At 35.5% G+C, this 72,089-nt stretch overlaps 2 protein-coding genes across 2 annotated transcripts; both read left to right on the forward strand.

Moving 5' to 3' along the window:
- The first annotated feature begins 9,018 nt into the window (after positions 1-9,018).
- LOC122043005 (kinesin light chain 3-like) lies at positions 9,019-53,555 on the forward strand. The gene is made up of 18 exons (XM_042603430.1): positions 9,019-9,383; positions 15,585-15,677; positions 16,963-17,156; positions 17,823-17,927; positions 18,762-18,862; positions 26,099-26,177; positions 26,765-26,776; positions 26,890-26,955; positions 30,587-30,655; positions 30,737-30,793; positions 30,926-31,009; positions 31,386-31,483; positions 31,561-31,606; positions 33,011-33,138; positions 35,998-36,097; positions 38,400-38,462; positions 52,165-52,230; positions 53,003-53,555. The coding sequence occupies exons 1-18, from the start codon at positions 9,281-9,283 to the stop codon at positions 53,210-53,212; spliced, it is 1,674 nt and encodes a 557-aa protein (XP_042459364.1). The 5' UTR covers positions 9,019-9,280; the 3' UTR covers positions 53,213-53,555.
- A 9,010-nt stretch (positions 53,556-62,565) lies between these two features.
- Positions 62,566-69,628, forward strand: LOC122043006 (phragmoplastin DRP1C-like). Its single transcript, XM_042603431.1, has 17 exons — positions 62,566-62,779; positions 62,873-62,936; positions 63,023-63,127; positions 63,529-63,630; positions 65,174-65,224; positions 65,317-65,378; positions 65,739-65,829; positions 66,235-66,299; positions 66,405-66,599; positions 66,698-66,817; positions 66,899-66,969; positions 67,323-67,548; positions 67,761-67,811; positions 68,059-68,299; positions 68,446-68,585; positions 68,892-69,068; positions 69,378-69,628. The coding sequence occupies exons 1-16, from the start codon at positions 62,648-62,650 to the stop codon at positions 69,027-69,029; spliced, it is 1,854 nt and encodes a 617-aa protein (XP_042459365.1). The 5' UTR covers positions 62,566-62,647; the 3' UTR covers positions 69,030-69,068; positions 69,378-69,628.
- The last annotated feature ends 2,461 nt before the right edge of the window (positions 69,629-72,089 follow it).

The following is a 72,089-nucleotide window of genomic DNA, read 5'->3' on the forward strand; positions in this document are numbered from 1 at the left end:
GACTTCATCCATTGCCAAGTCACTCTTGAACTTACGTTGCCAAGACTACATGCTTGGACTTAATTACACCGCCAAGACTCACCCTTGGACTTTCCTCCTTTGCTAAGATGATACTTGGACTCTCCTTGTTATACCTGTATATGCACACTCACAATGTATATCAAATACAATAATAAATCTAACTTAAACTTTGTCCAAACATCAAAACCTAGGGCACATAGATTGCTCCAACAAGAATGAGAGGTTGCTACCGCAGTCGTGATTTCAATCTCGGCCATGTTTGAGTTAGGGGAGCTTAGACCCTGAAAAGAACATAGTGATATGGTACACCTTGACCCTTATGCGAAGAGGAGGTTGCTACTGTAGCCGGGATCTTGACCTCCGAGTCAAGAGAGTTTGGGTCCTAAAAAGGACATTTGTCTATAGAGACCACTGGTCCAAGACCATGACTAGGTATTTTCCTAAGGAGATACCAAGTTGTTTTATCATGACTCATGCAAGGAGTGTTGAGATTTGTGTCCCGAGTTTGTGAAGTTGGACATAGATATTAGCGTTAATCACCCTATGAGACATTAGGCCCAGTTTTCATAAAAAAGAAACAATAGTGCTAGGGCCAGGTATCACTTAGCAAGAATTTTGATAATAATTTTCATGCATCTTCCAAGATAAAAACATCAACACTGGTTAGAACTTTAGGCTTCTCTAAGTTAATGCAAGCGAAAGACATAGGAAGCAATTCTAGTACTATGCTAAGAACATACCCAATAGCTTGATAAGAAGATAATCATATTAGATATGTTTATACTGACTTGAGTATAGATAGGAAAAAAATATTCATCCACTTATTATATCAACTATCGAGTGATGATGCTGTAAAAGATAAATGAGATAATGCAAAAATAAATGACTTATCTTGCAAGCGAGGATTCCTAGAGACTCCTAAATTATTTAACAAGAGACAAATTCTAGCCAACAATATGATCCAACTTGAAATAAGATATAATAGCTTCCAATTCAGCTCCATTCTTGATTTTACAGAAGTAAATTGGTGAAAAATAAGTAATCATTTTGATGTGGATTAGTAAATCAATAATTTGAAAGGATTATAAAGGTGGTTGAGGAAGAAGTATTGATTTTTCAAGATATGCAATTGCCTCTAATCCTTGACCATTAAGATAAATAACATTGAGACCATGAAAACATAAATGAGTACCTTTGATGAAGAAAAAAATCCTGAATGTCATTGATGATAGAAGAGAGTTTTAGTAATATCCGTTAGAAAGAATATTGTTGGGTTGAACTTGTTAGTGTAGAGAGCATCAGAATTGAATCTATGTTTGATGTTGTCAAAGATTCAAATTTAAGTCTTGTTGTGATTTAATGTGCTTATCAAGTGTGCAGACTGAAGGATTTGACGGATCTAAAAGATCAGACACTAGACTGAAGTTCAGTTATATCAGAAGGACTAGATAACTGGCAGGAAACCTAGATAGGTTAGAGATAACCTGATATCTAGCAGGAAGTCCAATTGTGTCAATAGGACAGACAACTGGTTGAAATCTAGATGAGGCATCTGGCAGGAAGATTTGGTCAATAGATTAGACATCAAGTAAATTTGTAAATAGTAAGTGGAGGTAAGCAACTGGAGGGGAGAGATCTACTGAGGAAAAAGTTTAGTGAGATTGTAGACGTTAGTCAAACTTAGATCCATTTTAGAAATCTAAGTTGAGACCAAGATTAGATTCTGGTTATGCTAGACAAAATCTAATTCATAATTTTATTATATGTGCTAATTTTGTTTTGTAGATTATTTGGTTATATGGACTAACATATTTTGTAGGAACTAAAAATAAAAAAAATCAACTTCATATGAGTAGTGCTTGAGGCACCTCAGTTGATTTAAGGGTGCCTTGAGTGAATCTGGAGGTGCCTCAGATGCCTTGAAGGTGCTCCAGAGCAGATAAACTTTGAAGATAAAGTTTCAACCTTGGGCGCGCCTCAAGTGACTTAGAGGCGCTTCGGAGTTGATAATGTTGAAGTGTTGGAGGCGACCTCAATCGATTGGAGGCACCTTCAACCACTTGGAGGCACCTCCAAAAGGATAAGTGCCAAAGACTTGAGATCGGACCAGAGTTCATGCAGCTCCCTCATTGGAGGTGCCCTCAATGCAGTATAAAAGAACATTCAGCTAGAGCACTTCACAATCAATTCCATTGTAAGCTTCGACTTGGTTCTATTGTGTCATTTATACTCAACTATTGTGTTGCGACTCTACTACACCCAATTGTTGTAGTTAGAATGACACTGACACCGAGCTTCGATCTTCAACTACAATTCATATTAGTAAAACAAGTGTTTACTTTATTATTGTTATACTTGCATAAGAAAGTGTAAGGTATTACACTTTCCTCATTTCTGTATTCAACATCTCTGCTTGAAGGTTTTTCAAGAGAAATTTTAGTGGATTGCCCAATCAAAATAGTCCAAGGGATCATGGGCCTTGGAGTAGTAGTTGCTAAGCTATAAACCAAGTAAAAATAAAAATGTCATTTTTCTTTGTGATATTCGTACAAGTTTTCCGCACATATTCGAGTTTTCGAAAAGATTTTACCCCTCTTGTTTATTTCCATCCTACATAACTCAACGCCTTTCATCCTTCATAGTAGCTCCAATCTCCATCAACAAGAGCTATCTTCTCATTTTGGCGTGACCTTTGATCTCAACAGTAACATTCTTCTAAGGAATTCCATCAAACACTCCTTGTATCTTCCTATTTTCAGTAGTTATGAGAGTTGCAAATGAGGGGAGTCTGAGTAGATCGGGAGAGATGACTTGGTAGCCTCAGGCAGTGAGGGAGAGGATTTGGTGGTGCTAGGCATACTAGAGTTTGGGGAAGCCATGGACGAAGAAGGTGATAGAGTCATCACCTTTCTCAATGAGATAGATGTTAATTTCGTTCCCCTTCAGAGTTTGATTTCCCTGCCCTCTACTTGTCGACGTCTCTCCTCTCTTCCTCCCTGATCCCTTAGGGAAACCCATCCTCCTCTTACCAAGTTGAGAAGGTAGAGCTTCTGTCGTCGTCAAACATCCACAGAGGTGGTGATGGCTACATCCACACCCACTAGTTATTGAGAAAGAGACGGTTACAATGCATCTCGACTTATGGCAAAGAAGGAGGACGATGGTTACGACAACATAGCCGAGGTGACCATTAAGGCATAGGGGAGAGGGCCAAAGATTGGATCATCGACATGCCTTGGATTTTTCGGAAGAAATAGTTATCGTGAGCGCATGGGACGACAGAGTCACGGATGACGACAACCATCTTGATCACCCAGATCAAACACCTCAAGGAGTTAGCAAACCTCTACGGGAGATTAGGATTTTTGGAACCTGCTAATAGAGAGAAGAAGAAAAATAATATATCTGATAAAAAAGAACCAATAGATTTGCACAAGATCTGCACAGAATATGTGTATGTTGGATGGTCAGGGAAGATCATTGGAGTAGTCGCTTAGCGTCTTTCACTCACGTTTCCACAGACAGCGTCAATTCATTCTAGTTTGAAAATCTCACCATGATGATGCAGTAACAGAAATCCATTCCAGTATAAAGAATGATGAAGTCGAGGTTTTCTTCTATATTTCTCCCCGTAGCACCATGGTTTTCTATGGAAAGTAGCGAACGCCAAAGGGTTCATCGGGAGGAGCCCCAACGAGACAATTCCGATGTCTAAGCTAGCATAGAGGTTTGATAATAATCGGAAGAGCCCCTAGGACGTAGCATAGACGGTGGCCGCATGATATCTCTAGCACTTTAAAATAGTATATATATATATATATATATATATATATATATATATATATATATATTATACATAAATATAAAAGTTATCAAGATTAAAATTATTTAAATTTAATTAAAATTATTATAACAACTATTAAAATATTTTAAAATTGTTTATTAATCAACTACTTCTTTAAGCTACTACTATAATAATAATAATAATAATAATAATAATAAAATCCTAAGCTAATGTAGTTGATAAATACATGAAATAATGACTATAATGATAGGGGGTCCTCCATATCCGTGGGGCCGGCACTAGGGAAGCCGTTAAGATAACGGATCTACCTTTTATAATGATAGGGGGTCAATATTTGACCAAAAATTTTATCATCTTTGTGGGCATTCATTCATATATTTATCAATTTGGGTTCAACTTTCTCACAGTAATATAATATAGTAATGAGGGGACTGCTAATGTGCCGATAATATATTTTACTATAATAATGTTAACATAAACATATTTTTGAGAGAAAAAAAATATTAAGATGTTATTTTAGACCTGCAGTGTTGATATTTCTTTATATGGGACTTGTCTATCAAAATTCTTACATGATATTTAGCTGGTGGGAATGAGCTGCGCACTGCCTTTGTTTTTTTTTGTTTTAATTCAGGTGTTCATATATTTCGCCCAATTAATTTTGGAGGTGGACTTCTTCTAATTCATCTGCCAATAAATTCGGAACAAAATTTATATACACTCACAGGCCAACCTTAGAATATTTATCTCTATTACAATTATTCTCTTAACTGATTTACCATGCACCGTATCCATGGGGCACGTGTGTTGTCTTCTAATTAACGGTAAATTAGAGAAAAATCTTCAATGGTAATCATAACTTTGCATGCAATCCCTATGCCCAAAAATCTTTGTTCCACTCCCTGCATGCAAAGTATTACTTGTTTCAACTCCTTCATGCAAATATTGATACCTAAATTGCCCCTCAGATTTTTTAGATAAAAAAAGTCCAAAATTGAGTACAAAAAGTCTGAAAAAGAGTATAATTCTTCTTAAAGTCAGTATTTTATATTAAAAATCGAGTATATTTTCTATCAAAATTGTCCCTCTTATTTTTTAGGTATAAAAAGTCTAAAAATAAGTATAATTTTTGTTAAATTCAGCACTTTACACTATAATCCAGTACTCTATACTAGGATCGAGTATATTTTCTATCGAAATTAACCCATATTTTTTAGGTACAAAAAGTCAAAAATTGAGTACAAAAAATCCGAAAATGAGTATAATTCTTCTTAAAGTCAGTACTTTATATTAAAAATCGAGTATATTTTCTATTAAATTCAGCACATTAAACTAAAATAGAGTATATTTTGAGGTGAAAAAGAATCGTACTCAATTTGATAGAAAATATACTAGATTCTAATTTAATATACTGAATTTAAGAGGATTTATACTGATTTTTAGACTTTTGTACCTAAAAATATCATGGGCAATTAGGTAAATATGTTTGATTGGAGAGTGAAAAAAAAGTTTTTGATGGATGGGGATTGTGTGTAAAGTTATGTTTGTCAATGGGGAGTGCATACAAATTTATCCTCTAATTAAATTTTCTGATGTACTTGCATTGCTTTCCACCTATTCTTTCTTTTTCCAAGTTAATTCATATTTTTTCAGAATCTTTTCCATGTTCATGTATTAATTTAACCTTGATACTTGTGGAATTCAACCATTTCACCTTTCCATATTCGCTAATAAACTAGTAAAATGATAAGTTTGATGAATGACCCTAATTCTGAGGAAGAAAAAAACTTTCTAGGGATAAACCTTTTAGCGAAGATATCAACTAATTAGTATTTGGTCCCTTATTGATGTTACTATCGAGGAATTCAAAAACATAGATTCGTTATATCCCACAGATATGGAGGGATGTACATACAGATACATAGGTACCAGGCATATGGTGGGGTAAATCCCAAGTCATCAATTTCTGAGAATCGACCTCTAACCATTACGTCAGAGATGTCATACGTCCACTGTCTGTGTTACGCCCTGGGGGCGATGAATTCAGGAATTCAAGCATAGAGGGGTGATCGTGATATGAGCTGAGTACGACCTTTTTTTAAATGGTTAATTAATTATAAGTAATTAAAAAATATTTTTTTAAATAACTTTGCATATAGGAGAAAAATGTATAATATTATGAAAAACCCTATACAATAATATTAAAGTAGTCTACTAATGAATACATGACAATTGCATTCTTCGAGACTCCATATTTTGAAAAAAGCTGCAAAATTGACTCATTGTCGATAGTATTAAAAATATCTTTCTCGATATAGACTACCAAACTGTCATTCATCCATTCATCTCCAAACCTATTTCGTAAATCTGTTTTGACAATATTCATTACCGAAAAACACCCTTTCAACAGTTACAGTAGCAATTGAAAGAAGTAAAGCTAGCCCAATTATCCGATACACCAAAGCAAACACAATAAAGGTAATTATTGATCCATTTATAGATCCAGCACTTAATTTGTTCCCTGTGATAGAATTTAGAGTATGTCGTCTACAAATATCTAGTGGATGTTGCCTGCCTTCTCTGCTTGTTGTGATGAGCTAATTGACCAGTGGAATATGCCGGCGGCGACAGGTAAGGAAGTAGATGTTTGGGTTGATTTGTAGAACTTCACTGGAGATATCATTTTCCGAACTGCTTTCGGTAGTAGTCTTGAAGAAGGAAGGAGATTTTTCCAGCTTCATGATGAGCAGGCTTTGCTCATCGCGGTGCCCTGTCGAAAGCACTTATGTCAGGTTACAAGTGAGCATCAATTAAAGTGACAATGTGATTTATGTCGATGTAGAATTAAAATAATGGATTTAATTTTTCTAGAGTTAATTGTCTACTGATCTACTGATACAAGTATTTGCCCACTTGAACAAACATTAGAGCGAAAGCAATCGATAAAGAGGTGAAAGATATTCTTCTGCGCATAATCAAGAATAGAGAGGGGAGCATGAAATCAGGTGACGCAAAGAACAACAACCTTTTGGGTATGTTGCTGGAGTCCAATCAGCAACACCTCCAAGAGCACGATGACACCGGTTTGAGTCATGAGGGTCAAGACGTTTGCTTGAAGCAGACGGCGCGTTGTCGTCGTTCGACGCGTTTAAAAGAGAAAAAAATGCTTCAAACGAAGCAAACGACGATATCCTCTATCTCCACCAGTGGAACTCATAATACTAGAGGTTCCACCACCGGTAAGAGGGGTGACCGCCGCCCGCGCCCCCGATGGATACGCTCTTGGATGTATGTTCCGTTAAAGGTCTTAAAATCATCGTTTGTTTATGGAAAGATTAACACATTCTCTAAGTGCCACAAAATTAAATGTCTCAATTTCTTCTTTATAATATCTCAATGTTCTCGTTTTGGAGTTACACAAACAAATCAATTTCGTCCCCTTAGGATGGTCTAGTGACTAGTGCATGAGGTACTGCCACCATGAGATATGAAGTTCGAATTTCAGCATAACCGAGGTAAATATCTCCCTCATGCATCAGTCATTATTCCAAAGGCTAGTAGCCGCCCATAATTTACCTCCTCCGTGTTGATCCTGGGATAGATTGGTGGGGGCGCTGAGGGTGAGCGTAATCGTGTTTTGCCACCACGAACAAACCAATTTTAAGAAGTCTCTACTTCAATGTGTAAGACGACTTTATAACTAACACACTTTTCTTAGGGTATTAGTTTGGGTAACAACTCCATTTAAACCTCCTTTGTAAAAAAAAAATATTAATATGACGTCGAGTCTAGGGTGATCGGTCCAGCTACACAAAAAAATTTTGTATCGACCATCAGGATAAATCGGGAAGTACTTGTGGGCGGTCCAGAAATCCAATATCCCTTAATTGTAAGTCCCATTTATAGGAAAAATCTATACAAATATATTATAATTGGGAATTGAACAGTGAATATTTGAAAAATAACTAAGCATCCTAGAGTTATCATTGCACGATAACCCTTGGGGCTAAACCTCCTTGTCTAGGTTTTTATTCATGAATGTTTATCAAGATCTAATTGACATCCAACTTCTAGTTAATGCCACCACTTTGACAACTCTAGGGAAAGTTTGTGTAAATCTCTCTTTTACGTTCAAACAAACAGATCTTCTTAAAGGTAAGGTTGTCCCAGGCTTTGACCTATTTTTTTTAATATCTATTGTAAAAAATTTTCACTATTAAATTTATTATGCATTGTTTTTTTTTAAATACTGACCTTACCTACTATTTGCATATATCTTTTAGATAGCAAAAAGTGAAATCTATCATTCTAATAGCTCCACAAGATTACCTTCTAGTTAATGCCACCACTTTGACAACTCTAGGGAAAGTTTGTGTAAATCTCTCTCTTTTACATTCAAACAGATAGATCTTCTTAAAGGTAAGGTTGTCCCAAGCTCTAACCCATTTTTTTTTTTAATATTTATTGTAAAAAATTATCACTATTAAATTTATTATACATTATTTTTTTTAAAAAAATACTGATCTTACTTGACTGTTTGCATATATCTTTTAGATAGCAAAAGGTAAAATCTATCATTCTAATAACTCTACACGATTAGCCTCATGATCATTTATGAGGAACTAAATTGAAAAGATATAATTGATCAATACAAGGACTTTTTTTCCTTGTATATCCTTTAGCAAACAATTTATGAACTTATTCTCATATGTCGCACCCATTAGTCATTTTCTTGACTTTACTAACAACTAACACCTTAATTGCCCTTATTCATTGCCCATTAAATATTTTAGGTCACATTAGAAAGAGCTGTCTCTTTAATCTCTAAATTAGTGATAAATACATATATATAAGAAATATACTTCCAATAATATATTATACGCTAGAATTTTTAAAAAATTAAAAGTATTTTAGATCTTTATATTTAGTAATATATTTCTAAAAATACGACAAACTAAGATATATTTTTACATGTCATAATTACGTAAATATTAAAAGGTTAAAATTTATTTAGAATTTTTTCTTCTTATAAGAAATATCATTAATTAAAAACTAAAAATAACTTAAATATCTATAGAAATATAATTTATATTTTCTTGAAAGTATATATATTGAAAATATAATTTATCTATTCTAAAAAAATAAATATAAATGTTAAGAATAAGTGAAGGTATTTTATGATTGGAAAAATGACATAGTAAAAATATCGCGAGAATTTCAATACGCGGCCCAAAAGCCGATACGCAAGTTCTTTCGCAGCCACCGCCTTCCGCCTCTCGTTCGTGCGCGATCTCCGGCGGCGATCGATCGATCGAGTGCAGAGAGTACTCTCCTGGGGTTCGACGTCCAACACCCCTTAATTCCGATAGGTGGAGTGGCGGAGACTGGAGAAAGAGGAGTCGGAGATTAAGGTTTGCCTTGCTTCGCAAGTACACGGTTTTTTGCTGCAGCATCATGTGGATCCGTCGGGGTCTTGCTCTCCTCAGGAGACTGCGACGCCCGGTGCAATTGGCGGCCCCGCGAATGCTTCCTCTCACGGGCACGACTGCTTCGTCGAGTAATCTTCTGTGTTGCTGTGTTCTTACTATATCTGACTTGGTTACTGAATGCCTAATTTCTGTGAAATTTAGGATTTTACGTGCTTTCTTATCATCATTGTTTGCGTGCAAATTGTAATGCGGGAACGCTCTTCCATTCGATGAATATATGAACACCACAATATTGATAAAGCAATTAGCTTCATCTCTTTCTTTACTGAAGTTTAGTAGGCGTACGTTTGGATCAATCAAGTTGCAGCACTTGGTTTATAGTTATAATAACCTTTGTTATGCTGTTCGAATTGTAATTAACAAAGTGGCTACATGTGTCCTCCCTTCTCACTCATTCTTTGCTTTGACCACGTTGACTCGTGTGTGAGCAACTAAACCAAGTTGACTCGTGTGCGAGCATGACCTGTGCACGTTGAATACCGGACCGGTCGGGGCAAAATTTATCCAATTGAATGAACCAATTTTTTTCACCTAAATATTTTTGCTCAAATGAAATAGATGCATTAATTGATTATTAATGAGTAATTTGTATTCTTTATCCGTTTGAGCTAGACGGATTAATGGGTAGTAAATGATTTTAATTTAGTTATTGAATATTGTAAGGCGGGATCCCGCATGGCGGGAGATTCGTGCACCGGGCTGTCCTTTTATTGAATATTGCAAGGGTCTAAGCTCCTATATAAGGAGGTTGTGATCAAGAGAAAAAGGCACAGAGACAATAGAGCAAAGATTTTCCTCCACCTTCGTTCCCCAAATCTTCTCTCCGTCGTGCATTTTCGATCGGTGGTTTGCCTGTGATAGCAATGGGTACTTTCTTAGTTGCCTAGGTAGCCGTCTAGGCGCTAGGCGCTAGCACCGAAAACATGCTAGTCGGCCTATGCAAGATTTGGTGGTTCTAGGTGCCGACTAATTAGTTGAATCGTCTAAGCGCCACAGAATTAGTACAAGGTTTTCATGATTATTTTTTTAATTTGTGCTTTTAAATTTAAAGCTCAATTTAAAAAAGACCTGCAATGTAACCTTTTTTTTGTATGCGCTTAAGTTTTATCAGCCCTAAACTTTGTTCAATAAGAAAATCGATTTGTTGGCTTGCCCTAGCGGCTAGCACCAAACTTTATTTTCAGAGCGAATGAAGAAGCCCACATTTTGGAGAAATCAGAGAGTTAAAAGGCCGGAGAAATCAATTTGAAGAAAAAATTGTTGTTTAATTTTTCCTTAACTGAGCGACTTGAAAGGGATTGAATTGAAGGTTGGTCGAAGTCTCATCCTTTAAAAACTTCATTTCATCAAACACTCGCAATATTCATTAAAGTCGAAAGGTAATTTTTTTTCATTTTGATACTTGCAAATTGAAAGATAATTTATTTTAATTATTATGTAATTTATGTTGATACCGTGGAATCCGCCTAGTAGCGCCTAGTCTCTGCCTAGGCGCTAGTCTGCCCCCCGACTAGTGCCTAGCGAATTTTAGAACATTCGTTGTAGAGCAGAGGTGACTATTTCTCTAGATGAAGAAGAAAGTCTTGAAATTAAAGAGATAGATGGAATTAAAAAAACTCTTCCACTTGGCCCCATGGATAGATATGCATCGGTAATTGCTCCAGAAAATGTAGATTTCATGGGAGTAAAGTGCTTCGTCAAAAAAATATAAATGAAGCTCTTTTCAAAGAGAGAACTCAACTATGGATGACAACGGGTAGGATTTTATATCCTCCGTACCCATCCCCATTTATTATATCTATCCCCATACCCATCCACATATCTATCGGGTATTTAACTTTCATACCCATCCCCATACCCGTCGGAGGTTCAGGTATCGATATCCTACCTATCATCCTATTACCCCTACCATTGTTTTTTTAAAAAAATTATTTTAATGTACTTGGGTGCTCGTTTTGCGCTCCTTCGATTGGGTGAACATGTCTCGTGGAAAAGAAGATGAGATACGCGTTAACGACTGGATAAAGAGACAAACTAAGTCTTTTTTTTCGAGACGGAAAGCGGGCTAAAGTTTTTTCTTTCCCTATATATATATATATATATATATATATAAATATAATCGGGTATCGGGTAGAGTATAGGTAGGATTTTACGACATCCACCTCCATACCCATATCCGAAAATATCCATACTCGAATACCCATTTACTATAATCGTGTATAAAAATTTCCTCCATATCCTCCATTCAGGTCAGATGTTGGATTACCATCAGATTCCGGTGAAATTGTCATCCCTAAACTCAACAAGTTCGGTAATATGTTGGGAGATGAGTTTATGAAAATGGAATCCCATTCAATGTTGTTGATAACGATAGCTTCAAGCAACTAATGGAGGCAACGAGTCAATTTAGACAGGGATTCAAGCCTCTAACTCAATATTAGCTTAGGGAGCTACTGTTGAAAGCCGAAGTTGAAAGAACAAAGCAACTGTTGAAGAAACATGAAGAAGAATGGGCAAAGAATGAGTGCTCAATCATGACCGATGCATGGAGTGATAGAAAAAGAAGAAGCATCTTAAATTTGTGTGTTAATTGCAAGCTGGGTACTATATTTTTAGAGTTTAAGGAGTCTTCAAACGAGGCACATACAACTGAACTTATTTTTGAGTATGTTGACAAGTGTATTGAATAAGTAGCAGCTCAGAATATTGTTCAGATTGTAACAGACAATGCGATCAACAATACGGTGGCAACTAAATTGATGAGAGAAAAGAGACCTGGGATCTTTTGGAGTTCATGTGCAACTCACACTTTTAATCTCATGCTTGAAAGTATTGGCAAACTTCCACGATATAAAAAGGTTATTGAGTAAGCCAAGTCTTTTACCATTTTCATTTATGCTCACTATAAGACTTTGTCATTGATGAGAAGTTTTACGTAGAAGAGAGATGTAGTCTAGCTAGGAGTTAACAGGTTTGCATCAAATTTCCTCACATGGCAAAGTTTAATTAAAAAAATATCTAGTTTAAGGGTCATGTTTACAAGTGACACGTGGGAGAAATGTAAATGATCAAAAACAAACAAAGGGAAATTGACTTACTTTATTGTGATGAGCTTGAGTTTTTGGAATGGTGTGACACTTTGTTTGAAAATATTTATTCCTTTGGTAAGAGTTCTTCGATTGGTAGATGGAGATAGAAAGCCATCTATGGAGTTTCTATACGGGGAACTTCTTCAAGCTAAGGAAGATATCAAGGTGGCCCTGAACAACGTGAAATCAAATTATCAGCCTATCATAGTGATTATTGAGTCAAAAATGAAGGATAGACTTGATACATGCATACCACTGTATTTTTGTTGAATCCTTATTTTTACTATAAAGATAGTTCTATTGCTCTTTATGAGGATATTTTTGAATGTATGGAAATTTTGCATGCCAACGAGTTAGATCTACAGGATGAATTTGCAAAATCTAGAGACAAGATTGGTTATTTGTAAAAATATTGGCAACAAAAACATGTGAAATAAGTGATGACACATTTGATCCATGTGCATGGAGTACATACGGTGCTCACGCACCCAACTTGCTAAGAGTGATATTGAGAATACTTTCATCAACTACAAGTTCATCTGGGTGTGAAATAAATTAGAGTGCATTCGAAGGAGTAAGTTTTAAACTTTAAGTCTTTAATTAAAGTAAAGTATTAATTTTTAAAGTTTTATATTCATGTTACTAACTATAATATTTACTCACTCTTTTTTTTTTAGATTCATACAAAGAAAGAAATAAGTTTGATGTCAACAGATTGAATAATCTAGTATTTGTCCAATTTAATGCTAGATTGTTGCTAAGACAAAAAAGAGAAAAATAAAAAAATGTCGATGTCCTTCTTGCAAAAGATGCTTTAAATGCACAAGGTTGGATTGTGGATGGTGGAGAAGATGATGAAGTTGAACTAGGTTCTGAGCTTACATGGTAAATGTTTGATGAAACAAGTGGAGCAGATGAAAATCTACAACTTCGAAGAAGCCCTAGAGTGAGAGAACTTCACAAGGATGATTTTGCATTCGAAGAAGACGAGAAGGATCATAATGATGATATTGAGTTTGTGTCCGATGAAGAACAAGTTGTTGAAAATTATGGAGAAGAAGTAGAATAAATTTGATGTTGAGTTTATGTCTAATGATATTGAGTTTGTGTCTAATGATATTTTATTAGTTGTGTAATTTTGAACTCATTTTAAATTTGATGTTATTGTGTTAGGATTATGATATGTGATTTATTATGCAAATTATGTTGATACCGAGGAATCCATCTAGCGGCACCTACTCCCCGCCTAGGCACTAGGCGCTAGGCATTGGTCTGACGCCCGACTAGCACCTAACGAATTTTAGAACCTTGATCCTGGAAACAGACGCCCGTCATAACCTCAAAGCACAACCGGAGGAGGACGAATATGTTTTAAGGAAACTGCTTTAAAGCAGGCATTAGCATCAGTCGGTGACTCGGCTGTTAGCGGGTACTTTCTTAGGTCGCCGCGAACAACTAATGTTTGGTTGTGTATGTGGTTTTGTCGTTGTATCTGGGAAACGGACGCCCATCATAACCTCAACGCATAATCGGAGAAGGACGAATTTGTTTTAAGGAAACTACTTTAAAACAGGCTTCGACATTTTCTTTTCTCCGCAGTCGACGACTCAACACTTGGCAGTCAGTGACTCTGCACTAGGCACTTGGCACTCGGTAGTCAGCGACTAGGCAATTGACAGGCGTCGACTCGGCACTCGGCACTCGACACTTTGCAGTCGGTGACTCAGCATTTGACAGCGGCGGTCAACACTTGGATTTGACAAGTCAGCCAGCACTTGGAGTCGGACTCGGCACTCAGACTCGGCAGTCGGACTCGACACTTGGACTCAACAGTCAGACTCGGCAGACTCAGACTTTGCACTTAGACTTAGTCAGCAGCCATACAAGACAACCTAGTCTTCCAGGCAGCAGTCATCCTAAGCAGCTCCTTTCCTGCTTGACAGTTTGAGATTATTCGCTCAGGCCACTCTCACAAATTGGTCTGAATTTAGTTTGTAAATTTAGTATTTTTCTCTAAAAATCTCCAGCAACAGATTGGTTTACACAGTCTTGGTGGTTTCCAGTTCATGCACACCAAATCAATAAAGGTGAGTTGCTGCATTTTGGCCAAGGTAGAAGTACTTCGTCACCTTGTCTGAGCTGCTGGAGCATCATTACTGAATCTACACTTCTGGTGTTCCCATAGAACACACTTTTTCTTTGTCCTTTTTTCTTCCTAAGCTCTACATAATGTCATGCGCCTGCGTATCACTGAGCTGATCCCATATTTTTCACCACAAAATTAGACTTACTATTTGCCAAATTATCTCTACAAGTGCTGGAATAACTTCCTGTAAATAATGAACTACAAAAAAACTCAGATGACTTTTTGCTGTCCACAAAAAATATTGTAAACTTTGATGCTGAGAGTTATCTCTGTTTACCTTAGTTCTTCTTGGATAAAACCATGCAGGTTGATTAAGATGCGTGTTCAAGGTGCATAGGATGAAGGAATGGAATCTATCCCTAGTCCTCCTTAACTGAGCAGGCAAAAACAAGTTAACAACCATCTCAAGGACTTCTAGCAGACCTAGATGTTATTTCAATTCAGCTAGGAGTGGCTTATGCGTTCTGTAGTTCAAATAGAATTGCTGTATATGCATACATCCACGAAAGAGACCACTGAGTTTCTTATATTAACTTTTTTTCCACTTTTATGCCAACCAATGGCTATGACACAGCTAGGCACATCTTTTGAAAAGGTGCTGTTGCATATTGTTAGCGTGATGCATCACTAAATGTTGCTTGGAAAATTTCTGAAACATCTGTTGTTTTAAGCAATTTTCCGAAAGATGATATTATTATTGTTGTTTTTTTTTTCATTTAAACTGTTTTCTATTTGTCAAAGAAAATGGTTATAGTAGGACCATTGTTTTTCTTTATATTGAAAAAAATTGTTTAATAGAAATACATGCCTTTGTTCGATTTAATGAACGTTGGAAATGTCCTGATCAGTTATTTAACAAGAGTATGTTTTTCCCACATAAGACATTTTTAATGCAATGGTTTATAAGGTCTGTACTTATGTTGTTACTTTCACCCATGGAAGGTTTTTAAACATACTCAGTTCTTGCTTTTCTTGAAGTAAAAGTTAGTGGTGAACTTATGTAACGAACACTCAGCCGCTAATCATTCTTGTAGGTGTAACTCGATATGGCTATTTCAAGTTTGGTTTTTCCTGGGATAAACATAAGTTGGATTTGATGCTGGGAATTATCCTATCTGGACAAACAGGTACAGAGTCATATCTTTTGATACCACGAGTGTTCTTAATGTTCCTGTTTACGGAATCATTGAAACTTAAACTTGATGAATATCACATACTTTCCTTCTTATTCAACTTTCTTGGAATTCTTATGTTGGTCATTGCCTTTATTTATGAGCTCATTATAGGACAAGTACTCCTGGGATGGGAGTTTTAGAATTTGTGTAAAGGCAATCAGACTTCCTTTTCAAATCTGGGGTTGATATATTTTGGCCATATTTAAAGTTACTCTGGGTTATTTCTGAAGAATGATGCACAATTTAATGTTTGTGCAATGTTTTGGCCTTTGGCAGACCATTTTAGGGACCAAAAGTTCCTTTACACTGAACACTGCAAGAAGGTCAATTCGTATATGAGGACTTCTATTATATATGTGCTGATCAGGCTTATATCTGTACTGTTTGAATCACTAACATTGTTGGGTGATGAAGAGTTAGCATACTTTGATATCTTAAGACATGGGTCAAGTAATAAAAGGACTTTAATATTCTAAGTAAGTTAATTTTGTTCATTTCTTGCAGTATACTGTGTTGAGGTGTAAGATAAGATTAGAAGTTAATCAAGCAATGTGTCTTACTGTTTCTGAATCATATTAGAATGTAGAAAGTACTCAGTCATTCGCTTAAAGTGCTTTATGAGTTAAATTTCTTATTATTGCTCAACTATAACCTTCAAGATCTTTTATTTACATACAAATACTTTATTTCAATGAACAAAATTCACTTTTTCTATGACAAGATATACAGAGTTTGGTTTATGCTGCTGAGTTGGTGCATAAGCGAATTTTACATTGAGGAACCTTTTTGTTGATGTTTTTGATGAATTAATCCCTTGACATGGCTTTACCGGCTAAGGCTAAATCAGCATAGATATGCCTGGATTAATTTTGTACATCCACCTTGACTACCCTTGCTTGGGTAAATTCTATCCTTTACTAGGTATCATAAGATTACTGAATTACAAGGAAGCATGTTTTGGATGATTTTTAGATCAAGACAGGTGGAGGGAACCTTAATGTGATACTAATTTGTGTTATCTTTGTTTTTTTTTGTATGTTATATTAGATACTAGGAAATGATTCAGCAGTTGTTTGACCAAGTTGATGAGTTGTTCTCTAACAATCTCTAGATTATCAACTGTGTTGTGTTAAATATGTAGGTGGCATTGCGATTACTTGGCTTTGTTAGTGTATGCTAAATATTTATGTTCTCATATATGAGTTGCCTTATCTAATCTTCAGCTGTGGTTTGACAGTATTTTTTCTTGGGGCAAATAAGAATTTTGTCTTTGCTCAAGATGCTTCTGCAATTGAAGCGTTTCCAGAGAATGGTCAAGAGCAAGCACATATTACTGGTTTGCGTCGAATTGAAGATGGTTCTGTAATTTCAAATACTCATACAACTAAGTGGAGAATATTTACAGATAACGGAAGGGAACTGTCTCTGAAGGCATGCAAATGATTCTTCTTTTTGCACCTTTGTTTGATTGCAAATATTGATATCCTATAGTAAAGTCAAACCAAGCATCAAGCTTTTGTGTTCATACAATACTGGACATGAGCTGAATAATTTCAGTGTGCTTGACTTAAGTAGCAGTGTTAGTAACTTGCATTTCACCCATTTAATGTTCTGATGTTTATTCTTTGGTGTTATTTTGCTGCCAATTTAACCACTAATCTGTATTTATATGCAACATTTTAGATTGTGAATTGATAGAGAGAACTAGGGCCTTATTTTCTAAAAATATAAAATGTGTTTTTTTTTCCTGTTGAACCTTTTATTTGTATAGGGCCATCTTGTTTCTTTCTAGTTTTGCCAAGAGATTTTTATATCTATCAAACATTTTGTGGCTTCTGTCACAAATCAACCAACCTTTGGGACTTCGATATCAGAGCAGTCATAAACAAGTGAACATTTATTCAATAATAGAAAATGAATTTACCTTCTTTCCGGTGATATTTTTAACCTTGCTTATAGCTCACTTAAAGGATAAGATTCATGTAGCTAACTCCAACTACTTGGAAGAAACATGTCTTGATAATGATGATGATGATGATAATGAAACAAAATTGCTCCGTATAGTTCATTGCCCACTTTAGTCTTATATGCTTGCAGGGAAAACTAGATGAGGCTGAGAGATTCTTCCAGGCTGCATTAGAGGAGGCCAAAAAAGGATTTGGCGAAAAGGATCCACATGTTGCATCATCATGTAACAATCTGGTACGCGCTCTATTTCATTTTTATTTGAACTATTCTTAAATGTCCACATCCAGTTTAAATAGACCCTTCAATGTAATTCAGAACAGGTCCTTTTCATCCATTTACAAAATCTCTCCTGCCCCAACCCTGTGCATTTATGGTCCACTGAGAATTCATTTTTTTTTTTACATAATTAGCTATGGAGTTGGCAGATGGCAGGACGTCTTGTGCAACATGGATGGGAATGTATGCTATGAAAGACAGGGCCCTGTCAATCAGCCTGTGTTACATCATGCAAGGACTAGTTCTGTTTTTTGTGCCACAAATAGCAGGGATGGTTCCAGTAAACCAAAATTCACTTATAAAAACAGAATAAATAAATAAATCAGAGAACCTCACTCTTATCTCTTACTTTCCTGGTTTTCTAGTTTGTGATAAATGCTAAGGGTCTTACTAGATGTTTCAGTGGTGGTAAAAGGGATGCCATCCATCATTTGGTGGGTTCTTCATTTTGGCTAGTGAACCAGATAATTAACTTGTTCTATAACTACCTTGGTTAGTATACCACCAGACAGAATTAAAGAGAAAATTTGCCACTATAATTTTACTATTGTATCATACTATCTTGTTTATTCCAAGTTCATCAGTTGCTATTTATTTTAGTGGCAAATCTAAGAGGCGCCAATTGTCTTGAAATAACTTGGAGTACAACGGGTTTGACTTTGTTCTTTGGATGTATCTTCTTGATATACTAACTGAATCCTAATGCTGATAATTGATTGCCTCTTTCAACATACAGCCTATATTTTACTTATGTTGATGGTTGTTTACCAACTTAGTCATCTATTCATGTAGGCAGAACTGTACAGGGTCAAGAGGGAATATGCCAAAGCTGAGCCCTTGTATATTGAAGCAATTAGCATACTCGAAGATTCTTATGGGCCTAATGATATCCGGTATGGTCTGTTTATCTTTTAGTTTTCACTTTTAAATATTCTTTCCTCAAAAAATCTATGTTTTAAATAATATTATTTCCTGGAAGGCATTGCAATTGACAAGAAAGCAAACAAATGCAAAAAAAAAGAGCTTATTATCTATTTCAACTTGTAGATTTTCTCTACTTTAAACAGATCAATAAACGTAGTGCTTTCATGCAACAATAAATCACAATGTATTATGTATTTGCATGGAATTGTGAATAAAAAGGGGAAAAAAAGAAAAAAAGAAAAGGTAAGAAAAAAAAGAGGAAACAGAGTATAGGATGAAGTGACAATAAACTGATCTACTCATGAGGAAATTAGTCTAGTAATAAGATTGAAGAAAGCAGGTTCAAGCATGTAACACATCTAGTGGATTAGATGATGTAGGCATGTAGCAATTCTCCTTGATTAGCCTCAGGTGAATGCTGACCTGGCTCCTTTTTAAATATGCTTTAGCTCTTTCATGGTCAAATGCTTGATGGTTTTAGATTGTTGTGGATTGCTTAATGCCAAAGCATGACTCGTATAGTGGATGTTCTTTGAGTTCTATGGATTACAGGTTTTGTGGGTGTAAAGGGTATTTAATAGCAAGGGGATTTCAAGGATGGGGAACTTAGATAATGTCTTCAAGGCTGGAGCCTTTCCAGGTTATCCAGCTCACGGGGTGGCAAAAAATGTGGCCACATATTGTTGGAACCCCAAGGTGTTTTGATGTGATCAAACAAGTTAAGTTAGGTCCTGTTTGATTTAACCCTTGTGTCTAAATGTGCAGGAGCTTAGGAGCACAGGAAGTCGAGCGAAAGACGCGGCTAGCGAGAATGACGGCACGGGGAGAGCCGACGGGCTCGGTGTGTCTGAGGGACGAGGTGCTGCGGAAGAGTACACCGGTGGACGAGAAGAACGTATGCGACGTTCGAGGGACGAGAAACCGGGGAGGAAGGCTGCTCGAGGAGAAGGTCGGAACTTGGGTTCGGGTGAGCCCTATTCCGGATGGCCGAGATCACCCAAGCTAGCGGAGTCGGAGCGGAAGACTCGGACCGAGGCGAGCTGAACCGGAGCAAGGGCCCGGAATTCTATCTAAATCGCGGTCAAACGCGATCTATGCGAAAAGGGATAAAGTTTTATCCCCTCCCAAGCGTCTGGAACCCTTCCAGACGCTCCGACCAAGGCTATAAATATAGCCTTGGTCCAAGAAGCTGAACAACAACTTGTAATCCATTTTTGTTTGCTCTATTTCTCTTTGTGTGCTGTTAACGCTGTAAGAGGCTACTCCGCCCGAAGGAGATCTTCAGATAGTGCGCTTCATTCTCCTTGGATTAGCAATCTTCTGATTGCAAACCAAGTAACTCCTTTGTGTCTATTTCCTGTTTAATTAGTCTCGTTATTTTTTAATTACAAGTATTCTTAATTTAGCTATAAGTCGAGAAAAGGTTAATTTATTTTTCAGGGCAATTCACCCCTCCCCTCTTGCTGACCTCCAAAAGGACTAACAAGTGGCATCAGAGTGAGGACGCTTCAGAAGGACTAACTGCCGACTGAAGCAAAGCAACCAATGGTCGGACCAAGCATCGTTCCACCAAAATTCGAGGGAGACTTCGGACACTGGAAATGTCATATCGAGGTGTTTCAGAAAACAAATTTTGAAATTCGTTTAATAATAAAATATGATTTTGTAGTTCCGGCGAATCAAAATGGAGAGGAAAAAGAAGAAAGTCTTTGGACGAAGAAAGAACAAAACAATTCCGTAGCAAATAACCGAGCGGAATATTCACTTGCTGAGCGTGCTGCCGCCTCAAGAAGTCAACCGTATCGGAAGCTACTCGTCGACCAAAGAACTCTGGGAAAAATTTCTGGAACTCCACGAAGGCACATCCGAAGCCAAACTTGCAAGGAGAGATATACTTCAGAACAAAGTGATAAATATCCGTCTGGGAAAAGGTGAGAAGGTAGCCGATCTACACGCAATGGTAAAAGAACTAATCACCGGACTCGAAAACCTCGGAGAAGCGGTAACCAACCGGGGCACGATACGCTACTCACTTAATGCCTTTCCTAGGACTCCAGATTGGACCTCAATAATCGACGGCTACTACATCTCAAAGGACCTGGAGGTAAGTACCCTAGAGGAACTTTTTTCCACTTTAGAATTACATGAAACCAGATGTGCAGGGACAACAAAAGAATCAAGTCAGATTATGGCGCTAACTGCAACCAAGAAGGATGAACCCGAGTCAGACTTAGAAGAAGATCAAGAAGCTTATATGGTAAGAAATTTCAAAAAATTCTTTAGATCTAACAAATTTAAAGAAATGCAGAATAAGAAAAATCCAAGAAATAGAAGAAGGGTTCGCTGTTACAGTGTCAAAAGGAAGGACACTTAAAAGAGAATTGCCTAGAACTCAAGAAGGATAAAGTCAAGATACCTAAGAAGCACAAGAATCTGAAAGCTACTTGGGACGACAGTTCATCATCTGAGTCCGAAATACAAGAATATGCCGAACTAACACTGATGGCGAGCTATGAAGGACAAAGTACATCAGAAGCCAACATCGATGAAGGGGGAGCGACTTCAGATGAATGCAGCGAAGCAGGGGGAGAGTCAGGCTTCAAGTCTGATATGGTAAGTGAGGTATGCCTCTTACCTCCTGATCAGCTTTATTATGGTATTAAATCTATGGCAAAATCTATGTACAAATTTAAAAGTAAAAATAATAAATTAAAGAATGAAAACTTAGAAATAAAAAGAATTTTAGCAAAATCATGTCTGATAGAAGATTTTGATAAAGTAAGACTTGAAAATAATAAATTAAAAGAAGAAATAGAAAACTTGAAAAATTCTACATATTCAAATATTTCTGCTTATAAAAACTATAGAGGATTAAACTAGTACTATAGGTTTCACAAAAATCAGATCAGAAAAATATCAAAAGCTTATGTACCTAGAAAATACCTGATTAACCCTGTAGGAAGGAATCTTTATTGGATTCCAAAAATATGTTTAAATTAAAAGAATAATTAAGACTTAGGGCTTTTAGTTAGAAAATTGAATATTTGAATTCTGAATTAAAATATTTAATTGATAAACTGATAAGCATAAAATAATTAATTGCTTTCAATATTTGTCAATGGTTTAACACTTATTGAAATTTCTTTAAAAAATTCCACTTAGAAAAAATTCAATATTTAATTTATTTCTGTTAAAAATATTTTGTTTAAGTTATTTATTCCGTTGCACAAAAATTTTATTTTTAACTTAGAAAATTAAATTGTTCTTACTTAGAAATTTTCTTAATTAGAAATTGTTTTTGCCTGAAAATTTTCTAATTTTTTTTAACACTTAAAATTTTCTAATTTATTGTAAATTTTTTTTAAGTGTTAGAGTTAACCTTAGACTTGTTAAGAAACCCCATTTTTTATGTGATCGAAGGGGGAGAAGGATATATATTAAGTCTAGGGGGAGATATGGTATAATCCAATTGAAAAATCGTTATTGCATTTATTTGCAAAATTAATTATTTTTACATTGCATTAGTTTACCGTAGCTTAACTTGGGTTGCTCGCATCAAAAAGGGAGAGATTGTTGGAACCCCAAGGTGTTTTGATATGATCAAACAAGTTAAGTTAGGTCCTGTCTAGTTTAACCTTTGTGTCTAAGTGTGCAGGAGCTTAGGAGTATAGGAAGTCGAGCGAAAGACGCGGCTAGCGAGAAGGACGACACGGGGAGAGAGCCGACGGGCTCGGTGCGTCTGAAGGACGAGGTGTCGCGGAAGAGTACACCGGTGGACGAGAAGAACGTACGCGACGTTCGAGGGACGAGAAACCGGGGAGGAAGGCTGCTCGAGGAGAAGGTCAGAACTTGGGTTCGGGTGAGCCCTATTTCGGATGGCCGAGAACGAGATCACCCAAGCTAGCGGAGTCGGAGACTCGGACCGAGGCGAGCTGAACCGGAGTAGAGGGCCCGGAAGGGTTCCGGGTGCCCGGGCCGGGATTCTATCCAGATCGCGGTCAAACACGATCTATGCGAAAAGGGATAAAGTTTTATTCCCTCCCTAGCGCCTGGAACCCTTCCAGGCGCCCCGACCAAGGCTATAAATATAGCCTTGGTCCAAGAAGCTGAACAACAACTTGTAATTCATTTCTGTTTGCTCTATTTCTCTTTATGTGCTGTTAACGCTGTAAGAGGCTACTCCGCCCGAAGGAGATCTTCAGATAGTGCGCTTCATTCTCCTTAGATTAGCAATCTTCTAATTACAAACCAAGTAACTCCTTTGTGTCTATTTCCTGTTTAATTAGTCTCGTTATTTTTTAATTACAAGTATTCTTAATTTAACTATAAGTCGAGAAAAGGTTAATTTATTTTTCAGGACAATTCACCCCTCCCCTCTTGCCGGTCTCCAAAGGGACCAACACATATTACTTGCACAAAATTGAGAAAAAGAGATTGCTTTGGTTTAATTTTAATGTTCAGTGTACTAAGTACATCACACCATGTAAATGAAGTTACACACAATCAGTTTCTTGAATAAGAATTTTTATAATAATAACAATAATCTAATTGGTCAGACTTTACTTTGGCCATGCATTGACTTTGCACGTTTGTAGTCTTTCAACCAAGACTTCAGATCTTAGTTGACTGCGATTTTTTTCTCAATCTTAAGCAATAATGATCAAGTTACACATTAGAGGATATATGTGACCGGTGACCCTGTGTTGCCTTAAGATTTTTATTAAATAAAACCATAATTTAAGATCTTGTGATGTTCTCGGTCGCTCGGAACACAACACCACATTGACTGTTCCATTTCCTGTCATTGCTGACTGTGGGATGGGGATCTTGATAAGGGCAAATGAAGGTCTGGTGATATGTTTAGTGGTTCTGTAGTTGGGAAGGACTGTGATCAACTTTTTGGTGATCCTAATAGTCTATATGCTGATTCTTCCTCGTTCTCCTCCACCTCTGGTGCCAGGTTGACACTTGACCTATGCCAACTTATATCAGATAGGTTGGTCCTATTACTTATTATTATCCGAGAATCAAACCAGTTCTGGATTCAATATTTAGAACCTTGAAAAAATCAACCTACAGATAGTTACTACAAGAGACGATCGACAGTGTGCTCATACAATTTGTTGGTTCTTCTTTCTATGCTTCTGTAGCCAACAAAGTTCACCCATTTCATCAATACGTTATGGTTAGCTATTGTGTTCATTCATGTGCCTTCATTTATACGTTGTCATGAGCTTAGGATTCTAAATTCTGTCGTTTCTTTCATTCAAAAAGCAAATTTACTGATTCTATTTCTTGTTCTACTCCTTTGCCTTTTCTTGTATGAATATTTTTCATCATCTGCCTTATATATTTACATTACTTAGTTTAAGTTTCTACAAATTCACCATCTTTTTATTATTGGATGATCTAAATCATATTTGTCAATAATCTTAGTCATCCTAGAAAATGATATTTGGGAACAAGACTTGAGAATAATTGCTACAACTTTTCCATCATTCTACAAGGAATAAATTCAAGATGATTATTCTAAAATGAGAAAAAGAGAAAAAGGAAGAATTCCTAAGTTAATTGAACTAAAATTTTAGAATCAATTATTAAAAATATAACAAATATGTCAAATAATGATTATACCTTAATAATACAAAAATGAGTGCCATGTGTTAACTGGAATAACATCCTAGTGAAATAAATCATATAATTTTCTATGACCCAAATTAAATAATAATCACATGACATTTGGTATTGGAATTAATTTCTCCACATATCTATAAATAGTGATTAAAAGTTAATTAGATTAAATTTTAGAATTACAAGTTACAAAAAATATAGCAAACATCTCATGGTTATACCTTAGTAATAAGAAAATCAGTGTCATGCATTAATGAAATTAGTGATTGTTATAGCATCCTAGTGAAATCAATTATATAATTTTTTATGACCTAAATTAAATAATAATCACAACACATTTGGTATTGGAATTCATTTCTTCTTATATATAATTAGTGTCATGCATACATGGGATCATTGATTGTTATAGCATCCTAGTGAAATCAATTATATAATTTTTTATGACCTAAATTAAATAATAATTACAATAAGTTGGACTTAGACTAACATAATTGGAACTAGAACCTACACAAATAGAGATTTAACTTAAAGGATATCTCTTTTATATTACTATTGATTTGTCGGCTATTTTCTTCTTCCTCTCTTTATGTCTCTTCCCTTTTATAGTGTTTCATCTAGACCTAACCACGGTTCGGAATCAACAGTTCGAAAAATCTCAATACTTCACCTTAACCATCGAAGTGGGTTTGTGGGTTATGGTTCGTATTATGGTTCATTGAGAAAAATTTTGATGCCTAAACCTTCTCCTTGATGAATTCAATCTTCTATTTGAATTGAAGTTGAAAATGATTGAGATTTGAGAATTAAGAGACGAGAGTAGAATGTAAAAAAAATGAAATAGATTAAGGTATTTATAGATTTAGGGTATAACAGTTAATTAATGTAATTGTTAATCAAAAAAGGTCAAACAATGCAGATCGTTCAAAAAAAAAGTAAATTGACTTTTGAACTACTGGCTAACTTTCAATTTCAACGGTTGAAACTGCAGGTTCACAATTTATTTTTCACTAAAACCTTAACTGGACCATCGCTAGATGGATCGATTACGGTTTTGACCTGTCAACCCAGGTCAACAGTTATTTGGTGGCCTGTTGACCCTGTTGATCCGTTTTGAATTCAACCCATGGTCAGGTCCAGTTTGGATCCTTCCCATGAGTGATCCACAAACGAAATCAAAGGATGAGTCGTAGATAAGCTTCATATTTGATTAGTTTTGTATGACTGTCTCTATTCAATGACCCATGCCTAATATGCACACAATAATTTTAATCAAAAAAGGGGAGAAGATAAAGTGTCATGATTGTTCAATGTTATGCCTAAAGTAATCAAACTACCTAAGAATTTTGAAAAATTATGTTTTACATATATTGGGAAATGCATCTTTCTGAGGAAAGGAAGATAGATGGCTTGTCATTTCCACAATTTAGTTCGATACATGTATTTTTGGTATAGGAATAACCCTGTAACCTATGGTAGAGTTATCTGTTTTGTTTATACAGTTATTATGCATGGAGTTACTGCAATAATTTTTTTTCCTACTTTATTGGCTTACAATTAAACAATCTGTTTTTCAGTGTGGGAGCTGCTCTTCACAACCTTGGGCAATTTTATTTTGTATTAAGGAAACTTGAACAAGCTTGTAAGTGTTATGAGGTAAACCAGCCTGCTTTCCTATTTAATTTTTTTTTTCCAGAAAATTGTTGCTTATTTCTGTACTTGTATAGGCTAGCCTCATTAGCCTACAATTTTTCATGCAAGATTAAATTGGGAGGTCACACTTCTTGATTGGTGATGGAAGGAGATGTAGAACATAAGCGTGAAACTAATTCTGTTCACATATAAAGATCTTCATTTGACTTGTTATAGTTTCTCAGGCAATCATATTTGGTACTTTTATATTCTTAAACCAGTTAGTGTTTCTTAAGATTAAACTTAAATCATCAAGATCCTCATTTAATTATCCCTTAGAAATAAAATACCACTCTGTCATACTATTGAGGTTGCTGAGTTCATTTCTTCTAGAAATCACACTTGGAGAAAAAAATGCCACCCTGCCATGCTACCTAATAATTTATACTTGTTGTTGATTCCGAAAGGTCAATTTTTATGCTTATTGTAATTTCATACATAAAAAATGTCATGTTTATTTAGATGAATTTCTGAACTATTATATTGATAACATTTCACTAACAAGTTTTCTTTTTTCTTGGCCTTTCCCCATTTCTTGTTCCTCTTGGCAGCGGGCTTTAAAGGTATGTCATCTGAGCTATGCTTTCTTTTTCTATTTATGTTATCCCACTCATTTGGTAAACGTATTACTGGAGGTATTAGTAGCATCTTGGTTGTGTATTATGAATATCTACAGATAAAGGGTCGCATTCTTGGTTTTGGTCACACAGACTATGCAGAGACAATGTATCACCTTGGAAGGGTAAGGCATGCCAATTCATATTTATTTATATGATTTCTCGTATTACAATTTATTCTTTTGATGATTTCTTCTTATTTCCATACAAAATACATAGATATAATATTGCAATTTTAGTTTCTTGACAATTTTAGTCTCTCTGTTTTGTTTTTTCTCCTTTCTTGCTACCATGTGCTTATACACAATTTTTTTAAGAAACTGTTGCCGATAGCTGGCATGAGATTATTGAAATGATAGCAAATCCAAAAAACATCTTTTCACCAAAATGAAAAATCATTATGTGTGCAATTCTGAGCAACAAGCAATTGCAACAATAGGTTTGATGAAAAAGTTAGCTCAACTTCTTAGTTACCACTTCTTAAAAAGCTAGCTCAACTTCTCAGTTACCATCTTCAATTCATAATGGAAAGAAGTATTATCACAGAAAAATCATCAGCTCCTCATATTTGGGCCTTTTTTACCCTAATGCGGTGCTTGACCTATTTGTATTTGCTATTTCATGCAATTTTCCTAGTTTGACCTTTGATTCACAATTACAGTTGACCTGTGCTGCCCAAAACAGTGGTATTTACCATTCTTCTAGGGACTGACACCCATACCCCACCAGCACGGTTATGCCGACAACATGTGAGAATAGGATTTTCGCGTGCATCCTTGTCCTTCCGAGTGTGAATTTGATTCCTTCTGTTGATCATGGGGAAACTGCAGGGGAGATTATATGGCCTATAAAAATGCTCCAAAACCTGCCTTAAAGCAACAACAAGGGCAATCGATGAGAGATATCAGCAATAATGATTGCGAGGGCAGTGAGTTCGAATAGGTAAGCTTTTGTATATGCAATTTGGAAAGGGGAGAATCAGGGAGATGGTCGGCCATCTAGCAACTGCCGATGGTGATTCAGGAGAATTCAAAGATTTTTATTATTATTATTTTTGATCATTTTTATTCTTTTGGTATTTAAGGTATTTTTGGTATTTTAGATATTTTTGATAATTTTTATCTTTTGTATTTTTGGCTTTTAATCCGTTTAGGGATTTTAGGATTGTGAGTCTATTAGAAAATTTTTCCTTTGTTTTAGAATGTCTTTAACTCCGCCCATGATGACCGGTCATGGCCGGTCCCAAGCCCGGATAAAGGAGGAGGGTTGCGTTAGGTTGCCAGCCAGCGTCAAACTATGACAAATATTCAATGAATGAATCCATTAAACTATTGTGCTAATGCTAGGTTGTTCCCCGGAAGGAACGCGTTGCAGGGTCCGACTGTAACGTCTCGGCAAGGACCGCTACATCTCCAGAACTCGGGTGTAGTGACAAATATGCAAGAGTCGTTAGAGGCTCCGACTGTAACGTCTCAGCAAGGACTGCTACATTTCCATGAGAACTTGGGTGTAGTGTTAAATAGGCAAAAGTTCTCACACCATAGGTTAAATAAGAACAAATATGATAGGAAAACTAATAATCTAAGATTTGGAACATGGAATATAGGAACTCTCAGGGTCAAATTCAGTTTTAAAAAATACCTCCACTTTTCGCTTCCAAGTAGAGAAGTCTCCGTCGAACTTCGGGGGATGAATGTTCGCACTGGCCATCGTCCTAATCTTTGTGTTTTAGTCGGCGGTTAGTCCTTCTGAGACTGTTGGGCTCTGATGCCACTTGTTGGTGTAGCGGGACCGACAAGAGGGGGGTGAATTGCCTGCAAAATAAGATTATACCCTCCTCAAGGCTTTCAACTTAAAATAATAGCAACTATAAAAATGATGAAATAACAGAAAAGAAAGGAAGACCTGACTTGGTTACAATCAAGACGGTTGTTAATCCAAGGCGGTTGAACAGTTCCACTAGCAGAGTCTCCTTCACTGTAGGCGGAGAAGCCTTTTTACACTTAGAACACTCACTAGTTGCTAGGAATTGATTACAAAGTTGATTGCTTGAATGAATGAATATTTCCTAGCTCAGGGGTCTTTAAATAGCTCCTGGAAATCCTATCTCGAAGGTCTAAGGCGCCTCCAACAAGGTCCAAGGCGCCTCTAACCAAGTCAATCGGATAAAACTTTATCCGATTGCAAACGACAAGTTTTACTGTGTCTGAGGCGCCTCAAATGGCCTTGGAGGCGCCTCAGACGGTGGAGGCAGCTGAGGCGCCTTCAGCATTGGTCTGAGGCGCCTCTGGCTAGCTTCTTCAGCTCCTTTTGGCTTCCTTTCTCCTTTCGAAGCTCCGATTGATTGGGTGATTGCGGCCAACTGAAATAGGGCTCACCCGAATCTAATTTCCGGCCTTTTCCTCGAGCAGTCTTCCATCCCGGCTTTACGTCCCTCGAACGTCGCGCACGTTCTTCTCTCCCACCGGTGTACTCTTCCGCAGCTTTCTCGTCCTTCGGACGCACCGAGCCCGTCAGCTCCCTTCTCGTGCCGTCCTTCTCGCTAGCTGCGTCTTCCGCTCGACTTCCTGCGCTCCTAAGCTCCTGCACACTTAAACACAGGGATCAAAAACAAACAGGACCTAACTAACTTGGTTGATCACGTCAAAACAACTATGGGGTCCAACATTATAATCATAGAAATTAGAACCTACTGTATACTAATAAAATCTTTCATCAAAGAAGCTGCACCTTTTAAGCTTCTAGTATACCTTCACTGGTTACTTTCTAGAAAATATTGTTTCCTTGAGGATTCATGTAGCTTAGTATTTTTTTTCTCTCGTCCAATACAACTCATAGTTTTCCTTCTTTTTTAAGTTCATCTGAATCTTTTTTGGGTTCAGAAACAACCAATAGATTGTTAGAAGAGTGGAAGGTGGAAAAGGTAGAGAGGGGTCAAAGGAAATATTAGACATAATAGAAGCAGTTTGATTAATTTAAATTTTACTAGTGAGAGAAATACATTTGATAATATTGATGATGGCTATGTGAAGCTTGTGTGCTTGCCTTTCTATATACTTAATTAGATGCATGGAGACAATTCATCAACATTTTTTTAAAATATCATGATTGCATTCTAGGAAGGGGAGCTTTGACGCAACAGTAAAGTTGATGTTGTGTGACCTAGAGGTCACGACTTCGAGTTTCGAAAACAATCTCTTGCAAAGAGGGAAGGCTGCGTACAACAAACCCTTTCCTCGGACTCTGTATTGACAAGAGTTTCATGCACCGGGCTGCCCTTTATCATGATTACATTCTAGACTTCATTTTACCCATATAGAACTATGTTCCTGCATCTTTGTTTGCTGTCTGTTTTATGTAAAATGTACACTATTGGAAGATGTTGTTTACAACTTCTAGAGTTTATAAGCTGTCACTACATGAGAAAGGAATCTGTCTTAAGTTTTGATGGGTTTATTTAGATAGGATTAGGGTTTATTTAGAAGGGGAGCCTTGACGCAACGGTCAAGTTTTGCTTTGTGACTAAAAGGTCATGTGCCTCTTGCAAAAAGCAAGGTAAGGCTGGGTACAACGGATCTTTTCTCGGGACTCCATATGGCGGGAGCTTCGTATACCGGGCTGCCCTTATTTAGATAGGATTAGGGCATGGCCATTCCACAGGATGTTCACACTTGTAGGAACTTAGATACCTTATTCCTAAACTGTAAATTTCTTTTGACTTCTTAAAACTCTTATTCCTATTCTTCTTTGTCTCAGGTTTTGTATCTACAAAAAAAGGAGAAAGAAGCTGAGGATCTTATACGGGAATCAATTAGGATTCTAGAGGTTAGTTTTTCTAGTGCTTTAGTTGTTTTTTCCCTGTTTTCATTGCACATTTGATTTCACAACAATTTTAACACATTCCAGGAAGCTGGCATGGGGGAGTCTACAATATGCATAAGGAGGATGAACTATCTTGCCCAGGTACTCTAGTTGCTTTTCGGTTTTCAAGTCTGCATCTCAGAATGCTTTCTTTTCAGTCCGCTTTATTAGCAGGTTCTGTATATTGATACATAAAGCATCAATTCAATTTTCTGTAATTTCCTTCTCTTGCAGATTTTACTGAAATCTAATAGACTTAATGTCACTGAGGGTGAAAATCTTCAGAGAAAAATCTTGCACATAATGGAACTTTCAAAGGTCTGTCAGATACATATTGGTATCTTAATCATGTGCAGTTATCATGTTTAAGTTTTGCTTATGATTGTTGTCAATTTGCAATTATAGGATGTGTTGTGCCCTTTTAACTGTTCGTTGCATCACCTATTTCATGATTATGCACTCTTCTATTAATTTCGTCATCTTACAGCGAGAAATATTAGTTCTTAAGCATTTTTTGCCAGTAGGGATGTAATGCAGTATGCAGTATATTTTTTATTTATGCTGTAAGCTTATTTATCAGATATAAAATAATAGAAACATGTTGAAAATTCTTCAGAGGGTAATTGGCAACATACTGGGTACTCCCTAGATATATTTACCTTTCTTTGTTTGTATTAATTGAATTACTTTCCAGGGTTGGGACTCTGTTGAGACTATATTTGCAGCAGAAAAATTGGCTCTTACCCTCCAGTCTCTTGGAAATTTAAATGAAGCAGAGGAACTTTTAGAACGGTTATTTTCTTATCAATTTTTTTTTTTTACTTCATCCATATTGACTTGTATTGCAAAATTGAAAATCATTCATGCAGATGTCTTGCTGCTAAACAGAAGATACTTCATGAAAATCATCTTCAGGTCTAATATTTCCTAGTGTAAACTTATTTCATTGCTTATTGCCTCATAATACTGAATGCCTGTTCTGTCACTTTTTCTTTTTAGTTACATGGTAATGGTATGAGAAGGGGAGCCTTGGCACAACGGTAAAGTTGTTGCTTTGTGACCAAAAGGTCACGGGTTCGAATCCTGGAAACAACATCTTGCAAAACGCAGAGTAAGACTACGTACAATGGATCCTTTCCCGGCATCCCGTATGACGGGAGCTTCGTGCACCGGCTATCCTTTTTTTTTAGTTACCTGGTAATGGTATAACTGATAAATTAAACTATGTTTTGAGTGATCCATTTGTTATCAAATGTGCACACATTGATATCCAGCCTCTGTCTTCCACTTGTCTTTCTTTTCTTGTCCACCACTATCGCTCGAACTCTCCTGTTCAATTTACATTAACCACTGATATCAAACTGTTCACTTGCAGTTCCATGCATACTTCAACTTAAGAATGAGGAACATGAACATTGACAGAGCTGGAAAGCATTTAAAATGGTTGGATATGTTGTAAACATAAGAGATTGCATAGCTATGTTAACAAGGATTAGTCATTTACTGAGAGGAATCATTAAATATCTTTTCACCATTATCAATATTTTTACCAAATATTTACATAATGGGTTCAAAGTCTTCTTCTTTTAATTATTTCAAATATATTATCCAAACATTTCCCACTTTATGTGTGTTCTACAACAGGAAAATTTGAGCTCTGCAGGTTTATTATTATAGTGCCACCTGACACCATGTTGTATACTCAAATAGCAATAGGCTCCACAATCCTGTTCTAACTGATAGAAAACTGGTTGTTATGGATTCGCCCAATTGGTTTTGATGTCCATATTCTGCAATACACGAGAAGTTGGATTTGCTAATTTGATCAAATTGTGTTAGTTGTGCCAAATTATTGAAAGGAAGTTGTTGTATACTTTGTTCTATGCATATAACCTCAATTGATGCCGCTAAATATGTTATGTTTTGGACTTCTTGTGCCAAGTGGTACTTTTGATGCAGCATGGAAACACTGGTAAATAAAATTGATAATCACTAGGCTTATCTCAAACTCTCAGAACTTATGAAGTAATAAAATATTATGGATTGAAGAATGTAGTTTCAATGGGCTAACTCATAATCCAACCAAGTCATCTAAAATGGCTAACTTATCTCTAGAAATATTAACAAACCTTATAAAATTACAAATAACCTTTAAAATTAAACACAGACTTTTAAAAATTTTAAACTCTAAAATTTAAAACAACCCTAAATTGTATTGGCTCAACTGATACTTCACGTGCCCAAACCAAATTGTATTGGGGAAAGGATCAATACTGTAGATGGCTTGTATGTGAAAAGTATTTTCTTCCTATATTTTAGGTTGCTGTAAATATGCTTCACTTGGCACAATTAGCTAGGCTCAAATCCAGCAACCTGCAAAAGGTGAAAATTTCTGAAGCAAGGGAGGAACTAGACAAGGCCAAGCTACTTTTATATAGCTCAATCAGGTTCATAATTCATGCTCTTATCTAATGTAAATTCATTTGGTGGTTTTTTACAATTAAAGTTCCTCCTTTGAGGTCAGGAACAAGGAAATATAGATTGCACCTTTTTCTAACTGCTAAAGTGTGCACTCTCTGTGTGGTAGCTGCAAATGGTCTCTCAATCAAGCTTAGCATTAGTAATGACAGCAGAAGGCCACATGTTCTTTACAGTTCATACACAACTTAATTAATTGCTTTTTCCTTAGTATGAGAGTATTAAATTTCTAATGGACGCTACTTGATATAGAATTCTTTGATAAACTTTTGAAGCAAGAACTATAACAAGATATTATTTTCTTATTGCACTATTCCACAATTGCAATTGTTTGAATATTGAACTTTGCATTGGTGGCTCAGCTAACTAATTGGTTAGGTGCCTAGCAATACTTTTTAACTAGGTAGCCTATATGCACATCCCTTTGGTATTCCACATGCCCTCCGTATTTTTGAAGTATGACTAATCTTGTCAAATTTAATATAAGTTAATGCACATATTATGTTACTTCTATGGGTTTCAAGCTGGCGTATCCTTTGTGTGTATCATTCTATGGATTTCAGGCTAATATATTCTCTCTGTATGTCATTCTGTGGATTTCAAATTGGTGTGTCTTCTCTCTATGTCTATCATTTTGTGAACATCAAGTTACATTTGCCCTCTTCTCTCTGTGTGTCATTCCGTTGACATTCAAATTGGAATATATTTATATCGAGCTAATCTCTATAGTATATTTGAATCGGGGATTAAAGGTTATTTAATATTTCTTGCTCATCAATAATATATAAAGGTAGGCAGGGATACCTGAAACCTTAAAAGAGAAGGAAAACTCCCATATGGGATGAGGGACATTCAACAGGCTAGGGTTTTTGGATGTTGCTGATGATGTTGAAGGGAACGGGAGAGAGGAGAGGGTGGTGGTCAACATGATCCCAATGGAACCTGCTGAGCTGTGGAGGCAGAGAGTGGAGAGGAAGGTAGAGGAAAGTTTCTTGTTGATGGAAGAACAACAATGGAAGAGGCAAGGGGATCTTGCTAGTCGAGAGAGCTGATATTTTTCTCAGGTTGACTGGTGGATTATTGGGAGAAGAGTGGCTGTGAGAGTGCTTGTGTGGAGGGCTCGATGGATGTGTCATGAGCACAATGTTGTGGCAAGTGCAAAAGCACGCTGAGAGAGCAGGTAGTGGGCGGTGGCGGACATGCGCTGCGAGTGTGATGGATGCATGCAACGAGTATAGACGCTCATGAAAAGGGAGTTCATGCCTATTGCATGCTAATCTGGTTTATTTGAAGTGAAATGCAACAGTCCACAGAACACATTGCCTAGACTTGAGTGACAAAGTTGAGTGATGATCGATGCGGGAGAGAGTATTAAGGTGCCTCCTCTCTCTAGACCTCTCTTTCTACTATAGAAGATATTACAAGTAACCCCCTTAATCATTACATATTTACATGTAACTCCTAAACAGGTATGAATAACCTAAGGTTGTTAAATGTTGTTTTGCTGCCTATTAAATTGGATCATATACTAATAGGAAACTTTATTCCTCATAACACCAGCCTCCTAATTATATATATTATAGATCAGTAGGAACATTACATATACAATTTTATCTATTTACAACTTGGTCTATAACATCACTTCCACTCTCCCTCAATCTAGTTTGAATATACTATACTCATCCTATGGCAAATGTACTCACCCCTCAAGTCCTTTTAGAGATTCATTGTATCCCATAAATGAAGTGAAGATTCATTTGATTGCAACTATGAAATAACGATCAATCTTTACCTTTGATGAAGCACTAAGTTTGAAGCTACGTGTATAGCAATTTGGTTGTCGTGATTGGTTCCCGTGATACAAATTTATTGACTTTGCAAGGGCATATCCTACCTTGGTTATTAGTTGTTTAACCCACATGAGATCACGTGTACTTTCGGCCATAGCCCTATATTTTGCCTTTGTACTTCATCTTGCTACAACTGTCTACTTCTACTTCTTGCTTTTCCAAGAAATAGAGTTACCTACCTTTTGAGAACATAATAGTCAAAAGTCAATAATCTATAGGAGGAAAGCATGACCGATCTAAATTTGAGTATCTTTCAATCTGTAGATGGACTCAATCAAAAACAAGATAGGTTTTCCCAAAGCACTTTTGAGCAAAGAATCCTCATAGCTGCTACCCAATAGCTATGCCATGGATTCACCTGAAACTAATCATCTTAACAACAAATGAGATGCTATGGTGACTATGAGGTAGTTTAGTTTTCCTACCATCTTGTATTTTTCGGATCAGTTAGAAGCTCTTTGGCTTGTTAGTAATCTACATTAGGATCCATGAGAAAATCTATTGGTTCGGAAAAATACACCTAAGGTGGTGAAATGATGCATAGCTGCTCAGTAAGCTGGAACACATAGTATGATAGTAATACAACAACAAATGAACTATGAGCTCAAACTACTTGATGTCAACTATATGAATTCTATTATGCTATAAGCAACTAATTGGCGTTAGCTACCATGAGCCTCAATAAATAACTCAATGATAGTCTGTAGCTTGCATGAAAAAGAGATGCAAACTTACATTAGGCCTTGACAACTAGTGTAGAACTGCATCAACAATCTTACATTTTCAGCATGCAGAATATAAACTTTATTATGGTAACTTTCAATATATAAATTATGGAGTGCATCCTCAGAATCAGACTAAATACATTATATGTTTATATGCTGTGACATTTCTTTCACATTTTCTTTATTCCTGGATGAGTTTTTTGCTCATATTGGTTTAAGTCACTGATTCTTATTTTTTTGTTTTCCCCTTAAGGATTGCAAAGGAAAATTTAGGCTTTACAGGTGTGTCTCAGAAGAATTTAAAAAATAGCACCTTAAATGAGAAGGATAAACACCTTGCGCTGATTACTTTGGTCAGTCTTTATCAGTCATTGTCTTACATTTTTTGTATATCATTAGTTAGATTGAATTGTATACAGTGCTTTCCAGATAATTAACTACATGCTATCTACCATTTGCAGTATGCTTTCCATGATTGTATAATGATGTATTATTTGGTATATTTTGGTTCCTCATTGCTTCTCTAGTTTTGATGCACAATTTCACTGATATTTTTGCCAGTAAAGTGTTTCTTTGGTAGTAAAATTTTTTGCTTGCATATCAAGTGACTATTATGAGGATCCAAATATACACTTGGTTAATATTTGTCATACAATGGTTGTAGAAAAATATAAAGCTTCATAACAATTATCCTTTCTATAATGTTCATATTCCATAGTTCAAGTTTATTTCTATTCTTACATAAATTGGCACGATAGTTTCGTGGGTATTCTGCAAGCTCAGATTTTTAAATCAAACTTACTAGAGGTAGAAGGGTACTATTGTAGAGACCATCCTTCTTACTATGAATGATTACAAATAATGAAGGTTCCAACTTCCAAGTTTATTTTGCATTTGATTTAATCTGTCCCCAACCAAAAATTGAGACAATGATTCAAGTCATTTGAAGTCTTGTCCAAGAGTTGGTGTTTAAATCAAGCTATGTTCTTTCATATTGTTTGTTAGAGTTATAGGAGTAGTTTAGTGCCATGTTTTAGTTATGGGGTATTATTTTGAGTTGCATGTAATAACAACAGTATAATGTCCCATTCCTCTCAATTGAGCATAGAGTGGTATCCTCCTATGACTAGGGTTCTCTCTCTATCCCCTTATGATAAGCCTTTCAAGTTTGATATGATGGTGTGGCAACCTCCACTCTGTCACCACCATAAAACCTGTAGGGATACACAAGTAATATTAAATTAATTTATGAAGAATGAAGAACGAAGAACGAAGAACGGTTGCTATTCTAAAGAAACTTTTGCTTCTATTCTATTATTAAATGAATCATAAGATGCATTCCTTTTTTACTACCTTTTTTGTTTCATTCATTAAGCAAACTTATTTTGTTCATCAGTTTTTTGAATTTTCTTCTCATCGATTTTAATCTATCAATCCTACCAATTGATTACCAAATGCCTATGCTTTTGAAATGTTTGACTTCAATATCAGCATTGCCCCACTGCCTCATCCTTTGAAGATCTCTATCTTGATGATCATCATGAATAGTAATCCAATGGTTACTCTTTGCATATCAATCTAGAGCCTCACATGATTAAGTTCTTTACTAGTATCATGCCTTGGTCTTTATCATCCTCAACCTCAAGTGTAGCTAATTTTATTTTTCTGTCCTAGCTACCTTTTTTTGTTGTAAGATCATTCTTTAGTTATAAGGGAATGTTAAAGTCATGGTTTTTGAGTGTCTATCAATACACGTCAGCATGATCAAAACATATCTTTTCAGCTATTGATTGGTACAAAGTTTGTCGGGATGGATACATGTTATTTTGCATTTGTGCTAACACAACTTTGTTGGAATTGATCAAGACAAGGGTCGCTTCGATTGGTACCATCCAAATTTGGCCAAGACATGAAGATTGTCTTCTTGTATCTCATTTTTCTATTCTACTTTGCCAATTATGAAGAGGAGATAAAACATTGTAAAAACTGATGAAATGGGAAGCATCAACTAAAGCACTAACGACAACAAAGGGTGATGTTGGGTCTTAGAAATCAAGATGTATATCCTGTACCTGTTTGTCATTTCTGCTAGTTAGGGTCCAACTTCAGTTGTTAATCAAAATATCTTTATATGACTTGAGATTTCAAACCTTGTTGCTTTATAATTTATATCGTTAGATAAAGAAACTTTTTAAGTGGAAGAATATTATCAGATTATAACTCATTTGAGTTGATCTTGGCATATATGGTACTGCAACTGTACTGATTGGAACCTGAAACTTTAACATGAAATATTAGCTTAAATATTGGTTAAAACTATTGGAGTCAGTTATATGTTTAGGATATTAATAATATGTAATAGTTGTCTCTTGTTAACAACAATACAATATTTCATTCCTTTCAACTATTTTCATAGATCTCTTGATAGTTTCCTTAAAAAATTATATTTGGAAAATGCGAGCTCACATTTGTCCTTTAGAATGCTTAGTTGCTATCGTTTATTGGGCAACTCCAGACTAAATGAATCAGATACATGTTTGTTAACTGTACAGTTTTTTTTTCATAATAACAATCTTATTACTTTTAAGCATCTCATGCAATCATAAACTATTTCATATGTTTTACTGAGGCTTGGACAATACACTTATTGTGCAGTTACAGGCACTGGAATCTATTATTCCTTTGGAAGTCAAGAGACAAGAATTGGCTGAACCTGAGGTCTGTTTTCTAGTTATAGTCTTGTTATTTTGTTTATGATGTTTGTTGAACACTTATGTTCTTTTTGTTGTTTTGCAGCGTAGTGTTAGATAAGATCCATGTAGTAGACCTCATATAGTTGGAACTCACAGCTTGTTGTAATCATCCAGTGTTAAATAAGACCTCATATAGTAGACCTCATATAGTTTAACCCAAAAGCCTAAACTATTACAAAGAGCACAATCTAAACTTACACTCTTAGGATTCCCCCTCACATTGTATGGAATTGTTGTAATCATCCAGTGTTAAATTTGACTCACTGACCATTTGTCCCCAAAACATAAACCATGGATTGAAATTTTGTGCCATGTTGCTTGGCACTGGTGAAATTTTCTGTTGTGTGTATACATCAACACACGAAATTAGGCAGCATAGGAGCGATTTTGACTGACACCCTGGGCAGCATGGGAGGATTCCACATGCCGATTATAGGAAGAAGAGAAAAAACATAAATATTGACTGAAGATTGAAGGAAATGACATATTAGTAAGGAATTTAGAGGCATGGAGGCAGTGACAACGAAATATGAATTTTTTATTTGTGGATTTTAATAAGCTTGGAGAATCAAGTAATTACGAAATCTTCTCACTAGAGTTCTCGAGTCTCGTCAACATCATGATTTGTCGTTGTTTGTGTCGCGGTCGTGACATTGGGTCTATGTGTCTGCATCGGCATCTTCATCGGGAGTGAGGAGAGGTTTTTAAAGTTATATAATATATAATAGTAGTTGGACCTGATAATATTTCTACGGTTGTAAACGAGCCAAACCGAGCCAAACTTTGTGGTGTTCAAGTTTGTTTGATAAGGTAACCAAGCCGAGTCTAAAATGAACCAAACCATTGAAATGATTGTTCAAGGTTGGCTTAGTTTCATTTTAATGAGCTTGGTTTGTTTAAATGTTATTGAACTCTCAATTCAAGTTTGTTTGATTGGTTACAACTTTACATTTTTAAGCTTGTTTGGTTGGTTTCTAAGCTTGATAATTGAAACACCCCTAGTTTTTTTCTTTTTTTTAATAATAATACATAAGCTGTGGACGCCACATACTCATACTTCCATAGTGGTTCTTGGTTCAAATAAAATTACATAAATGACTTGAAGAAAAATAAGCACAGCTAAATGCGGAATTAATCTAGAAGGCCTTCGGGTTGTACTGCCGTTGTTCCGAGCTGGCTCACTAGTTGACGCCTCCTACCTTATTGGTTTCGTTGTCTAAAAAAAAAGAACCAAGTTTGTGAGTCGAGAGACTCAGCATATTCAAAACTATGTTAAGCAGTAGTTAGTATATATATTCTAGTGTATTAGGGGAGACCACATTCAAGGTAACTTGGGATCTCTCTACTATCATACTATGAACATTTGCACAGGCAGTGGCATAAGTGTGACAACATAGAGGTAAGCATGGTAGATGAACTAAGCATAATGATAGACTTGATCGCAAGCATGTCCATAGGCATAGGCATAAGAATAACATGAACATAGTCATAAACATCAGCACAAATGTAAACCTAAACATAAACGGAAGTGTAAATTAAAGCCTCCACTTTTATTGAATTTGTATTCAATAAAGGACTTAAATTTATATGTCCATTGGTAAAAGTCCTTTAATTTCTTATCCCTAAATGGTAAGTCCTTTAATTCCTATATATATTTTATTTAAAACCTCATACTAAGTTTTTATCTCTATCCTTTATCCATATCATAATTATATAATTTTCCATATATGCATATATATTTTGTATGTGATGAAATCTTGAAATTCTTAGTTATTATCTACAACATATTTCATTGGTTAGGTGTTTACACGTGAGGCGTATAAGTTGGCGTATAAATTCTTATGCTTTTATTTACTTACTAGTTAGATTTCCTAAATGATAAGTCCTATATATTATTCTTATAGATCTTGATACTAAGTCTAAATAGAAACCTATATCCATGGTTATATAATTCCATGTACTAATTCCATATTTATATAAATCCATGTATATATCACCCGTACATGGTAATATTTTTAATTCATATTAAAGTTTCTTAATACAAGTCATTAATTTGATATTAAATCAAATTATATATTTCCATATATATATCATGTATACATAATAATTAACATATTATAGTTTTCTAAATATACATGTTCCATTAAATTTACATTATATATATAATATATCATTAATATTAGTCATTAATTTGATATTGAATCAAATCTCCTATATCTATCTTATAATTTTCATATTTCCATTATTTATGCTGTATACTTTATATTTCCGATATTATTTATATGGATCAAATTTTCCTATATATATATCCATATATACACATAGTAATATAATTCTCATATTAAATGTTTTAGTTATTATCTACGCGTTTCTTATATACATATTATATTACATATTACATTACACGTTTATAATTCCTATATACCTATATTATATTATAATTTCTTATTTACACGTTTCTAACCATATAATTTATATCATATATTTTATATTATACCTAATATATTATTTATATTTTATTTCTATATTTACTACATGTTACATACATAACATATTAATTCTATATATATATATATATATATATATATATATTCCTTATTCTTATATTTTATATTATATAATATATCCTATTATTTCCTTAATTGATTAATCCAAATTCTATAATTATATGTTAACTTAATTAATTTAAATCTATAAATAAATTCTTAATTAAATTGAATGAACCCTCTTAATTAACCATTGGTTTGCGGATATTACAATAATATTGTTTGTTTATTTTGAAGCTTTCTTTCTTTATTTAGTATGTTGATAAAAATTTTATTGATGAACATAGTTCACGAACATTGCTTATGAACATTGTTCACGAACATTGCTCATGAACGTTGTTCACAAACATTAACTAAACACATATGTGTTCAAGCTTGTTCATTTAGTTTAATGAGTTGTTCAAGTTTGTTTATTTAATTGATCTTTTGTGTATTAAACGAACATAAACAAATTCTTACCAAACTGAACACTAAGCTTCTTCACAAACATTCGGTTCATTTACAACTTTAGTATAAGAGTTTTATTCAATGTTCTAAAAAGCACGAAGCATGACGAAGCGTCGAGTCCAAGCTTCAAGCTTTATAAGCTTAAGCAAGCTTAGGACGATTTTAAGCGTAAAAAAGCATTTTTTTATTTTTAAATAAAATTTAATTATATTAAACAAATAAATAGATCAAATAAGACTTAAACATGATAAATTTAAGGTTCATGCATAAATTTCTCACATTTTTAGAAAGGCAAAAGTCACAAAGTTTATAATATCCAGTAGTTTTCAGTTTCACAATAAAAGAACATAAAAAACTAGATATTATCTAATTCCTTGTCTGATTCTAATTTGATCTCCTCATCTTCATTCATCTCATCTTCTGTATTATCTGATACAAACTCATTTTCATAGGGCTCCCCTATAATATTAGCATTAGTGTCTCTTGTTGGCTGTAAAGTGTCAATCTCCACCTCAACTTCATCATCACAACTCTCAACTATCCAAGATTGTGCCTTGCTACCATCACGTGCAAGTAGAGTCTCTAATTTATCCTTCCCCTTCTTCTTGTTCATCAATCTTGCATTAAATTGGGCATAAACTAGATTATTCATCCTTGTAGCATCTAGTCTATTCCTTTTCTTGGTGTGTATCTAGATAAGAAAAAAATAAAAAAGTTAAGAGTAATTTATAAATTATTATACAACTATCAAATTAAAATATAACAAGGCAATTAACAATATTTTACCCCATCAAAGACACTCCAATTTCTTTTACGGTGAACTAGTAGTTAAGCCAAGGATCCTCTTTGCCATCACTTCTAAATTTGGTGTCTCATTGCCATAAAAATCCCACCAACTTACTGGAAAATATTGAAAAAGAGACAAAATATGATAACAATAATATATTAATATGAAAGGAAATCAAGAATAATGTCAACATACCTGGATTGTAATTTTGATCATTAATATGACGTCCGCTTGTTGCTAGTTTCTTCCCAAAAGCACCTTCTTTCTGAGTGTACTTTTGCAATTCAATATTTATCACATGATGTTGCATTTCAGCTTCGGGAAAGAACTTTTCAACACAAACAATCATATTATCCATTATCAAAGGATCATCTTTTATACTTTGATTCTTGAAGAAGTAATATGGATTCAAAAGATAAGTTGTGGTATGTTGCATTTGATTCTTGAAGAAGTAATATGGAATCAATAATGTTTAAAATCAGCAAATAATCATTCTCTTTCTTGAATGTTTTTTCGAATTTCCTCTTTTGCATTCAATATCTCTCCATACACAAAACCCATGGATGGTTTCTCCTCTCCATCAACAAGTCTAAGAACTTTTACCAATGGAGTGAATATCCGCAAGCACAAATCCATCGAGTTCCAAAAATCATTTGGAACAACAACATCAAAAGCCTCTTTCCCCTTTTTACTCCTAGACCATTTAGTGTTAGCCCATTCATTGCTAGTCATCATATTTCTCAATTCTTGCTTCTTGTCTAGCAAACTTTGTAATGTTAGGAAAGACCTTGCAATAGTGACTACTGGCCTAACTATCTCCCTTTTTGTAAACTTTCTCATCAATGCCAAAGTCTTGTGGTGTGCATAAATGAAAATAGTGAAAGACTTTGCCTTTTTGATCACTCCATTAACTTAGAAAAGGAGGAAGAAATAATTTCTTATACAAAAGAATATGTACACGACTCTCTTGTTTATAGAGAGAATTTACAATAGAAAGGAAACTAATGAAAAGAAAATTAAATAATAAGGAAACTAATTAAAGCTAATAATTGACAAATGATCCTTTCCTATTTTTCCTAATTTGTAGATCTTTGATTTTAATGATGACAGGATTTCCCAACGCTCCCCCTCAAGCTGGTTTGTAGATATCTTTCATAGCTAGCTTTCTAGTTAGCTTATCAAATTGTTTCTTGTGTAGTCCCTTCATTAATACATCAGCTAATTGTTCATTTGTTGGAAGATATGTCATGCATATTATTCCAGTGTTGATTTTTCCCTTGATGAAATGTTTATCCACCTCTATATGCTTTGTGCGATCATGAAGAACAGGATTATGAGCTATGGAAATAGCAGCTTTGTTGTCACAATAAACCTTTATAGGAGTTGAGTAAGAAAGCTTCAATTCCTCAAGAATTCTTTTGATCCACATTACCTCACAGATTCCATGGGCAACAGTTCTGAATTCTGCTTCAACACTACTTCTGACTACCACATTTTGTTTTTTACTTCGCCACGTAACTAGGTTCCCACCAACAAAGGAACAGTTGCTTGATGTTGATCTCCTATCCATAACATTCCCTGCCCAGTCTGTATCTGTGTAGACTTCGACTTGAAGATGTCCATGTTTCTTGAATAATAAACCTCTTCTTGGAGTTCCTTTCAAATATCTTAATATCCTATAGACAACCTCGAAATGTTCTGCACCTAGTGAGTGCATGAACTTACCATGCTAACTGCGAAAGTGATATCAGGTCGTGTATGAGACAAGTAAATCAATTTTCCTACGAGTCTTTGATAAAGGTCCTTGTTCTTTACTTCATCCCTAGCAGCTTGTAACTTCAAGTTAGGCTCAATTGGAGTCTCAACCATTTTACACCCCAACAAACCTGTTTCTCCAAGGAGATTAAGAATATATTTTCTTTGATTAACAAATATACCTTCTTTGGACCTTGCAAATTTCATTCCGAGGAAATACTTGAGGGCTCCTAGATCTTTAATTTGAAACTCTTTTGCGAGTCTCCTCTTTAGGTCTGCTAATTCTGTTTCATCATCACCGGTTAAGATAATGTCATCAACGTAAACAATTAAAACAACAACTTTACCCCTTTTTGAATGTTTATAAAATATTGTGTGATCTGCTTGACTCTGCAAAAAACCATAACTAATAGCAGTCTTTCTAAAGCGTTCAAACCATGTTCTTGGTGACTGTTTGAGTCCATATAATGTCTTGTTTAATTTGCATACTTTTTCACTGCTAAGTCCCTTCTCAAATCCTGGCGGTAAACTCATGAACACCTCTTCTAGATCACCATTGAGAAATGCGTTTTTAATGTCAAGTTGATGTAGAGACCAATCTGAATTTACTACAAGAGATAACGGAATTTTGATAGAGTTTATCTTAGCAACTGGAGCAAAGGTCTCTTGATAGTCAATCCCATAAGTTTGAGTGAAGCTTTTAGCCACTAGTATAGCCTTGTACCTTTCAATGCTTCCATCAATTTTACATTTTATTGTAAACACCCATTTACACCCAACTCGTTTCTTGCCTTTGGGTAGATCAACTATCTCCCAAGTGCCACTTCTCCTTAAAGCATTCATCTCTTCCATGACTGCTAAATTCCAACTTGGATCATCCAATGCTTCCTGTATATTCCTTGGAACAAACAAGTGTGAAATCCTAGAAGTGAAAGCTTTATGGTTTTTTGATAGTCTTTGGTAGGAAAGATAATTTGCAATAGGATGATTAGTGCAATTTCGAACACCTTTTCTAATTGCAATAGGAACATCAAGATCGGGAATAGTAGGTGAAGAATTAGACACAATAAGAGGAATCAAAGCTGGACTTGTGATAAGGTTACCATGAAATTTCGAAGCTAGAGCTCGATTTTTCAGACGGGTGTTGTGCAGGCTTGGCATTTGAGTCTTTATTCCTCAGATGAAATCTCTTCTTAGTATAAACTTGAAGCTCAGAAGTCAGATCACGACGATCAGTTTGTAGTATTTCTCCCCCTGATCGAGAGTTTCCAACACTAGGCACTAGAGGTGGGTGATTATTTTCAAGATTGTCGGGAAAAATGATATTGGGAAGTGGGTTAGAAATGTCCAAAAAATTATCTTTTTCTTCACCTGTCGTCTCTTGTAGAAAATTTTTAGAAAAATAGAGTTTTGTTTCTAAAAAGGGCACATCCATGCTCACAAAAAAAAAATTTATTTGAGGATCGAAACACTTATACCCCTTTTTGTTTAACAAGTAACCCAAGAATACACATTTATAGTACGTCGTTCAAGTTTTGAACGAAATTGACATGGAACATGAATATAGATAGTACATCCAAAAATTTAGACAAATCAGAAAACAATCTAATTTCGGGAAAAAATTTTTTAAGACAATCAAGAGGTGTTTTGTACTCTAACACCTTAGTAGGCATCCTATTTATCAAATAAGAGGTTGTTAAAATTGCTTCACCCCATAAATACTTAGGAACATTCATATAAAATATTATGGCATATGCTACTTCAACTAAATGTTTATTTTTTAGTTCTACAATGTCATTTTGTTGAGGGGTATCTTGACAAGTGAATTGATGAAAAAAACCTTTTTCATTCAAAAAATCACCCAAGTGCTCATTAAAATATTCTATTCCATTGTCAGAATGTAAAATACAAATTTTGATTTGAAATTAGTTTTCAATCAAAGTGTAAAAATTTTTGAACAAATTTCTCACTTCCGATTTTTTATTCATTAGATAAATCCAGCATAAACGTGTATGGTCATCAATAAATGTTACAAACCATTGTTTTTAGAAAGAGTAGTAATTTTAGATGGGCCCCAGACATCACTATGAATCAAGTAAAAAGGTTTGGAGGCCTGATAATTTTTTGGCAAATAAGTTGAACGATGAAATTTTGCAAAAAAACAAGTTTCACAATGTAAAGAAGAACAATCAATGCCTTTAAATAATTCTAGAAATAAGGTTTTTAGATAAAGAAAGCTAGGATGTCCTAGTCTATAGTATCATAGCATTATTTTATCTCGAATCGAGTTTGAACTAATACTGTTAAGGCTCTGAGCTATTTTATTACTAACAGGTATTTTATCCAAGTAGTAGAGACCTTCAATCATCCTAGCACGCCCAATCATCATCCCCGAGTTCTGATCCTGAATTTCACAATGTGATTTAAAAAATATAATACAACGATTAGAATCTTTAGATAGTTTACTAATAGACAAAAGGTTGCAGGCTAATTTAGGAACATGAAGAACAGAATTAAGATTAAATTGTTCGGTCAATTTGATAAGTTCTTTTCCTACAATAGGTGAAAAATCGGCGATTCTAATTTTCTCGTTTCCAGAACAAGGGGAATAAGTATCAAATAGGTGAGAGCAACTAGACATGTGGTCTGTGGCTCCAGAATCTATGATCCACGGAGAGAAGTTTAAACAGGAGAGAGCTTTAGACATGTGGAGGGCTTTAGGATTGCTACCTGTTTGTGCCAAGGAAACACTAGGAATACGAGATGAGAAGTTGGATTTTATCAGCTTCAAGAGTTGATCCATCTACTCTTTGTTGAAGGGACCTGAGTCGGCTTCATTTGCAGTAAGAATTCCACGATTCTTCTCTTCTTGCTTGCTATTTTAGTTGGTAGGTTTGCCATGAATTTTCCAACATGTCTCATGTTTATGGCAAGGCTTGTTGCAGAAATCGCACCAAACCCGTGGCTTATCATCAGACGTGCGCTGGTAATTTGCAACATTAGTAAATAAGGCAGAATTTTCAATTGACTCACTGGTACTCCTTTTTCCGAGCATGACATTCCTTTGGCTTTCTTCTCTTCTGACTTCGGCAATTACTTCACCAATGGATGGGAGAGGAAGTCTCCCAATAATCCTTCCTCGTACTTCATCAAATTCGATGTTGAGACTAGTAAGAAATTTGTAAATACGACCATCTTCCATGGTTTTCTTGTGGTGGTTGTAGTCATCAGGAGATTTCCATTCGTATTTGTTGAAGAGGTCAAGATCCTGCCACAATCTTTTCAATGAATTAAAATATTTTGTGATAGAATCATCTCCTTGACGCATTTCCTCCAACTTTAAAGTTAATTCAAAAACCTAAGATTGGTTACCCAGGTCAGAATACATCTGACTAACATTATCCCACAGCTCTTTTACAATAGGATAACACATGTAATTGGTACTTATATCCTTCTCCATGGAGTTGACAAGCCATGTTATAACCATGGAGTTTTCCGCATCCCATATGGCATGCAGTGGATCATTAAGAGCCGGAGTCTTCTTGTCACCCGTGATATAACTGATTTTTCCTTGCCCACGGATATACATTCGGACAGATTGCGACTACCGGAGGAAGTTGTCACCATTTAGGCAGATGCTGGTGATCTGGACTGAATGAGAGTTGGAATGGTGTTGCAGGGTCTCAAAAGGTTTTACCATTGTGGCAGAGATTGTAGTGGTTTTGGACGTGACTTCTGACATAGCTCTGATACCAACTTAGAAAATGAGGAAGAAATAATTTCTTATACAAAAGAATAGATACACGACTCTCTTGTTTATAGAGAGAATTTACAATAAAAAGGAAACTAATGAAAATGAAATTAAATAATAAGGAAACTAATTAAAGCTAATAATTGACATATGATCCTTTCCTATTTTTCCTGAATTTGTATATCTTTGATTTTAATGATGACAGGATTTCCCAACACATTAAATATAGGAAGTTTAGAAATTCCTTCAAGCATAAGATTTATTGTGTGAGTGGCGCATGATGTCCAAAATATATTGGGTTTTTCTATTGCTAACAATTTTGCGGCTGCCATATTATTTGAAGCATTGTCAGTCACAATTTGAACCACGTTTTGAGGCCCAACCTCAACAATACATGCATTAATAATCAAATATGTATTGGGCAGTGTGAGCATCATTTGAAGCTTCCTTCGATGAAATAAAAGTGGTACCCAACTTACAATTCACACATAAATTCATGATGCTTCTTCTTTGCCAATTACTCCAAGCATCTGTCATAATAGAACAACCATTCTTTTTCCATTCTTCTTCTTGCTTTTTTAGAGTTTCTTTTGTTCTCTGTACCTTTTCTTTTAAAAGTGGCTCTCGTAGTTGGTATTGAGGAGGGATATAACCTGGACCATATTGTCCTAAAGCCTCAACAAATATTTTAAAACTATCATGCTCAATTGCATGGAAAGGAAATCCAGCTTCATACACCCATCTTGCTAAATATTGATGGACTTTAAGTAATCTTTTCTTAGCAATTGCATCATTAATATTTTGTTGCCTCATTTTCTTACTTGCACTCATAGAAGCATCATCTACTTTAATTGACTTTGCAAATTGGTCAATGGGTCTTAACTTGATGGACCTTTTCCTGCTTTCTTTCTCAATGATAGCTATTTCATCATTATTCATTTTCCTCCTCACGAGAATTCAAAGTCATAACCACGTCATCCATTATCTTAGATTGATTCAATACCTTCTCTAGCTTCTTAGACTTGTTCTCCTCAAGTGTCGAACGATATTTTTCTTTTTGTTCTTTGGTTGCCCTTACATATGATTTCACACATTTTCCTTTAATTCCCAAAATATGGATTTTGTGCCTATATGTTCCACCCTTTGTAACTTTACCACATAAAATACATTTAACAGAGTTAAGATTTTTTGGATCTATAAACACAGCCGTCTCTCATCCAACATTCCTGGACTCTTTTTCCAATTCGCTGTCTTTAGAATTAGAGTTAGATGCCATCGAAGAATCATTTTGTTCCATTGATCCCTACGAAATACAAGTCCAATTGACCATCTACTCACAATCCAAATTTCTCCAAATAAAAGACAATTAACACGAATTAAAATTAAAGTACATAAAAAAAATACTTTATTTACAGATCATGTACCAGAAAACACTAAGCAGAATCTTGATTAATCTGACAAAAAGAAAACCAGAGCAACTACCTACTAGTTTACTACAAGCCCTCTGCTGGCTGCTTCAACAAAAAGGATTGCATGATCTGGATTTGTCTTGATAATTGGTAAAACCAGAGATGGCCATGAATTCTAAAACTTAGTTAGGTGATTGCATTTTATTTCGTTTGAAAAAATTCCACCCTCATGCTTGCAACAATATGCCTAAAATTCACAGCCTCAAAGAACCTATAATCAGCAAGAACAACAAAACATTATGGCTTCTTTGTCTCGTGAGGGAATACCTATAGCTTACAAGGTTTATGACTACATAAAGGTCCCGATTAGACAGACAATCTTACTTCCTTTCCAGATCAGAATGAGGAACTAGTTCTTCAAAGGCAGAGCACTAACCGGAACTCAAATTAGATTTACTCGATTCTAGAACAACCATCCCAAGCTCACCTCTTACCCTTTTTCGGAATTTCCAAACTAAAAAATAAGTTCTCTATGAAAATACACATCAAATCAGATAGCAAAGAGTGGTGATCGAATCGAAACCTGCTTTTGAGCGAGTTCAATAAATTGTCGGGGAGACTAACCGTGTAGAGAAGTAGAGAATGGACAGGAAACAAGAAGACAAGACCGGACAGAAACTGTCACCCTTGCCGCCGTCACCACCACCCCACTGCCGATTTGCTTGCAAAATTTGAAGTCGATGACAAGTTGTAATACTTTCTGATCGTTGGCAGATTATGGGGTTTTCTCCTGAGAGTTAAGAGACGATCGCTTTTTATCTCTTGGTTTTCTCCAAATTTGTATTCTTATGTTCTTTAAAAATTTACAAATCAATTAAAATTATAATAAAAAATCACACTTAAGCGCTATTAAGCACGCTTAATTCGATCAAACGTACTTTGATTGCTTTTTCTCCGCTTTTGGCTAAAGAGAAGTTTTTCTTCCTCGCTTCACGCTTTAGCGTGCTTAATGACGTTTTTTAGAACACTAGTTTTATTAATGAACATTGTTCACGAATGTTGTTTACGAACATTAACGAGTTGAACACATATGTGTTCAAATTTGTTCGTTTAGTTTAACAAGTTATTCAAGCTTGTTTATTTAATTGATCTTGTGTGTATTGAACAAGGGGAGCCTTGGTGCAATGGTAAAAGTGTTACTTTGTGACCAAAAGGTCACGGGTTCTAATCCTGGAAACAGCCTCTTGCAAAAAACAGGGTAAGGCTGCATACAATGGATCCTTCCCCGGGACCCCGCATAGTGGGAGTTTCGTGCACCGGGCTGCCCTTTGTGTGTATTGAACGAACATAAACAAGCTCTTATCAAGCTGAACATCAAACTTGTTCACGAATGATCAATTACAGAATTGTGCACAACCTTACTTGCATTTCAAGATGTTGCTTCCATGACTTGAATCCATTTCACATGGTAGCAATTTTACTGTTGAACCAACATGACATGATTCGATATGGAAATTGTATCATCCCATTAGTGACTGAAACTCGACAAAATTCAAGATTCCAAATCTTTTGCCTAAATTATTAACAAAGAGCTCATTCTAGACTTGTATTCTTAGCACTTTCTCACAATCATGTGGGAAAGCAAACTAGAAAACCCAAGCCTAACATGGTCTTTCTTAAAAGCTTCAAACGCTTGACCTCCTACTTTGTTAAGAAGCTGAGTCATGACTCACAAACTATCTGAGCTTAACTGACCATTGGGTTGTGCAAAGTTATATCACTGGTTGTGTCCAGAATTTGTGAATGACTTTGTATAACATCTAATGTAATATTCTTTGATCTTCCTATATATCTATGGCTGATACTACTAGTCTAGTTAAACCTATTAGTTATCTTTAAACATGTCCATACTATGAACTTATTTTCTCTTGTTTTATCATCCACACCTCCTCCTTTGAGTAAATTTGATTTAGTAGCCACTTAAAAAGTTTAAGCTATTAAGAAAGAGATCAATCTACACTATAAACATATAGTATTTGTTACTGCTCACAAGTGTGCATGGAGTTTCAATATAAACAAGCGTATGCTTGTTGCAGCATCCATAGCAAGTAGCCACTTTTTGGTACAAATGAAAAGAATTGCAGTTTACCTCTAGATGTGTTTCCTAGTCACCTTAATGCTTCCTGTATCTCGAATATCGATTGTCTTTTTTTAATTGAAGTCAATTTTATCTTCTGAGATTCATTGGTGAATCTTTGAAGTCCTTCCACGACAACATGGACAAAATTGTGATAGGTGATCAAGTTTTGTCTCAGATCACAAGAATGTCTACAGAAAATTCATTTTTCTCAATTTGAAAAAAATTGTAATTCTCAGCATCTATAATATTTTGCCTTATATGATGGGGTTATATTTGACCATTTTCTTCTAAGTTGGCTTTTTATGACCAAGATAATACATTTGAAAATAATGGTGAATAAAGACACCCAACATATTACTATGCTGAATGAACAAGGCAGTGCATTAGAATTTTAATTTTTGACTAAATGGATAAAGGTGATACCTTGGACTTGGCTTTTTGTAAAACAATTACCTAAATACAGGCATTGGGGTTTGGGCTTCTCCAATCAGTCTATTGAAAGAAAATAATTGACTTTCTCAGCCCTTCATTTATTGACTATGTTTGCTACATTGATGGGATTGGGCAAGAGGTATGTTCACTACATCCATTCAGATAGTGTGTTTTCTATGTGGAAAATGCAGTATCTTATTCTGTAATAGTTTGCAATGGTCTTGCTTTCCAAGAAGATTTGCAGCTATAAACTAATTGTTGGTTGCCTTAGTGACTATTGATCTGCATTCCATCTATACATTTTGCTCTGGAGCAACTTGTTTATGATATTTTTCATATTGTTTTTTTAAAAAATATTGTATCTTGCTTTTTTACATGTATTTAATATTTCTAAATCCAGGATGCATTGGAATATCCATCAGAAATTGAAGTTGCTCTTCGCGAGTGTATTTCTATATTCAAAGAGGTACACCAAAAATGCATAGTTTCTTTTTTCTTAAATTTTTGATATTTAGCAATCTATTCAAGATTGAAATCTACTCAAGATTATTTTCTAGTTAAGAGATAGTGTGTTGTGCCTATTCACGGAGTACTAACATTTAGGTGCATTTGAAACTTCAGTTTGAAAATAGCTTCAAAATTTAGTTCTGTCTCAGCTCTTTGAGAAAGTAAATTACATACTTAACTGAACAATTCTGTGGGTGAACACAGATATGTTTTCAGCATGCAATTCAAAGTTTCAAGACATGTATTTGTTGATTTTGTTCCACTCGAACTTTGAAATTGAACTCCTCTTTTCATGTTAATAGCATCAACTTCTGTATTTGATATGAACACAATCGCTATTTTCAGTGATTCACATGTGGTGACAACAGCTAAGCATTTTGGTATTTAAATTCCTCGTTCTGCTTAAGTTCCACACTATTGTGTAGATTACCATAGCTAGATTCATATCATCAATAACTCAGTTCAAATATTGAACCAGCAGAACCTAAACTGCAAGGAATGAGCATTATCAATTTTTAAAGAGTACCAATTATTGCCTTAGACATAAACAGTGATTATTTTATGATAAACATTGAGGATTGAAATGTCAGTTTGTGTCATGGAAAAAATCTCTTCCATGCTCGTCCTTATAATAGGAATTTCATTGGGTATTGAACTGTAACTGTTTATCAAGTTTCCCAATAGTTTCCCGATAGAATATGTTAATCATTGATTATTTTCTTCTTATGTAGTCTTACCAACGGAGCATGGTTTTGAAATACCCCGACGTCAAGAAGCATTACATCTTGTGCTTGAAGCACCTGGCGGATCATACCATCACAATTATGAAAAACCCAGCCTTTGAAACAATTATGAATGAATCACAGAAGTCAAGAGCGCTGAAGGATTTGGTAGATGAAGCACAGCAAATAGAAGCTGAACTATCATCAAAGCAGCACTAGGATGGAACATGTTGTAACTTCAAGACCTGCAATTGAGAGGGACGGAGGACGGAAGAACGGTCCGGTCCCCATAAATTAAATATTTCATTAGTTCCTTTTATTTCAAGTATGTCTTCCCTAACGATCAATGTTAACTACATAATTGGCCTCCCAAAGCATGAATTCTTGCTTTATACTTGCAACTTAGGGTGGGTAACCGATACATCAATCTCTGTGATTGAGCTATGTTAGTATCTGAATGTAAGAACTTGTTCATATCAATAAGTTACTGGCTGCTCATATTCATCATACACTGTCATGTAATGCCATCTTTTTTGAAAGTACATTATGGATGTTTTATTTATTTTTCCTTTTTTTCTTCCTTTTTATTGTATTGAGGAGTAATGGATATGTCTGCTGCATCGACTAGATTTTTGTTCTTGTGGATATAAAAATGCTGATCTGGCATCACACACTAGCTTGAACACTCTTTTTTAAATAAATAAATATATATATATATATATATATATATATATATATATATATATATATATATATATATATATATATATAAATTGAGAGATTAAAAACGTCAGTCCTATGCGCGAAGTTTTTGCTAATATGGATCATTGTACTAAGGTTTATTTTGCATTGTAAAAAGTTATTTTTGCAATTTGAATATGTGATGACCATCAGATCAAATGATAATAATTTTATCATATTTTTTTTTGTAAATTGAGAGATTATGCATAATTAAGAGGGAATTTTAATATGTATATTAATTTTTTTTAAAATAAATCTTCATAGAATTTAATTCATGCATATATTTAATTTAGATATTAAATTAGAAAAAAAAATATTTTAAATAAATAAATAATTAATTATCTTAATATAGTAAAGATATAATTAATTCATGTATTCAGTTAGATCATTAATGAATAGGCAGAGATAATGATTCGGTGATAAGGGCCCACTCCTCAGGGGTCATGGTCAACGTCGAATCCTTTGTCCCGAAGATGCCTCTGTCCCCGTGTCCCATTCAGAAAACGACAAAAAAACGTGTCAAACACGTGCTTTTGCTCCTTCGCTCTCTGTGCCGTGTAAACACTCGCCGAAGCCTGCTTTTCTCCAGAAAGCAACTCCAAAGCTGTGCCCTAACCCAAACTCCAACCGACCCCTTTGCTTCTGCAGTCGCCGTCGGGCTCGACGATAGCCATCTCCATCCCCTCCCCAACTCCAGCGGCCCGCGACGCCCTAAAACCTTTCCTCCCCAGCAACTCCAACAGCCATCCCGACCCCGCTGTTTCCGTCGTCGCATTCGGACTCGACGACAGCCCTCTCTGTCCCCTCCCCAACTCCAGCAGCCCGGCGTCTACCTTTCCTCCCCAGCAACTCCAGCAGCCATCTCGGCGACTCTAGCAACTCCGGCTTCCCCTCCCTTCGTCGACTCTAGCAGGTATGTATCTCCCTTCGTGGTCCTCAAAAGTTTTAAACTTTTTACAACCTTTTATTAGCTATCTCTACCACTTCACAGAGCATAATTCTACATGATTCAAATCCAATAATAGTTAGTTAGTCTAATCAAATCCTTGCCTTTTGTTAATTTTTTTAGCATCAAAATGATCATGACTCTTGCACAAATATGTGGTGATCTTTCAAGTTTTAGAAATGGTTATCTAATAAATGATTAATTTCAAAAAAATATTCTTATATAATATCGAGGTGACAAACAACAAAAGGAGTGCAAAACAATTTCTTATGCTTCTATAACAATATTAATCTAGTAGAAGATACCGCCTAAACCACTTAATGGAAATCCCTGGTGACACGTAATGATGATTATATTTATACATTATGACAACTAATTTTCTACCTACATTATCCACAATCATACTTAATATAAGCAGCATAATATAGAAGTTGATTGTCATTCCATTTCAGATGCTAACACATCCTACAAGAATAGCACCTAGCAAATCTCCATGGCGTTTATTGACACATTCATATGTGAATCACAATAACGACTAAAATCACATAGGCTACCTTGACAAAATTCTCTAGATACTCTTGTAATGTATGGTTGGTACAAATAGATTTTATTGTAATCAATCATACAAGCTGGAGACTAGTCCCACCTCCATTCACTACATAGAAGCCGAGCCGCCAGGCCTCACAGATGTTGAGGTTGGCAAAGAATATGAAGTTATTTTTAGCAATTTTGCAGGTATCATTTTTCATCTGCACATCCTGTTTGCTATTTCCAATTTTCTTTCGTCGTTTCTTCTTTGTCCGTCTACTAGTCAACTTCCTGCAAATTTTGTCATTCTGAACTTTTCTTTAGATACAAATACATAAGCCTGTAAATGCATCAATCATAGTATGGCAAGTTTGATTCTTCACCAATCTTGCATCATCAGACTATTTATTAAAAAGCAGAGTCAAATTTGGTGACAAATTTGATGGTTTTAGACTAGGTAATCTGGAAAAGGATTCAACGACACTTTCAATCAAGTTTGATTGATTAGCAAACCTCCCAACCTCTCGTTCTATTTACAGAAAAGCAGAGTCAAATTTGGCTATTGAATTACAATAGCAACAAGAGTATGGTTGATTTAACCAATATAATATAGATATGATTTAACCAAAACAAGGAGCATGCTCTTTGTATATATAGGTTAGCTCATGTTGTAGAATTTTTTAATGTTTGTTGTTGATTTTCTAATGATTGTCATTGATTTTATGAAATGCAGTTTTTATTTTATGTATTGCTTAGATTCATAAGTATAATTTATATGTTATGAATGCTTGATTTAATCATTTAGTGATAGTGAAAATTATGTTGATATCACTTTCAGGCGAGTAAATGCATAAAAATGTATGATTGTTGCTACTTTCAGTGAAGTTTATCAAATTTTTCATAAAAATGTGTGATTTTTTATTACTTATCTAAATTGTTATTGTTTAGTTTAATTTTATCGAATATAACTTTTTTGAGTATTAGGTTGCTATTGAATGACATCATCAAGTAACAGCAGCATTAACCATACCAAATTTGAAAATGTACGATGCAGGGATTGTGGACTAAATGCATTGGTGCTAGTCTCTAGATCAATCAAGAACCCAGGAAGATTATATTATGGATGTAAGCAGCATGGATGGTTAAAGTGGGTGAGATATGATGCTGTACTAAATGAAGATACCAGTGATATACATTTTAGGATGTTGTCAAGAGTGGAGTCAAGGATAGGAAGGGAACACATTACTTATCTTGGACATAATATGGGAAATTGGAATATACCGCATATGATCTGGATATTAGTAATAGTAAACTTAATTCTTTTGGTTGTATATTTGTTTTGTTTGTTAGTTGGTCTGGTTAAGTAGTGCTAGTGATGTAATGTATAATTATGAATGATGTTGACATTTTTATTATTTTTTTTGTTTATGAATGTATATTAATTATGTATCATTACTTCAGTTAGTTTTATATATCAGCAAATGATGTCAACATTTGTAAGTGATGAGATTTGTTCCGTATATGCATTTGTAACAATCTTAAGATTTGTTTCCTTAATATTCGAGAATGAACTAAAATATTGTTGTTTTTTTTGCCCATCTTCTTTTCTGCGTTGTTACAGTTAAATCTCTCATCTCTGCTGAGATGATGTAAGTGCCAATTTTTATATGCAACAATTGTGTGTTGTTACAAATTTCTTCTCATTTTATTTCTACCTAAATTTCTTCACGTCCTTATTTACTTAAAATACTTGCCATGGAGATTGTACTCATGATAGGAAAACAACTTGCAACTCTGTAAGTCTCTAAGAAAACCAGACTACAACATAGCAGATAACACCAATCCCAATCAATCCCCAGAAGCCACAGCTCCTTTTTAAATACATGAATCTGCATAACACTCACTAAACCAAATATTTTGTAAGAAAACCCCAGCTACATCAAATATTCAAATTACACCAACATTTCCACCGACAAAGAAGCTCCACCGAAACACTAGCTTATCTCTAGAAACGAAAACCACACTCACAGAAATTTCTCCATTTTCAAGCAAAATCAAACATGTGCATAAGAAACTAGCTCCCAGATTTGTAATGATACACACCAAAGAGAATGCCCATATGAAAGCCAGCAGCAATCATCAACGATACGAGATCACTCCCAACGGAGAAACCCAGAGTGAATAATGATTCCCCCCAACACCTTTCTACAAACAGAGCAAACCTTCATAAAAAGTAAACTCATAGAAACAATCTCCCAACCAGCACTAAAACCCAGAAACTACCATGATTCCAGATTTTCTAAAAAATCACTAAACATCAATTCAAACATCACTGTGCACAGCGCAAATACAATATTGCATGAATATCACAGGAAGACGAGCTCCATAAGAAACTCACACATAATGATCACACAAAAGAAGAGAACACCAGAAAATCAGTGAATATATTCCTCCCATATCCAAATAAAACATTTCATAAAGGTCCAAAATGAGAAGAAAACAAACTAGGAATCAGACAAAACCACAGAGTCCTCCAGCAAGCATAGTGAACCTACACAGAAAAAGAAGACCAGCAAAAACTAGCCAGGTTTACAAGATATGGTAACCACAAAAGTTCCACAAAATATGCAACACATGAGTTTTGAGGAGCTTGCTTCATTACATATTTGTTTGCATTCCATTGTAACTTGATGCCGACGATGCCTATATTGACATCAGTCACTCTTTGTGGTGTTCTTTAGTTGATGTGCATTCCATTGTAGCAACATCCACACCATTGAAGCACCTGGAGAGAAAAAAAAACAAGTAAAGCCATGTAAGTCTACTAAAAATGGCAGATGCTACTAAAACTCTTATCAAATATCATATATATAACATGAAAAGATACTAGAACTAGTGAAGTTTGATAAGCAGCGCATACTATACTATCACAATATTAGTGATGGCATATTATTATCCTCATGTGCAATGTGCAAGTCTACTAAAAATGGCAGATAGAAATTTAACTCACCCTCTCATGTGCATGTATACTAGAAATAAAGTAACGATAGACAAATTGCTATCAATTTGCCAGATTTCAAACTGTGCTAACAAGGTGTTAACAATAAATGTTTAAAACATGGTTAAAAATGGTACAACAATGGTGTAAACATGGTTAAAAAGCATACTGATACAACAAATTTAATCTTATGACAAATGGTTAAAAAAACAACAATGATGTAAACATGGTTAATTTCTTACCATCCTTCCCGATTATTTGTCTGAAAATAATCATTATCAGAGTGAACCTGAGATAGTTGTGTTGACAAAAGTGGTGGAAATTGAGTTTCAGCAATACTCAAACCTTCAACACAGCTATAGTTTGTAAGCTAAAACAATAAAATATAGTTTTAGATAGTGATAACAATAAACCTTCAACACAGCTATACTCAAAAGTGGTGGATTGCTTGTGATGATTAACACCTATAAACAACGCAATTGGGCGACCTTCATTATTCTTCCTGTAGGTTGTGTCAAAGCAAACAACATCTTCAAAATATCCATAATCAGCTCTTATCTTAGCGTCACACCAAAAAATATTAGTTATCAAATCATCTTCATCAACTTGAATAGCATAAAAAAATTGGGATCATCGAACTGCATTTTCTGCAAAAACTCCAATACACCTTCTGTATCACCAACTCTCATATTTCTTGTTCTTTTGGATTGCAAGTAGTTTTTATAATCTTCAAGAATAAAACCTAAATTCTCTCTCCCACCTACTTGTCTCACCATAAGATCATGAGATGCTTAGGGGGGATTCCCACATCACTTGATATCTCAATCTGTATCGCCACAGAAGAAGATATATTCCTATGACATCTATAGATGTGAGTTTTGTTTGGACTTGAAAGATAATGATTATGCTCTTTAACAAATTGCTCCACAGTCAAGTTGCCATTATTTCGACAACTAATCTTCATTTTAGCCTCACAACCAAATCTTGTTTCAGGACGACTTGATTTCACATAAACATCTCATTTGTCTTTTCCCCTTTTACCTTGTGCACTACAACAAAAAATTCTGTCAACTAATTTACCCGATTTATCATTGTGGCTTTTGCACCTTCTTACACCAAATCCAACTTGTTTAGCATATTTCAAATAAAATTCATAGGCTTCCTCTTTTGTCTTAAATTCCATACCGATTTTTGGTATCAATTCTTCTATGATAGATTGGTCAGAACTCATCAATAACATGGTAGAGTCCATATCCTCATTAATAACATCAAACTCATCATTCTGACAGTCTTGGTTTACATCAAAACTCAACCTACGACAACTTGTAGATTCAACCAACGACAACTCCATGATAATTACAATTAGGCATGAAAAAAAACAACCAACCAAGAAATGTATATTCATTATATTAGGTGCAAAAAGAACTCATGTAGTACCAAGAAAATGAACTGGAGCAACCACCAAAGCTTATTAGGTGATGTGTTTGGCTGAAATGATCTAATTACAGTCCATTAAGCCATGTTTAATCAATTTAACAATCCCTAAACCTCTAAAGCGCTTGGGTAGCATTTAAGGATAAAGGAATGCAGTAGCAATGCAACAGCAACATATTAAAATTTCCCACAACAAACTATCTAAACAGCAACAATTAAAATTGGAACTGCAGTCACCTCGATATTATATAAGAATATTTTTTGAAATTAATCATTCATTGGATAACCATTTCTAAAACTTGAAAGATCACCACATATTTGTGCAAGAGCCATGATCATTCTGATGCTAAAGAAATTAACAAAATGCAAGGATTTGATTAGACTAACTAACTATTATTGGATTTGAATCATGTAGAATTATGCTCTGTGAAGTGGTAGAGATAGCTAATAAAAGGTTGTAAAAAGTTTAAAACTTTTGAGGACCACGAAGGGAGATACATACCTGCTGGAGTTGACGAAGGGAGGGGAAGCCGGAGCTGCTGGAGTCACCGAGATGGCTGCTGGAGTTGCTGGGGAGGAAAGGTAGACGCCGGGCTGCTGGAGTTGGGGAGGGGACGGAGAGGGCTGTCGTCGAGTCCGAATACGACGGCGGAAGCAGCGGGGTAGGGATGGCTGCTGGAGTTGCTGGGGAGGAAAGGTTTTAGGGCGTCGCGGGCCGCTGAAGTTGGGGAGGGGATGGAGATGGCTGTCGTCCAGCCCGACGGCGACGGCGGAAGCAAAGGGGTCGGCTGGAGTTTGGGTTAGGGCACAACTTTGGAGTTGCTTTTGGGAGAAAAGCAGGCTTCGGCGAGTGTTTACACGACACAGAGAGCGAAGGAGCAAAAGCACGTGTTTGGCACATTTTTTTGTCATTTTCTGAATGGGACACGGGGACAGAGGCATCTTCGAGATAGAGGATCCGAACTCGTCATGGTCACGGTGGAAGTCCAAGTCTAAGCGGTCAACATCCATGTGTCGCTGGCTAGTCGGACAACTCACTCGCCCGACCGGGACAAAGAAGTACCAATCAGATATCACCACAGCTCGGCTAGGCATCGAGCTTCCGACGCTCAAAGCAAGATATACGTCGAGCAGCTAGCTCGCTCGGACTTACATCGAACCTCGGGAGCCGGTGAATAAAGATCACAGTGCAATGGAATGTCAGCCGAGCGACCACTCCACTTGGTCGGCTGGTCGAGCAGCTATCTCGCTCGGCCCACTTACAGACAAAAGGAGGATCAGCCGATATCCTCGTGGGAACTCGCACCACCGACAGACGGCATGGTTGGCGGCATGGACAGGCAAAGGATCGTACGATAAAAGTTTTCACTGTCATGTCAGAGATATGCCCGGGTCATTGAGGTATGGTACCAGGGACGCTTTCCTAACATGTCTTTTCAAAAAAAACTTTGAGAAGCGTGCATGTCTCGAGAAGCGTGCACGCGCTTCCTCGGAGCCTTATATAAATAGCTCTAAGCTTCGACGGAGGTATGCACACTTTACTGTAGCTACTGTTACTCTGCTTCTTTGCTTTTCTCGCTTATACACCGCCGGAGATTGACTTGAGCGTCGGAGGGTTGTCGTCGAGAAACCCCTCCCTGGCTCGGTACTGACGCTGCTGTGGTTGCAGGTTCCTTCAACTCGGAGTCCGTCAACAATCAACAGGAGTGCCACGTCTCCCAGCATCCATCGTTTCGACTCCTGGACAGAATTAGATAACATATATTTACAATTTAATTTAACTTAATAATTAATTTTTTGAATTAATTTCTGATTAAATTTGTTTTTTTTTAAATAAGTAACAATTTTTGCAGACTAAAAAATAAATAATTACTATCTACTTTAAGATTATTAATAGTTAAATAATTTATATTTTTACTTAAAAAAATTGATGAATCATGTAAAATCTGGGACTACTGATCTCATCCTATAAAAAATTTTACCGCTAGGATAAATCGTAAATTAAAGTATTCATAATGAATAATCGAGAATCTCAACGTGATTGTAATTTCCATTTGAAGAAAAAACTCTATAATGAGAGATTGAATATGAATATATGGATGACTCCCTTACGTTACACCATAGATTTATTTTTTTACTTAGCCTTTGACTATAGGTTGTGGTGTTGGCTCGATTATTAATTATCAAATATTTAAAGTCTTAAGTTTATGTTAAATGATTAGTATTGAAACATCCACATTCATATTAATGATATTAATATGTGAGTGAGATTCAAGTTAATGAGAAGAATAAAAATATGAGTCTGATATTTTTGAAACGGTAAATTTGAATCTGACAGCTAGAAATAAATGTAAGGTGTTTATGTTATTTTAAAAATATAATTAATCATTAATATAGAAAAAGATAATTTTTAAAAATTAAATATAAAAATATATGAAAAAATATATAATTATCTTATAAAATATGATATTATTTATAAATCCTTAATAATGATCCTAAAAATTAGGAAAGAACTAATTTTAAAGAACCAGATTTTAGTTATTTAGTATTAATTTTTAAAAAATATTACATATTTTAAAAATAATGATTATGTCCTAATTATAATAAGATTTTCAGATATTTAATAAAGTTGATTGTGCTAACGACAAAAAAAAATAAAAAGATTTAATTTTTAAAACTAAATTTATTTTTTTAAAAAAAAAAAAAGCAAAAGGAAGCAAGGAAAGTGGGTGGTGGAGGTCTATCGAGCTCTTCATTGAGTGGTTACTTCGAATCTTCGATGGTTCAGTTCGAACTACACCGATCCTGTCCGTCCATTTTGACGGAGGTCCCATGGAACTTGATGTAATGGACGGCAAGGATCCATCCAACTGAATCGCCCGACCCGCACTTGTTTAAATGGCGACATAGTGGAGAACACCTCGAAAACCGTTTTTTTTTCTTTTTTCCTTTTTTAATTTCCCTCTCGCGAATCTCGCTGCAGTCGTCGCCGTGCTCCTCCACTGCAATGGCGACCATGGAGAGCCTGATCGGGCTTGTGAACCGGATTCAGAGGGCGTGCACCGTCCTCGGCGATTACGGCGGTGATGGAGGATCTCTCTGGGAAGCCCTTCCCTCCGTCGCCGTCGTTGGTGGTCAGGTAACAATACGTCTCCCCTAGTTTCTAGTCCATTTCCAGCTTTTTTATTTCTTGAATCCGCCCAATTTTTGGACTTTGTCATCGTGATCTCAGAGTTCGGGGAAGTCGTCCGTGCTAGAGAGCATCGTGGGAAGGGACTTCTTGCCTCGTGGATCTGGTAATTACTCAAGGAGGATCTGTTCCGATCCGCCTTAGTCTTCTTATTCCTTGGGTGACAGTTTGAGATCTGTGCGTTTGGATCAGGTATTGTGACCAGGAGGCCGTTGGTGTTGCAGCTTCACAAGACTGAGAGCGGGTCCGAATACGCAGAGTTTCTTCATACTCCTAGGAGGAAGTATACTGACTTTGGTACGATCGGATTCACTAACTCATTTACTTTTTCTCTGTTCTTCTGAAGAATATTAGTAGCTCAATTTATAAGCATTACATCTTGTAATGAACTTTTCGTTTTTGTGATAGTACTTTTTCACGTTTAGATTTTTCTCATATTTTTTTCTATGCGGAAAGACCTTGCATATTTGCAGTGATTCTTTGATTGTACTTGCTTGGTAGATGGATGAAATATTCACTTCCTCTTTCTTTTAAATTGAACAATTTTGATGAATTGACACCACCCTTTATAGTACTTTCAAGTACAGTGAGAGGATTCTGATTTTGCCTTCTAATTTTTTGCTTTAATTATTTTTCTTAAATCTATTTGTACGAGCAACCATGATTAATCAGCCTGTCTGAATTTTTAAAATATACAGCTGCTGTTAGGAAGGAGATTGCAGATGAAACTGATCGGATTACTGGAAAAACAAAACAAATATCCAATGTTCCAATCCATTTGAGCATTTACTCACCACATGGTTAGTATGCTTGCAATGGTTTTTGCTTAGGTTTTCATTCAAGGAACTGTTGTTTACAAATGTTAATATATAAATTTGTTCTTTACGGTTTATTTATTTTCCTCTTTTCCATAAGTTCCCACAAGAGGAAGATGAATCTTGTAAATGTTACCTGTTGTTCTCAGTCAATTTATAAATCACTTACATGGTGAGGGTAACCAAATCATAAGGAAAAACTACATTCTAGAAGATGATGTGTTTCTTTGCAAGCCTTTACATGGATTTGAGATGAAATGAATGCACCAAGGCAAGGAAATACAACTACAACTGAGGAACCATGAGGATTCATACTTGACTAGTTAGTGTTTGTTTGTAAAAATAAAATCATGTGAGTGGATGATAAATGGAAAGATGACAAGTGAACTAAGAGTCAGGGGCCATGTCCAAGATGGTGGCTAAGGTAGGCAAGATGAGGCAGCTGTGATGATACTTCCAGTCCAATTTGGATGTGTCAATTTTGAGGGAAATGAAGAGAAGATTCCTCTCACTTTCGTTGCAGTCTTTCTTTGAAATGTCTATTTTCTTTCTCCTCCAGTTCTGTTTTCTTTCATTTTTTCTCTCACTCAATAGCTGACTGATTATGGTGGTACTGAAGGCATTTAAAAAACTTGCTAGAGTGGCCATTCTATTGGGTACCACAGGAGTGAGCCAAAAATAGCCACTATACGACATCATTCTATGGCTTATTAGCGGAATTCATCTAGAAGGTGAGCTTTGATCATAGAGACACAATACGGTCTTGATCAGTTGGATGAGATAAAGTTATCTGCTAATCATCTGATCACCTGCATGTATTAACTTAGCCAGTGGCTTAACTCTGTCAATTTGTAGAAACTCTTGTTTTCTGAAGCCTACAATACGTTCAAAGGTGATACACATAGTAGTGATATTTACATTGCATTGTTACGGTCTGCATTTTTTTTTATTAAAATTAGCTGAATTATTTTATGTAAATGTTGAAACAAAAGTTAGTTTTTGACACAAGAGTAGCTGAAGTAACTTTCTATATCATGCGATGCTGATTGCACGAGTTCCTTTACTTTTATGCTCCCATATGAAGACTAGAAATACTGATAAAATATCACACTTGATGCTGTTTAAAATTGCAAATAGGATTTGATTATCAAAAACGAATAAAGCTTGAATTAGAACTTCGTTAATATGATTGATTGGGAAAGATGGTGGGTGCACTAGATATGTTGTACTTATCATTTATGTTTATGTACCCTCATGAAAACACTCATTCCACATGCATATAAATAAAACTGATAAAGATAAGCATGCATCACATGTAAGATCCACATTTATTGTAAGAAAATTATGGAAATATTATCTTTTGTTTGTTATATTTCCAATTATGCAAGAACTTCTTGAGATTCTATGCAAGATATTATATCTTTTATGGTGTCCTTTCACATCTTTTGTTATACATGGATGTTCTGATTCTTGCACAAAAATCAGTATCTTCCAGATCATTTTGTTTGATCACATTGCTTTTCTGCAGTTGTTAATTTAACACTCATAGATCTTCCTGGGTTGACCAAGGTTGCTGTAGGTAATGATCTAAACCTAAAAGTTATCAACTGTAGTTCAGCAAACAATATTATTCTATTCTGAGGAAATTTCTGAATCTTCTTTTTTATGCAGAGGGACAACCCGAATCCATCGTGAGAGATATTGAAGATATGGTTCGGTCTTATGTTGAAAAGGTTAACAAAATGCCTCTAGATTTCTGCTTTTCCAATGTTATGTGAATTAATTATGTTCAATGAATCTTGAGTTCAATCAAACAACAAATAGTTAGGTTTCTGGTTCTATTTTACATATCTATATAACCTTAGGCACCAAGATTATGTACCCAACCCAACATGACTCTTCCAGCTGACCTGCCTTCTTAATATACAAACTGCAAGGTCATTTCCCACTTTGCACAAGGTGTGATTGCTTCCATAGAAAATCCATGTTTGGTGTCCTCTTTCAAGGAAGCCTTTAGTATTTTTCAAATTCTATTGAAACTATTACATTAACTTGCTTATTTTGATGCTGATTTTTTTTTTTCATAATTGTAGCCCAATTGTATCATTCTGGCCATTTCTCCCGCTAACCAAGATATTGCTACCTCAGACGCCATCAAACTTGCAAGGGAGGTGGATCCTACAGGTAGAGATTACTTATATTTACTTAGTGAAATTCACTGGATGTTTGGGGTCTGTTTGGTTCGCAAAAAATTTAATTTTTTTTTTCTACGGATTGGAGATCATGAAAATTTCACTTTTCATGAATTTTAAAAATGTAAAAACTTGTTTGTTTTAGTGACAACTAAATTATTCATGGAGATACAGATAATCAGAATTTATTTGGCGATTATGAATAGCACATTATAATAGTAATAAAGTATAACATAATAATGTAGAATATATTACTTGAGAGATTAATAATTATAAATTTTATATATGTAAGTTTGTCATTCTCAATTTAACTTTTTGAAGATAGAGCTCACCTAGGCTTTTAGTTTACATGTATACATATAAACAATGGATGTAAGTTTTTTGTTCATTGATCCAGGTGAGCGAACTTTTGGTGTTGTAACAAAGCTTGATCTTATGGACAAGGGTACTAATGCTCTTGATGTAAGCTTTACATCACTAATGAATCTATGATGTAAAATTTGTGAACATTATATCTTATAGAGCAACCCTGCCTTTGAAAACTTACCTTTGTTTTTGTTATTCTAGGTGCTGGAAGGAAGATCATATCGGCTGCAACATCCTTGGGTAGGAATTGTCAACCGCTCACAAGCTGATATCAACAAGAATGTTGACATGATTGCTGCACGGCGGAAGGAACAGGAGTATTTTGCTACTAGCCCTGATTATGGACATCTAGCACATAAAATGGGTTCTGAGTATCTTGCAAAACTACTATCCAAGGTGGATCCTTTCTCCATTCTCATTTAGCTCTCTTGTGCTTTTCCCATTTTGTTGGTAACTTTTGATATTGGAAATAATCAATCATTTCTCTTTTCTAGCATTTGGAGAGTGTGATCAGACAACGAATACCTAGTATAATATCTTTAATTAACAAAACAATTGATGAGCTTGAAGCTGAGTTGGATCGGCTTGGCAGGCCTATTGGGGCTGATGGAGGAGTAAGATACATAACACTATACTTTTTTTTGTGCATAATCTTTTAACCCACTTAATGTTCTTGCATGGTTTCGAATATGCAGGCACAACTTTACACAATATTGGAGATGTGCCGTGCATTCGATCGAATTTTCAAAGAACATTTGGATGGAGGGTAAACTGTTTTCACTTGATTTTCTTATGTTGATGGCACAGTTAAATATTCTGTAAATATTGATACTGGTCCAAGATCATACAATTATCTTACTGGTTTGCCAAGCAATCAGCCAGTCTATTGTCGGTGTCAAGAAAAAAATGTATGTATTTTTGACACAGCTGTATTGTCGGAGTACTGGTCCTTTGTTAAACTGGTAGCAGTTGTGATTTTACCTTTTATTCCCTTTTTTGGTAAAATTTGATTGACCTATTTTTTGCTAAAATCATATTGACAGAGAACTTCCTTTAATGTGGCAAATATATGGCAAACTTGACTTGTGTTATGATTTTCATTATTTTTTTTTGTTCTAGACGACCTGGTGGAGATCGGATATATGGGGTCTTCGACAACCAACTACCTGCAGCTTTAAAAAAACTCCCTTTTGATAGGCACTTGTCTCTGCAGAATGTTAAAAAGGTTATATCAGAGGCAGATGGTTATCAGCCCCATTTGATTGCTCCTGAACAAGGATATAGAAGGCTGATAGATAGTTCTCTTGGCTATTTCAGAGGTCCTGCAGAGGCTTCTGTTGATGCTGTAAATCTCTTTGCCCACTCTCCTATTCTTTTGATATCATTGCTATGCTTCTATGAACGTTTCATTTTTGCTTATTGTGTGATGCAATTGCTCTCCAAGTATGTATTTTTTTAATTTTTGTCTGGATATCGATGTAGATCAACTATGCAAACTAATTTGTTAATTTTCATTTAGCTATAGCCTAAGCAAATTGCGCTCACTATAATTTCCAGGTGCACTTTGTCCTGAAGGAACTTGTTCGGAAGTCCATTGGTGAGACAGAGGTAAGCATCCTTCTGGTAAAAGTTCGGAAGCATATAATTTACGTAATACATGCTTTCTGGTTCTTGTTTATCTAGAAGCTCAAGTTGTGCCTAAATGCTTCTTCATTATCATGTCCATTAATCATCATATAGCATTTTCCTACAAGTTTGCTAGATTTCTTTTCATGTACTGAACTTTCTCTGCGGCGCCATAGCTTTTGTTGTTTGGTTAATTGTGATGAAGCGGTGGCTGCTTTCCTATCGGTAGGAATTGAAGCGTTTTCCAACTCTCCAGTCAGACATAGCAGCTGCATCAAATGAAGCCTTGGAAAGATTTCGGGATGAAGGCCGTAAAACAGTTCTTCGTCTTGTAGAAATGGAGTCCACCTACCTTACAGTGGAGTTCTTCAGGAAACTTTCTCAGGAACCTGACAAAGGTCAAGCTCCTGGCTCCACGCCAAATTCTCAAGCACCAGATAGATACGGTGATAGCCATTTAAGGAGGATTGGTAAGTTGAAAACTCCTGGTTGTAAAGTTTGCATTCACTTGGATAATATCTGCCTACTGTTTTCTTTATCCCAGTTAAATTAATGCTTAAGATTATTTCCTTTTCTTCATAATGGCCACTTGAGATGCACATCATCTGATTTTCAGGCTCCAATGTTAATGCATACGTCGCCATGGTATGTGACACCCTGAGGAATACTATCCCCAAGGCTATTGTTCATTGTCAAGTTCGAGAAGCAAAGAGGTCACTGCTTAATCAATTCTATGCCCATGTCGGGAGTAGGGAGGTGTGTCTTCAGTTACCACACTCATCTTGTGATTTTTAATTTCAGTCACTCATGAAAGCCTTGAGATGCATTAAAATGATGCCTACTTATCATGTAGTTATGCAATAAGTTTTCCGCTAACACTACTAGGTATATATGATCTTTATGAACTTGCTAAGATAAAAGATAACCTCTCCATAACAGAAGAACTACGGCCCAAAAGAGTCCTTCTCTTTAGCTCCTCTCGAATGCGTTTTACTTGGACCTTTAGATCCATACAAATTCCCATACTGATTCAGTTGGACGTTATTCATTTCTGCCTTGCAGAAGAAACAACTTAGTGCTATGTTGGATGAAGACCCATCCCTCATGGAGAAGAGGAATGCCATAGCGAAGCGACTAGAGCTCTATAAGTCAGCTAGACATGAGATTGATTCTGTTGCATGGAATGACAAACTAAACTAAACTAAACATCAGATGCCACACAAACGAGTAAAAGCAAAGGTGAGAATCCACTTCCACAAAATTACATTCCTTGATTCTATCATGCATTTTCTCTATACCATCGCCACTAGCTGCAGGTCACTGCTTATTCATCTACTTTAATTGTTCTTTTTGCATCCTGTTTGGTTGGATCATATTTCAAGGCAGATAGGAAGACTATGACTCACTCCTTTTTTTTCTCTCTTTTGTTTTTCATTTACTTCTTTAATATGCTTGATGTCCAACAAAAGCTCAGGCAATCTTTGTGGTTAGTTACTTTTACCCTGATTTTTGTTTTCAAATAAAACTCCTACATTCTTTCCTTTGCAGTCTTGGTCCATCGTTCCTGTTCACCCTCTGTGACGTTGACATCTGACCGTACGTGGAGATATTGCTGCATAGCTGCACCTCATGAATGCACTAGATGCGATGGGATATGAAGGAGAATGCAAAGACGACAGATGAAGAAAACGTGTATTAGATAAATGTTTGTGTTACTTTCACGCATAGTGCTTATGATAACTGTCCAGCCAAATAAATTCTCATTGATTTAATTTAGTGCAATACATAAGTTTTTAAAATTTTTAAGAAATTGAAAATGAAATTTATAGTGAGCATATTTTTTTGTGGTTTTTTTTTCTTTAACTTAAATACTATAACTCAAACTCTACATTTAAACTTTAATTTTAAATTTTAAACCTTATGTTTTAAAAAAATAATAAAAAAATATAATTGGTGCTCAGGGTAACATTCTTGTGAAGGAATGTTGCACTTAATGTAATTTTTTTATTTGAATTTTTTTTTACACTTAATACGTGATAGATATTGAAGTAGAGAATAATATTACCATAGAAAAACAAAAAATCTGATGAATTATTTGATTGAACTTGTTTATGGCATAGCCATTATAATCTTATAAAGACATGGATAGTTCTAGAATTATATTAGTTATTGTTTAATTAATTTGGTCATCATCTATTAGATTCATAAAAACTCCCAATACATGCATCCATTTTAATTTTATGTATGCATGTACATTAATTCTCAAAATTAACTTTTAACCCTCTCTCTTAATTTTGAGAGATTTAATACTTCACGCAAGTAGAGAAATTTTTCAGTGGAAAGTGGCTTTGTGCAAATATTGGCTACTTAATCATTAGATTTGTAGAAAGCTAATTTAATTTCTTTTTGCTTGCTAACTCTATGATGAAGTGATGTTGTAATTCGATGTGCTTTGTGCGACCATGAAAAACAAGATTCTTGGTCATTGCAATAGCAGACATATTATCACATAAAAGTATGATTGGTGCAAATTGTTCTTGCTTCATATCCTTGAGAATATTTCTTAACTAGACAACTTCACATGTTGCTCCACATGCAGACATATACTGTGAAGAAAATATAACCATAGTATTTTGCTTCTTTGATGGTCAAGAAATAGACTTTGTTCCTATGAAGAAAATATCGATTTTTTTCAGCTTTCAATATTAGTCCAATAATGCTTAGTTCTTTGCACATATCTAAGATATGTTTAGCTATAACAAGATGAAGTTTACTAAGTTCACTCATAAATCTTAAGACAACACCAACTGCATATATAATGTCTGGTCTTATATTTGTTAGATAAATGAATGATCCAACAAGTTTTTTTGCAAATGGTTTCATTTGATTGTGTAAGTTGCACTAATAATTAGGTTTTGATGTATGACAAATAAGTTAAAGTTAGATGTGTTATTATCTAATCTCTTTACCGAATGTGTAGGAATTGACGAGTTTATAGTACCTGACACAAGGCTACAGTCCAAATGTACGATTTTGACAAGAAGTCCAATTGAGTCTGTGAGACCTAACAGTTGGCTAAAGTCCAATCGGGATGTTCGATTACAAATGATTGGCTGAAGTCTAGATGTGTGATTCTGGCAGAAAGATATGATAGGTCAAGAAGCAAATCAAGAGACTTCAAATGGTAAGTGAGGTAAGTCACTGGTAGAGATAGATCCAATGAAGACGAGTCCCTGAGGGACTATAGGCGCGGTCAAGCTTAGAGCCATTTGGGAAGTATAAGCTGAGACTATGACTAGATCCTGATCTTGAAAAGATAGGATCTAAGTCATAAATTGATCATATTTTTCATGTGCTAATTCTATTTTGTAGGGTAATTTTTGTTGCTTAACATGTTTTGCAGGGAACCAAAGTTGCAAAATGGATGAAAAAGAGACTCCAGGCCCTCGAACTTGTCTGGACTCCCAGAGGTCCAAACGCCCAGAGATGCTCCAGGCACCCAGACAACCTGGGTGCGATAGGAGGCGACTAGCTGAGGTGGCGATTATTGTTTGGTAGGCATATGCCATGGTCCAAGCGCCCGGAGGTAAAGTCTGCGGGATAAACTTTTGATGAGGTGTAGCCATGATAGCACATCTAGGCATCCGAAGATGGATCCAGGCACCCGAATGGGTCTATAAAAAGAGGACTCAACCCACAACTTCAAGAGATCAATTCAAATGACTTTCGTTCTTGTGCACTATTTCGAGAAGGCTCCTATGACACCAAAAGGTTACTTCGACAACTGATACTTAAGCTTGTACTCTACTTGTTATCAGTAGCATTTTTGTTTATATACATTGTACTTAAATTCATGTAATCCTTTCAATATTATAGTGATTGCCTAACGAAAGCACTCAATGAGTGCGAGTTTTGGAGTAGGAGTCGTCGAAGGTTCCGAACCAAGTAAATATTACTTGCGTTACCTTTTTTCCTTACTCTTTTCCATTGTGTTTGCTTTTATTCTCGATTTTTGAAAAAGTGAAGAACGCTATTCACCTCCCCTCCCCCCCCCCCAAAAAAATATCTTTACAATCTTACATCATTAACAATCCTAAGTATAGTTTTATCAACACTATTATTTGTTGTTATACTAGTTTAGTATTGTTGGAAAAGTCTTAGTGGATCAGGCGATCAGACACTGAACAGAGAAAGTCCAAATAGGTCTAGAAGACCAGATGTTTGGTAGATGAGTTAAGGTAAGTATTGGAGGTAGTGCGG

Source organism: Zingiber officinale, chromosome 2A (genome assembly GCF_018446385.1).
Source record: "Zingiber officinale cultivar Zhangliang chromosome 2A, Zo_v1.1, whole genome shotgun sequence".
Lineage (NCBI taxonomy): Eukaryota > Viridiplantae > Streptophyta > Magnoliopsida > Zingiberales > Zingiberaceae > Zingiber > Zingiber officinale.

Coding starts and splice junctions, on each gene's coding strand:
- LOC122043006 (XM_042603431.1), top strand. CDS start 62,648: ATGGCGACCATGGAGAGCCTGATCGGGCTTGTGAACCGGATTCAGAGG. Junction 62,780..62,872: donor TCGCCGTCGTTGGTGGTCAG/GTAACAATACGT, acceptor TCGTGATCTCAG/AGTTCGGGGAAGTCGTCCGT. Junction 67,549..67,760: donor CAGAGGCTTCTGTTGATGCT/GTAAATCTCTTT, acceptor TATAATTTCCAG/GTGCACTTTGTCCTGAAGGA.
- LOC122043005 (XM_042603430.1), top strand. CDS start 9,281: ATGTGGATCCGTCGGGGTCTTGCTCTCCTCAGGAGACTGCGACGCCCG. Junction 30,794..30,925: donor GGATGAACTATCTTGCCCAG/GTACTCTAGTTG, acceptor CTTCTCTTGCAG/ATTTTACTGAAATCTAATAG. Junction 33,139..35,997: donor CTTTTATATAGCTCAATCAG/GTTCATAATTCA, acceptor TTTCCCCTTAAG/GATTGCAAAGGAAAATTTAG.